Source organism: Chrysochloris asiatica, unplaced genomic scaffold (genome assembly GCF_000296735.1).
Source record: "Chrysochloris asiatica unplaced genomic scaffold, ChrAsi1.0 scaffold00055, whole genome shotgun sequence".
NCBI classification, from domain to species: domain Eukaryota; kingdom Metazoa; phylum Chordata; class Mammalia; order Afrosoricida; family Chrysochloridae; genus Chrysochloris; species Chrysochloris asiatica.
Window position 1 is genome coordinate 17,845,830 of NW_006408573.1, and position 57,625 is coordinate 17,903,454.

The window sequence follows — 57,625 nt, forward strand, 5'->3', positions numbered from 1 at the left end:
GGGCGCCGTCTCTTCGTCCCCGCCCAGGCCCCGCCCTCACCTGCGCCTCAACCAGGCCGGACCCCAGCTTGTACCCTGCAGGCCCCGGTGCGCTGGCAGGGTCCGAGTAGCAAGGGAAACCGGAGGAAGGGGGCTGGCAGCGGGACGGGGCGAGGTGGACTTAGGGAGCGTGGAGCTGTCGTCTCAGCATGCTGTCTCAGTTTCTCTCCGGAGAGAGTTGCGTCCTCTACGGGTAGGTCGAGGCACTGCCGTGCCGCCCCGGTCCCGGGAACTGTGCCTCCCCCTGGGTGAGCCTGTTTAACAGACGGGGAATCTGGGTCCCCACACCCGCACCTTTTAACAAATCAGTTCTGGGAGTTGTAGTGGATGGGGGACATTTAGTACAGAGTCTACAGGACAGAGACACGGTATTTAGGAATAATATCCTAAGTAACTTCTGGGTCCACCAGCCTGGCGGAAGAGGGGGGCTAACACACAGTAGACCCTCCGAGTTTACTTTCAGCTGTAAGCTTTTGCCATCTCTGTCTTTAAAATGTTAAAAAGCAAAGATGTTATTTTGAGGACTAAGATGCCCCTAACCCAAGCCCTGGTATTTTCAAGCACCTCATTTGCATGTCAAAGCAGGCAATAATAAATAAGGAGGACCAGAGAAGAATTAATGCATTTGAATATGGTGTTGGCAAAGAATATTGAGTGTACCCTAGACTACTAGAAGAATGAACAAACCTTGGGAAGTACATTCAGACTGCTCCTTAAAGAGAGAATGGCAAGACTTTGTCTCATGTGCTTTGGGCTTGTGATGAGGAGGGCCCAGTTTCCGGAGAAGGACATCATGCTTGGTAAAAAAGAGTAAGACTTCTAAGGAGATGTGTTGCCACAGCAGCTGCAGCATAGCAACAGTTGTGAGGATCATGCGGACCGAGCAATGTTTTTATTCTGTTGTACATAGAGCCCGTACAAGTCGGAACCAACTGGATGGTACCTCTCAACAACATCCAAGCACCAGGTCAGATTAAACACAGATTTTGTGCTGAAGGGCATTCATTAGAAACCAATTTGCAATTCAAGTGTAAAGGCTAATTGTAAGCTCAGATGAAACACTAACTTTCCAAGAATTGTCACTTTGAAGTTGAACCCTTCCTTACCACAGATACTGAGAGCTTCCCATGCTCTAGATACTGAGCAAGACTCCTGAAGAAGGTATTATCGCTCCTGTTTTACAGAAGAGGCACCACAACAAAAGGGGCTTGACCAAGGTCACATGACCAGTTGGTGGGCAGAGCCCAGGTTTCAACTGTTTTCACTACACACACACACACACACACACACACACACATAGAAAACCCGCACAGCCTTTGAGTTGATTCCAATTCATAGCAACACTATAGGATAGTGTAGAACTATCTCCTTTGGGTTCCGGAGACTATAAATTGTTATGGGTCCAGACTGCCTCATTGTTCTTACATGGAGTGACCTGTGGGTTTGAACCTCCAACCTTTAGTTATTTAATCCACAGTGCAACCAATGTTGCTTAGGGCTTGTGAACTCATGCTGAAAAACTCAGGCATACCATACAAATGGAGATTTCAGTGTAAAGGGCTTCTCACCTTTTGGTTACCAAAGATAAAAATGGCATTATCTGTAATACTTCATCCAGCCAACAAATTTATTGGGCACATAATAAGTACTAAGCAACATATGCTAAGAACTGGGTATGGACTGCCACTTATAGGTAAAGGACAGAGGCTCTGGTGTCTCTTCTTGCCCAAGTCCCTGTAAAATGAGGCACAAACCCACATGGATAAAGAATGGGAAAAGATACAATGGCAGCAAAATATTAGAAGCTGGAAAGCAAATTAGTGTTTCAGTGGTAGATTTCTCACCTTCCTTGTAGGACTTGTTATAGTTATTAAGTGCCATCTAGTCGGTTCCAACACATAACGGATCCTGTGTAAGGTTTCTAAAGAGCGGCTGGTGAGTTTGAACTACCAACATTGCAATCCAGCTTATCCTACAGCACCATACCAGGACTCCTGCATGTAGGAGCAGTGGTGGTGGTTATGTGCCATGGAGTCGTTTCTGACTCATAGCAATACTGCATACAGTTTCCAAGGCGGTAAATCTTTATGGGAGCAGAAGCCTCATCATTCTCCCATGGAACAGCCGGTAGTTTCGAATTGCTGACTTTGAGGTTAGCAACCTGATTCGTAACCACTACACTACCAGACTCCTCTATGTAGGAGCCCAGGGTTCATTTCCCAGCACAGACACCTCCTGTCTGACGTGAGAGGCTTGTGTATGCCGTAATGCTGAAAAGGTTTCCGTGGAGCTTATGGACTAGGAAGGGCTGTTCCTGAAAATCAGTCAATAAAAACCTTATAGGTCACCATGGTATGATCACAACTAATCATGGGATGGCACAGGTCCGGGCTGACTTTTTTCTGTTGTGCATGGATGGAGTTATCATCAGTTGGAAGTCAACTTGGTGGCAGCTAACACAACCAAGTGGCAGATCCAAGAAAGCTAAATAAACCCTAGCTGTCAGGGTTTAATACAACCCCAAGTTATAGCACAGAACAAAAAACTCAGGAATGGGCAGTGCTGAGGATGTCTAGGAGTGGGGGTGAAGGCAAGAATTAAAAAAATAATAATAATACAAGAGGATTGATTGAAAGTCTGTTTAAGAAGTTCTCATGTGCAAAGGGCCAGATATGAAAAAAAAACAAGGGCTTCAAAGACGCTGGAATGCAGCATTTAGGAGGGGGACTGGCAAGCCCCAAGCTGAAGAGGGATCCTTGGACCAGTACTGGCAAGGCCTGGTGGGTCAGGTTAGAAGCGGGCTGTAAATGTAAGAGTGTGAAGCAGAGAGTGACCAGTGACGCTGTCTTATGATGCTCTCTGACTCCAGTGCATTGAGTGCCATCAAGATTGAAGAGCTTAGAAACTGTTCCCAGTTTTTGGACATTAGCCCAAGTTTATTTTTAGTTCCAGGAACGGACTCAAAAGTTTTTCCTTCAGGTTTTCAAGAGGTCCACAGCCTCTGAAAGTGTATTGTTGGGAATCCCAGGTGGGTTCTTTAATAGTAGACCAAACCTGGCATTAGGATATTACATTGTAATACATCATGAGTCTATGGCTAAACTGAGTCTCCGGGAGAATCAGAGTGCTGATGACAATAGATGACAGAAATGGGCAGCTCTCACAGGTCCCTGGAGTCCAGGGTCTGGGCCACATGTCAGTGGATGACTTAGGCAACTCAGAAGAGACTGATGACTAAACCAGATGCTACTTTGCTGCCAGAGGGTAGACTGCCAACAACCAGAATGCGCATTCTTATCTCAGTCCTTGAATGCAAGAGAAAAGAACTCGGAAAGCCTGGTGATGCAGAGGGATATTTTATGCATGCTGCCTTGCTTGGGCCTCTGGAGCCCAGGATCTTTCATACCAGGACACTTACGATCATTGTCCCTCTTCTCTGTCCTCGCAGCTGGTCAGTGCCTCTGACCTGCAGACTCTGCTCCTATTGCAGATTCCTTAAAAATCAATTGTCTTCTAGTCAGTTTCAACTCATGGTGACTCTCTGTGTGTCAGAGCAGAGCTGTATTCCATAGGGTTTTCAATGAATGACTTTTCAAAAGTCATTCACCAGGCCTTTCCTCCAAGGCACCTCTGGGTGGATTTGAACCACTAACCTTTCAGTTAGTACCAGAATGAATGTTTAACTGTTTGTTCCACCCAGGGACTACTTCCCACTGTTGGTGAGTCAACTCCAACTCATACTAACCCTATAGCAAAAAGTAGCACACTGTCCAATAGGGTTTCCAAGCTGTACGGTTTAACAGAAGCAGACTGCCCCATTGTTCTCCCATGGAGCAACTAATGGATTCGAACCTTTGGTCTTTAGATTAGCAGTCCAGTGCTTAACTCAGTGTGCCACCAGGGCACCTCCCAAAAACCTACTGCCATCAAGTCAATTCCGGCTCATAGTTACCTGTAGGACATAGTAGAACTGCTCCTTGTTGCTGTTAAGTGTCATCGAGTCAGCTCTGACTCAGCAACCCTGTGTAGGGTTTCCAAGGAGCAACTGGTGGATTTGAACCGTCAACCACCTGGTTAGCAGTCCAGTGCTTATCCTACAGCACCACATCAGGATGCCTTAGGATTTCTGAAACGTAAATCTTTAGTGGAGCAGACAGCCTAGCTTTTTCTCCCACAGAGTGACTGGTGGATTTGAACTGCTGACCATTGCTTCCAGCAGTTCAGATTCCCCAGGTTGGAGTCATTGGATGTTGCTTGACTGCTAACGGAAACTTTGGAGATTAGAGTAACCAATGACTCAGAACTAACTGGGTGGCAACAGGTTGGTTTAGTCTCCCGGGTCTCCAGTTCATCTGGATCAAACTCAGCCTCCTCTGAAGTATAATTATTCATCAATTTAGTAACTGACAGGTGCCCTAGAGACTTCTACCTCAAGCAGAAATACAGACAGTGCTAAGGAAGGTTTAATTATAAATTAGATAGTAGGAAGACTGATCAAGTTCATTATTGAACCACTACCCATAGTAAACATAAACCAAACACCCAGGAACGTTTGTTGTTGTTGTTGTTGTTAAGTGCCGTCGAGTCAGTTTCGACCCATAGCGACCCTGAATAGGGTTTCCGAGGCTATAAATCTTTACGGGAGCAGATCGCCTCATCTTTCTCCCGCGGAGCAGCTGGTAGTTTCTATGCTACTAGAGTTTAGTTTTTTAAATTTCAAGACTAACAATGGGCTCTGGTAGCGTAATGGTTACGAATCGGGCTGCGAACCTTCAGGTCAGCGGTTCGAAACTATCAGCCGCTCCGCGGGAGAAAGATGAGGCTTTCTACTCCCGTAAAGATTTACACCCTCGGAAACCCTGTACAGGGTCGCTATGGGTCGGAACCGACTCGACGGCACTTAACAACAACAACAACAACAACCTTGGTTAATGACGATTCTCTAAGTTCTTCTTCTAAAAGTCTCTTAAAGAAGGTGGCTACTGTGAAGTTGATTTTCGACTTCTAGCTACACCATGAAGGGAACCAGTGTACATTCTTGTGCCTGAAAGATCAGATTAAAAGGTTTAGGAAACAAACCCACACACACCCATTTTTGTGTTTGGAAGGAATTGCTTGCTGCTAGTTCACTCTGCCTGTTGTTCTGTGACTGCAGGGAAGGGCTAACCCTGGGCGAATTCCAAGCGGGAGCGGTTCAGGGGTTAGAATTAACTACTGCTTCAAAAGAACTTGCCCCCTCAGCTGGAAAAATGCTCTCTAAGTCGTCCGCTAAAAATAGTATTCGCTGGGATTTTCCAGTGTAACATTCCTTTGGTTCCTCTGACCAAGGACAACTCAAACCTACCCTCTCCGCACCCCTTACTGAAGCCTACAGTGCTATCCTGTCTTCCATGGGACCCCAGTTTATGGTTCTCTTGTCTCCAAACTCAGCTGGCACTGGATGATACAGAGAGGATTCCAATCTTTGCCCAACCAGCTGCCCAGCTTCTCCCCAACTGCCTTCACCTTCCTGCCCTTCCCATGGCAGACACAGGGGCATAGTTTTCTGGGAAAGGCAGCCTTAAATGTGGCCACCCCGAGACATGGAAACTGACTTCACTTACCTCCAGTTTTGGGTGTCCATGTTGGGCCACTCACTAAACTAGCTGTGTGAACCTCAGGGAGCTGCTGAGGTAGCCCAGAGGCAACATACACCATACTATCAGACAGGCTCCAGCCATGTGCAGAGGCCCCGGAGGCTCTCACAGGGAGTACCTGGAACCATAGAAGACATGTTGGTTTTGTTTGCCCAGCATCCATTCCCCTTCTGCTATGGGCAGTACCTCCACCTTGTTCTGGAGGCTGCTCCATTTGTACACCAATACCCACTTCCCTAAACAGTGATTGGTGAAAGAATAGGCACGTGACCCAAGAAACCATGATTTCATGATTCCTTTCCACCCTAATAACTGACTCAGGGTGGGCATGGGACCCTGAACCAATGTTAACCATATCCTGGATTGTTCTCTGCTGAATGTGTGCATATGAATCATTCAAGGGGTGACTCCTCCAGAGAGTCCTAGGCCAATGGTGGGAAATGGCATGGAGTTTGCTGCTAAAGAAACACAAGGGCAGGGGAGAGGAGGGACAGTTTCACAGAGCTAAACTGGGCCTTGCATTTCAGCAGCACATGATCCTACCTAGTACTTCCTCCAACTTGAAACTGCCTCTGCCGTGCTTGGACATGCATGGACACACAGTTTCCTGATTTCCTTCCTGCCTCTCTGGTTGCTCTTTCAGTTCCCTCAGTGGGCTCAGACACTAGAGAGCAGCGTTACCTAGAAAACTAGCCTGTACCCTTCCCCATGCCTCCAGATTCTTCTCCTGGATCCCATAGATCCAACTGCCCACTAGACATTGAGACCCTGAATTCCATGGGGCCAAAACATGCCCCTGCATCAGCTCACCCACTGTCCCCCACTCCCTGCCAACAGATACACACTTGTTGCTTTCTGAGGTCAACAGTAGTAGCATAATGCACTGGTGTGGCCCTGTTGGTTAATGCGCCGGACACAAAGTCAGTTTGAAAGGCAAGGTCGGCAGTTCAAGCTCACCATCTGCTCCTTGAAAACCCTATACAGGGTCACAATGGGTCAGAACTGACTCGACAGCACTTAACATGTGCTGCTGCTCTATATGCTGTTCATTTACCAGTTAATCCTCAAAACCTTTCACTGAGGAGGGCTAACTCTTAAGACATTTTGTAGGATTCAGACAAGATGTCATCTCATCCGGGAACACCTCTCTGCATCCCCAAGCTGGGTGAGGTCCTGTGCTGGCTTCCATGGCCCCTTGCATGAAAGCATTTATCCCAGGTTATTAGGACCGTTTCCCCATCCGTCTGCAGCCATCCCAGACCAGGTGACCCAATAGGGCAAAGGCTTCATCTCTGTGTGACCTCAGGGACTGGTTCAGGCCTGATGTGTGGTAAACATGCAAAGAACCATTTGTTGAACACAGGAATGTACCCTACGCAACAAGTTAACTTCTATGGGCCTCAATTTCCTCATCTGTAAGGACTTAGGGTTGTATCTGAGACTGAGTAAACATTCAGCAAATGTGAACTCACAGGGATGACTAGCAAAAGGTTAGGGATCTAGAAAGACGCGCAAGGATCTGATGGAAAGGCCCGAGGGTACAGAAGGATGATCTCTGGGTGCTTGTATAGATATTGGCAGGGGTTAGGTGGTATGTGGAGGGCAGGGCAGGTATGTGGTAGCCTGGGGATCAATTTTTTTTTTTTTTCTTAAATGTTTTATTGTGAATTATGTGATAGTTTACATGGGAGAACATTAGTTTTACATTCAGTCGTATATCTGGGGATCAATTTTCTGAAGGTCCCCATGGTTAGGGGTGCCACCAGAGCTGCTATTTAAACATGGACTGATGTGACCAGATTTGGAACCATCTTATCTCCTCAGTCTCACTTGGGTAGTGGAGACAGTTACCTTGACTAATGTTCAGAACACTTTTAGAGGAAAAAGGGCCTTTGGGCCCCAACAGCACATCTGTGAGTGTCTAGGGGACCCCAAGTCCATTCAGGGAAGCAGCCAGAAATCTGTCTCATGAGTTCAAGGAGCCTGGCTCTTAGAATGGGTCTAGAGCTTTCAGAGCAGTGAGCACCTGCTGTCAATGCAGAGTCAGGGAGGACAGGAGGGGAGACGGAAGTTTTAGGCTAAGTTATGAAAAGACCTGTCACACTTTTGCTCTTTAACCTGTGTACACAGGCACACATTTTTAATTAAATGTATTTATTAGGAAACCATTTCAAATTACAAAAATAAAGTTATTAGTACAGAGAACCTTGTTTCTCTGTAACAAAGGAAGCTGATTATCAGGCCTGTCTGCTGAGGCGCCTCTGAGAGGACTTGAACCACCAACCTTTTGGCTAGTAGTTAGTTGTTAATCATTTGCACCACTTAATCCTCAGACCCTATTGAGGTTTTGCCAAATGCACTTATGTCTTTGTAGCAAAATGATCCAGTTATGAATCGTGTTGCCTTCAGTCTACTTCCAGGTGGAACAATTCCTCTCAGACTTTGACTTCCATGATTCCATCGTATTTGCAAATTACAGCCGGTTATTCTGCAGAATATCCTTCAACTTGAGTTCATGCGATGCTTCCTCATTTTTAGATGCAGGTGACGCACTTTTGGTATGGATACCCCAGAAGGGGAAGCACAGTAGAGAGCAAGATGCCATACCACATGAAGATCAGTGAACTGAGAAGCAGGAAGGGCCTTCCCTCAGAGCCTGCAGAAAGGCGGCCAATGCCAGGAATTCAGACGTCTACCTTCCTAAACACGAATGTGGAGGCTCTGAAAGGTAAGTACTGGACTGTGAACCACAAGTTCAAGCCCACCAGCTGCTCCACAGGACAGAGATGAGGCTTTCCACTCCTGCAGATTTACAGCCTCGAAAACCCTATACAGGGTTACTGTGAGTTGACAGCACTTAAGAAGAAACCCCAGACTGTGGTCTCCTCACTACTTTCTCTCAGGAGACACACAATCTGTTTGTCCCATTACTGGCATTTTACTTGGATCAACTGGACTAGGCTTGTGTCTACCAGGCTTCTGCTCTGGAAGTTATATTTTTTCCCCTGGTAAGGAATAAACCAGGAACAATTAAGAGTCTCAAAATAAATATTGATGTAATGGATTAGAATCCATTCACTAAGTGATACAAGTATAAATTGAAATGTTGATGAGGAATGGGATCCTGATACGTATTAACCTCTTATTATTTTATTTCTATCAATACAGATTCATGACTTCCTATTTTATTCAGCAAGTTTTAATACTATCAGTATTTATTTTGATGCTCAAATTGCCCCTAAATTGGCCAGTGGGCTCCTGTGTTCTTTTGGTACATCTCCATCGCTCTTGGAGCATTTTCTGACTTTCTGGCATAGAAAGCATGCCAGGCTCACCCTGGCCTTGTCCTGCCTCAGCCTTGAAGTCAACCAGAAGTTAACACCGATACCGACATTCAAATCCAATACCATATGGTTGATTCTAGTGTTCTTGAGCCTTTTATTTTTCACGTCCTTCTCTGATAGCGAGAAACCCGACTCCATTATCCTTCATCTGTTACCTTCTCTAGCAGAGCCTGTTTGTAACGGGTCCTATATGGCTATCATTACCGGCATCCGTGTACCACCACACGACCCCACCCTGGCCACCACACACTCAGGCTCTGACACTCCCTATCTAGCCACCCCAACTTGGGCTCTAACATCCCCCCACCCCCAGAATTCTCTCTTCACCCCACTCCATGTCAGTTTCTCCACCCCTTGGATACCCTCCTAATCCTGCACAGGCTCCAAAATTCCACTCTCGGTCACCGAAGCCACCACACCCCAACACAACCACCATCCCTGCTCCCCTAAAGGCCACTCTTGGGGTGAACGCAAAGATTTCTAGTTCTGAGCTGAGAGAAACTGACTGTGGTATCAGACCTCAGTGGCTCATCTGTTGTCCTTAGGAAGACTAGCCTTGTGGGGCAGGAAGGACCCACCTCTCCCTCCCTGGTCCCCCATCTGATTTATCAAAAGCACCCTCTTGTCATCGTCCCATGTCCTCAGCTCGTTAAAAGCTGACTCTGGTTACTGAGGAGAGGCGAGGAGGCCCCAGGGGGGCCCATCCCTCAGCCACACATGTAGGTGCCCACGCATGCAGATGGTAGAGAGCTGTCTGCCCAAGAACTCAGACAGTTGCCCAGGTGATAGGATTTCTGGAGTGATGAAAGCTCATCTACCCTAAAATAGATCTCTTGCTCCCAATATAAACTAGTCATTTCTTTCAGACTTCAGATCTGGTGTTTTAGGTACTGCCTGGGCTGGGGAAGAGCATGGAGACAGGGCAGAGGAAGACAAAGAGGCAGGAGCAGTGAGACCTGGATTCACATTTCCATCTGATCCCAAGGTGCTAAGTGACCTTGGCAGGGAATCACCTTCTGGCCCTACTTTGTCTCTAATATGGCCACAGCACGTAACAACAACAAGAGGCCTTTTCAATTAGGGTCTGGCTTTCATCATAGTTGCTCTGGGGCTGCCGCCCACCCGCCGGGCACTGTGTTTCTCATGAGATTCTCTCCCCACTACACGAGGGTGCCAAGATTTGGAGGCAAGTGAGTTGTCCACAATTACACAACTGTTCAGTTTCGGAGCCAGGACTAACTCATTTCTACCGGACTCGGGGATCCCAGGTAAGGCAGCCCAAGTGCCAGGACTAGAGTTGTGGCCTATGGTTTTCCTGTCACAGCACTTCCTGTGCAACTCAAGTGATGGCAATACGCATGCTCCCAAGCAGAGCAAGAACCATCTGACAGTGGCTGGTTTGAGGCTGTTTGATGATCTCTGTCCTAGCACTGGGTGCCAGCAACAGGGTGAGGCTCAGGGAATTCCCGTGTGCCTAAGGCAGTGGTACCCGTGAGGTCACAGGAGAGGCCTGCTTCCAGGGGGGTCCTAGTTGGAGCAAACCCCAGTCACCAGGGCTGATTTCCCTGGGGCAGGAGAGGAAATTGAGCGGCCACAGTGAAAGAGCACTGGATTCCAAATGCCAACCACCACAGACCAAGCCTCTCAAACTTTGCAAGCGGGCATTCTATTTTGTGGAACCCTGAGACCATTCCCGGTCTGTTGGGAAACCCAATACTTTGAGCCCTTCTGAAGTGACACCTACCTAGTTAACCTGAAAATGAACCAGAACAACAAATCTATTAAACCCTGAGGCTCCCAAACTCCCTTGACCACCTATTATACAAAACCCTTCTGAACACACTGTGGAGGACCTAGATTTAGGCTTTTACAAGTGGGAAGATGCCCAGGGTGTCAAGTGCAAGACAGCCAGTCAAGGGGAGAACCTACTCCAGCCTCAAACCTGTGCCTGTGCCAGGGCAGCCACCTCCTGGGAGAGCACACCCTGGTGGGTGAGTCACCAGGGAGCCAAACCACCTCTGAAACACCTTCTCAACTCACCACATTTATCCAGGCAGAGTTTAAACAATGCAGGCTAGCATTTGTTAGGTGGTTCTGAATAAGACAAAAATGGATTCACAAGAAAACAGTGCCAAATATTTTAAATACCAAAGGCAGATGTGACATGCCACAGGCTGCTGACAGATGTACCAAGGCACCCGAATCTTTTAAAATAAATCACAGCTTTAAAAAGGGAACAGTTTTAAATGGTTGCATTCTTCTTAAATTAAAAAGCTTATATTAGTAATCTGAACTTTGCCTTGTTTGCCACTTCTAGTACAACTTTAAAGTGTTTTGTAAAGAGGCTGACTGGGTGATGTGGGTCTGGGGGGCAGGCAAAAAAGATGGGTAAGGGGGTGGGTAGTACATGGAATGTGGATTCCAGAAACATGTTCAATCCGTTTTAGGAAAAAACCCTCTTAGTGGTCTTACTCATCTTGATTTGTTTGCTGAAAGCAATCAATATGGAACGCAGTTAACTGTTAACCATACAGGAAAACTCTTTATCAACACAGGAATTTTTCAACAAGGTTAAAGAAAACACTTGATAAGTTAGGCTTCTTGTCTGAAATCCTGCCCAAGGTTGGGGAAAGGACATCATGACCTCCCCAACACAGGGTCCTAGCCCTCCACCCCCACCAGTCCCTGCTGTCTCGGCAGTGTTTCCTCCCTTCGGACTGGAAGACCACACTCAGAGGGCCCTTCTGGGCTGTGTCCCAACCATGGCCTCTGTGCCCATGGGATGGTCCATCCGTCCATAGAGGCAGTTTTGGCTTCTTCCTTCCTCATGTTCCCAACACTGCTACTGGCCTGTCATCTGCTTCCTCCTAGCCAGAACACGTCTGTGCTTCATCAAGCCAGTCACAGAGGGCTCTCAGACAGCACTATACATCCTTCCGCTTGTCTGCAGGCTACGCTACTCCTGGCCTCTAGACTGCAGGGATCAGTGTGGCATCCATGAGAACTGCACCACGGATGATCCTGGTAAGCGGTCCCAGGAGAGCCACCAGTTGAATCTCCACTTTCTTTACGACTATTAAACTACAAATAGAAATGTCATGAGTGGAAAGGGTAGATTCTAAAGAGGTACTAATGGGGTTGCTGGGGCAGTGCTAATTAGGAACAGCTTCAGGCATTGGGCTGCTAACCACAAAGTCCCAGATTCAAACCCACCAACCACCCTACAGAAGAAAGATGAGGCTGTTTCCTGTGAAGACTTACAGTTTCGGAAACCCCATACAGAGTCGCGAAGTAGGAATCGATTCACTAGCAGTGGGTTGGGTTGGGTTTTTGATCAGAGTCAACAATCACACCAAAGACTGACCAAATGCCAGGTCTATATACGCACCTCCTCTAATCTTCATGATGACTGTCTTGAGATAAATCTGTGCCCATTTATAAACAGTGCAAGCAGCCCAAGAACCACCACAGGGAGGAAGAGGGATAACTGTCACTGCAAGGAGGGATTGCAATCATTGTGACGAAACAAAGTATATGATTTGCTGATGGTAAAACTGATGATCTTGTCTGTAAACCTTAATTCACAGTAAAAAGTTTTTAGAAAATTATAAAACCTGCATGTAACAACAACAAAAAAAGAAAATAGGATCCTTCAATCCTGCTGTCTATAAGAGACACATCAAAAAGATGGAGACAGCCAAATCAACAGAAGAATGGTTAAACAAAGTTTGGTACATACACACAATGGAATAACACTGAAGAGTAACGATGAATCTGTGAAACACCTCACAACATGGTTGAACTTGGAGGACATTACACTGGGTGAAATTAGTCAATCACATGAGGACAAATATTGTTTGAGATCAATGTTATAAGGTAAGAAACGGTTTTCTTGGTAACAGAAACAATCTATGATGGTTACAGAATGGAAGAGGGAAAATTATTCACAGGCTAGAATGTAAGTCACATGTTAACCTGGGTGACAGGGCAGGCAATATATAAGGGAGGTTAGCAGAGGAAAGTGAAGGTAGCAGGAAACATGGGGGAATGCAATCGTTTAAGTGAACAAAGGTAAACACTATTAATTGTTGGTACATGAAGGGGATTGCAATCATTGTAATGAAGCAAAGTATTATGATTTGCTAAATGTAAAACTGATGATCTACTCTGTAAACCTTCACTCAATTCACAATAAAAAGTTTGAAAAAGAAAAAAGGCAAGCCTAAGAGGAATGATGTTCCCTACTTTGGGCTTTCTTGTTTTATTTCTGAACCGTGCTTTCTCGTCTACACTGCATAAGCTCAACTAGAAAGTAAGGTCACAGAAAGCATCTGAACTGAAACCCAGAGGGGTCCACAACCTCCCCAACATTCCAGCTGCTTCAGAGTAAGGAAAACAAGAGGTCCATAACCCCTGATTAGATCATGGATCCTTGTTCTTAAATGGATACTCTGCTACACAGACAGGGGAAGGGCAAAATGCCCTGGGTGTTTTGGTGATTCAGGGGGTGGGAGAATGTATTTGTGTAGAAAGAGACACACTGATAGGCGTGGAGGGAACAGCAGCGGTGAATCTACGTAAAGGAATATGGGTCTTTAATATGCTCCTCTCTCAACTTTTTTGTAGGTTTCAAATTTTTCAAAATTAAAAGTTGGGGACAAAGTTTGTATGTTAAATCAGCTTTCAAGAGCAAAAAATTCCAAATTCTTAAAGACTAATAATCAATCAGAAGGCAATGATGCACCCTAATATAAAGAATCCAATTTTCTTGGACAGATTTTACTGTGCCCCACTGAAACAGGTATCCTGGTAGTGGTTATGAATCGGGCTGCGAACCTTGCAGTCAGCAGTTTGAAACTACCTGCCGCTCTGTGGGAGAAAGATGAGGCTTTCTGCTCCTATAAAGATTTACAACCTCGGAAACCCTGTACAGGGTCGCTACGGTTCAGAACCGACTCGACAGCACTTAACAACAACACTGAAACAGGTGGGAAGCACCTGTGTAGCAGCTCTAAAATTTCCTCTACAAACCTTCAGTGTTTCTAAATCTGTGAAAAACAGCCCAGTTCAGACAACAAATGTATCCAAGAGACACTACTCACAAAACCCACTACATACCCTACCTACAGCCAGGAGCTCCACACACACCTCTCAAAATATGGCAGTGAAGTGTTTTGTTAAATCATAATTCCTGATCATTTCAAGCAAGAGGCATACATTTGTAGAGGCACACATATGGTCAGATACCCAGTATGATTATGAATTCAATTGATCTCCAGTTGGATGATTTATCACAAAGAAAGTCACCAAAAATCTAAGCGGTCTGGATTCATGTTTATTGAAGCCAGTAATTAGAGACATCTTGTTTGTTTCCAGCACGAGAAAGCAAAATTCCACATGGCTGCATATGCACCCAGATCGAGCCACACCCCTGGACTCAGGCCGGTGGGGGACAAGCTGCAGTCCTAATTTTAAGTTAAAAATACCAATAAACTTGAGTGTGTAGACAACAGTGAACGTTCACTTAACAGCATCAACATTGTGAAGGTCAAGATGTACAGAGCAGTCACTCTCAACTTTTGTTAAATGAATAAAACAAGACAATGCCTTCAGTTTAAATACTGATTTAAAAATGCCAAACCCAAAAAAAGTGCAAATAAAAATAATCTAGCAGCATACCCGTTGAATTTTTTAGGAAAGACCAATTTGTGGCTTTTATTCAGCCACATTTTCAAAGTTGCATTTATTTCTTTGATTATTTCCATTTTAAAGATGAACAGCAGATGTAACCACCATAATATATATAAATAGTCAGAAAAATGTCTTTTAACAGTCTACCATACAAGTGTATTCTGCAAATAAAATTAATTTTATTTTAAAAAGTAAAGGCTGTTCGTTGTTTGGCCTTTGGTTCCAATGCTTGAAGACCCCAAAATAACAACAACAAAAGTACTTCCCCTCCACCCGCCCCCTCCCTAAAACAACCCTGTAGTTTTCCAAAGTTGGTAGACTTTGGCAACCACTGAGCACATGACACTCAGCATCCACTTCTCATGAGAAACTAAAAGCCCTCTCCAAGAAACCTTCCTCCACAAGACAGGTGTCTTAGTATTTCCTCGGTTTTAGTACATTTTATGTTGACATAAAAAGTGCTATCAGTTCAAATCATAAAAACAAACATGAAATTTTGCATTAATATTTAAAAATCACACTGTATCCATCTTAGGTGCATGCCTTTCCAAGAGTTTCTTCTAGCTTCAGAGGACACTCATTTTGTCCCCCAGCTGTGATGCAGGAAGGAAGTGAGCCCACCTTTAGTGTGGCCAGGCTGTTTGGATCAACTGGTCATACTTCACCACACAGCCCTCACTCCAGTCAGTTTACTGTCTGGACAACCTGGTCATTGGAAGCCACACATTTTTTAAAAAATAGAACTGAATTAAAAAAGAAAAACTACACATATTTTTAAAAATAAAACTGGCACAAGAAACATGATTTTGTTTGTTTGTCCAAAAGGCAAGTAAATACTAAGCTCTGTCTTTAACAGTGTTCAGACCTTTACAAAAAAGCAATTCAAGACGATCTTAGAGTCTTGTTATACAATACAGGCTATTAGTTCTGCCCAGTACTATATTAGTGGTCAATCAAATCTGGTATGTAAAAGTAACGACATTAGGGAAGTTATGCACAGACATAGTACAAAAACATTCATATAAAAAAGTAAACGCCACATAAGTGAATGGTGGTTTTTCCCTTGGTTTGACAACAAATGTTTTACACAGTAAATTCATGGTAGTGTTTGCATTTAAATGCTGTGGCATGTACAAAATAAAAAGTGCCATTTCAAATCCACGAAAGTCATTTTCAGAATGGTGATGTGACATGACACTATATGTGAAATTGTAGTAAATGGGGAGACACTGGAAACTCTTCTTTCCACAAGATAACAATGATATGTTTTATGAAAAACACAAAACCAGAAAAACCTATCTTTTCCATTTTCCATATAAAACATTCACACGATGTGTCCCTCTGGTAGCACTAATCAGACCAGGGAGCTAAAGCAAGACCTTTTTGCATCAGTGGGAATCCATGATGGTTTTCATGGACTGTAAGGCAGGGATTGGTGCAAGCCAATTAACCAGAGTGCAATTACTGACAACCTCCCAAAGACTTTCTGCACATGGTAAAATGAGAGGTCACTCACCCACTCTATTAGTAGACCAGCCTGTGGAAGTAAAAATTTAAATGAAAGCAAGAGCTATTTAGAAAAGACAATTCAAAGTAAACTCACTTGTAACTGATTTCATCATATCCCACAGTGACTGTCTGCCCCACAACAGTGCACATGCTTGGAGCCCAGCACCTCCTACCAGGCCATGGCTTGGATCAAGCACATGGGTCCCAGGCAACCTGCCATCTTCCCTGTCCCTGTGTCAGCTCCACCTGACATGGGCATCCCCATACCTTACACATCTCTCATAACCTAAAGATGCATTCTGAACAAATCTAATTCCCATTTTGTTTAGTGTTTAGTTTGGAAATGCTTCTAAATTTAAATCTTAAACAATGACTTTTTGACTTCTACTGAACACACAGTATTTACTAACTGCTTCCTTCCTCCATCTCTCTCGACATTCACCATCACTTGTCTCATCCCTCCTTCAGTCTTTTTCTTTCTTGGACGTTTTGCCACTTCTTCTTCCCAAGAACAAGTGAATTTGCTAATAAGCAGACTCAGGTCAGACTTACTGCCATCTGATCAATGACTTCCTGGTCTCATTTGCTTCACCCTGACAGAAACTGGGGCCTCTTTCTCTTGATCTACCTTTCCCTCCACAAGAAGTCCAGCTGCACTCGCCTCCACGAGAGCCACATGCCCAAGAGTCCAAGGGTTATCCTCAACAAAGGGTCTGACACATATCCTTCCTAAATGGGCATTTCACTCGGACAAACCAATGAAGATTTTTTTTTTTTTACGTTATCTCCCCTGCCCCAAAAAACTGATAGCATGTGCCATATCAGAAAAATCCTGGTCTTAGCAGATCAACAGACATAGTTATTTGGTCATTTGACATATGCACTTTTTAAGGAGGATCAGGCTTCATTTTCCGTTGAAGAGTTTGTTACCATGGAGTCAGGTTTGCGAGTCATTCTATCCAGCTCTTCCTGAACATTTGTCAACACAGTTTTTTGTCCTTGAAAAAAAAAAAAGAAAAGAAAAAAAGCAGTGATGGGTAGCAAGAAAGAATTTAAACAAATAAAAGGCCATTTGGAATGATGCCGATTTCATAATCAAGTTGTCACTTTAGCCTCAGGAGGAGGAGAAGGAAAGCTCTTTCTTGCTGAGTCTTTCGTAACTCCAAAGGTCACAAGTCTGTGATCCCTCAACAACGGGACTGCCCCTGGCAGGGGATGCCTTTCTGGCAATGAAAGGGCCCCACTGCACCCTTACTACCTAGAGATGGAATCTGAGTTTGGAGCAGGCAGTAATCAACCTTAGTTCCCCTGACAGAACAGGTACTTTGTTTCTAACTACAACCCGACAAGCCAGACTGTGATAGGAAGCTGGAAACCCTGTTTGCATAGGAATGGAAGACAGGTCATTTCTGCACAAAGCTGGTGTTCCTTTTTTGCTGTCAAACACTAACTGGGCCTGAAAATGATCCCTGTCAGGGAATACAAACAAGCCCACATGCACAGACTGGGCCACCAGACCCAGGAACCGCTGGAGGCCCCAACTGACCTATAAATGGAACAGTCAGGTTTGGCTCTGGAAACACCAATTGGGGAAACTGGCTGTATTAACATACTTTATGTTGTTGTTAAGTGCTGTCAAGTCGTTCCTGACTCATAGCAACGCTGCATAGGGTTTCCAAGGCAGTAAATCTTTGCAGGAGCAGGACACTACATCTTTCTCCTATGGAGCAGCTGGTGGGCTCAAACCACCAACTTTTGTGATTCGCATACCAGAGCTTATCCAGAGTTTCTCAATACTTTACAGTTAGTAGAAAACTGATAGCAAAGTCCCTTTGGAATGTCCTTGAGCTCCCTGGGCAAATGTAATCACTTCCCAAGGAGCTTGGTTCTTTTGCTTTAGAGACTTCCTTGCTCCACCAGCCAACACAGATCTGTGGAAGACGGCCCTCCAGTGTGGCAATAAGGATGCACGGGCTCCAGCGTGTGGCAAGGCAGACAGTGAAGTCACCAGAGACACTTGTAAACCACCACAGAAAATGAAATAGAGTAAACTGTCAATGCGCTCCAGTGGAAAGGCCTTCTAGAGCAGGGTTTGTGTGGAGTTCAGGTATAACCTGACCTACTCAACAGTCCTGAAAACCCAACTACACTAATTCCACTTTAAATGCACTGAGGCAACGACTCTCATGTCAAGGTAACCCTGCTGCAGAGCTCAGAGCATGCTCAGTGAAGAGAAGAGTGCCACTTTCGGCCTGGCTGTTCAGAACACCAAGGGGTTGCGGTTCAGATGAAGGAAGACCACCCCATCCCGCCAGCACAGGTCTCCATGGGCCCACCTGTACCTGACTTCTTGCCTGTGCTCTGTACCCCACTGGCACCAGGACTTCCAGGAGAGCCTGTTTTCTTACTCAAAAGACTGTTGAAGAAACTGGCCAACACCCCTTCGCTTGCCGCATTATCTAAGGAAACATTGAGGAAAAAAGCGTCACACAAATCAGATGCCTTGATGAATCAAAGAAACCGATCTTCATCTTGGAACCATCCATTTATGGCCATCACCATCCTAGGAGGCTGAGCATATTCACTGGCTATAATTCCTTACACACTGGCACTGTGGAGGCTAAGCATGATTATTAAGTGGAAATGTGTTTCCATTCTCTACCTGTTAGAAACGTAATAGATGACCTTCACATCATCTCCTATTCAGGCAGTGGTTTTCAAAGTTGTATAACCCTTACCATGTCAAAGTTGCTATGAAAAGCTGTCATCCTGAATAGATGGTGCCCATCTGACATGTAAGAATTAAGTAAAATTTAGACTTGATGGTTTTGTAGCAACCAGTATCTTCAGGTACCACGAAGCTACTAGGATATAGACTGAAAGCTATTGGGGAATAAAACCTTCAATTCATAAATAGTAATGAAATAAACACAAAACACAAACTAAGGATCCAAATTACACACTTTAGAGTGACTTTCCATTCTGTGGTCCTTTCTGAAAGACCTGAACAGCCTCACTGAGCTCTTTCACAAAACCAGGTGTGAAGCCCCCTACCTTTCCCAACCCCCAAGTCCAACAAAGGAACAGCCAACCACGAACCTCCCCATCTCCCGGGAGACAGGATGTGGAAAGCAGACATTTGTGGGGAAGAAAATGGCCCAGCAGCCTGGGTATCCCGCTCATACCCCATCACCAACACCCCGCAAGCACAGGCCAACAAGGAAATGACCAAGGCAAGATACGATACATACTTTTGATGTTTGGGTCTGGCTTCTTAACTGACGTGCCTGGGGAGGCGCTGGGCACACTGGCTGGCCCTCCTCGGCCTTGAGTTCTTGGAGAGCCAGAAGGTCCTCTTGCAGGTGATTCCTAAGACCAAAACCAGCCCAGGTCACTCACACAAGTGCATAATAACAGAAAAAATACCAGGCACACAGTAGAAGGTCCCAGATAGAATGAGAGAAAAATGTAGACAGAATACACTCAAATTTCTAAAGAAGGCCAGATTTACTAGACAGAGAGATACTAGAAGAGCCCCTGAGACTATCACCTAAGATGAACTTGGAACTGAAGCTATTTTTGCCTTTTATTTGGTCACATTTTAGCCAAATAATAGACTTAGCTTATATAAATAATGGTATCACTAATCTGTGAGTAATGTGTTCCCTTAAACAATAAGACCAAATGATCCACATTTACCATAAGCTAAGATGAAAAGGCAAGGAGAGAAACAGGAGCTAGATCAATGGAAACAAAATCAGCGGAATGGAAATAATGGTACTGCTAACACAATGGGAAAACTGTAACCAATGGCGGCTGGCATAGAGCAATTTATATGAGAACTGTTAAAGGGAACCAAATTTGCTTTGTGAACTCTCACTTAAATACAGTAATTTCATAAAATAAGGGGAAGCACAGATCCAAAACCAAACACCTACTTATGCACATTCTTTGTCACAGTCCAGGGAGAAGAGTGCAGGACAGGGAGTTAGCACCCAGCTTCAGCCCCTTTCTAGACCTCAATTTTCCCTGAGAGAAACACTATCAAGATAACAAGGCCTGCTTATTCTCACTCCCAGAGCTGCATGATTTCCTCAGACACTTAAGGTCCTACTGTGTGCCTACTCCTGAGTTTTTAGGGAGACCAGATGGGTATAAGTGCTCATAAATCATGGTATAAGGTTTGAAAATAACCAACATACTGTTTTGTGTACAATACTCACGGAGGCTCTCGTGGGTGTGGCTGGCTGCTTGGCAAGGAGTGACTGCAAAGAGAGGGACACAATGGCCATTAACCAAGGCCTGCAGAGTGCACTTGAAGGCCTGGACAAAAACTCACATCTACGCATTCCACTAGAGGGCACCATTAACAAGAACCCAACTACATGTTTTACAATCTAAATGCAAACATAATTGAGCAGTTCAGTATATGCTGAAAAGTTACACATAACCATTTGAAAAGCCAAGAAAGCAAGCAGGGCATAGAAAGGAGGCACAGTTGACAAAAATTCCATCAGCACCCGCTGCTACCCTGCCTACACCAGCAAGCCGACCCAAGCAGTGTCTAGTGATGCTCTGGCAAATGAGAAAGGTGAGACTGAGACTGTGTTCTATCAGCCTGGAAAAGTCGCTCTCCTCACCTGCAGAATAGGCCTAGCAGCTCACCTGCCTGCATGCATAGTGCTGTGTGCGGCTATGTGAATAATGAAGTGAGCTTCATTCACTTGGTCAATTGTCAACAACCTAAAACTCCTAGAAATCTGACACTTCCAGATGGAGATGATACAGAAAAAAGCAAGTAAGCTGCTGCTAGAGCACCTGCAAGGCTGGGGAAGAAGCTCCTAAGGCAGATGGTTCAACCCCAACCAATCCTGGAAATGCAGAGAAAGCAGACAGCTGTCTCCGGCCCCTTCAATACTACAAGGTCTTCCACCCCCAACCCAGGGAACGGGCTCTCCTGTACCAGGTGGCCTCTGGTCTGGCCTCAAAGCTCATCTTACCTGTTGCTTCATTAGGAACACCTGTTCATCCTCCGCTGCCAACTCTTTGTCGTGGACCAGCTGTGAAGCAACACAACTCATTTGTGATCACAATCCAAGAAAATTCTCCACTACAGTCAAAATTCATGCTGAAAGAAGACTCTTGGACTTGGGTGTGTAAGCCTTGGTATGGGGTCAAACTGACGAATTTCAATTTAGTGCCAGATAAGCACTAAATACCATCTCCCAAGTCTGGGTGGACAGGAGACTGTTGGAGCCAGGCACTACAGCCTTAGCCATGCAAACGCAACAGGCCTGGAGGGGAGACCTCACCCCAACTCCACAGGGGCAGGTCTTCACTGGAGCTCTTTACAGGGACACCAAATCTCAAATTTCAAAAAGGCCTTGAGCTGCTATATACATATTCTTAAGAGACACAATGTTTGTTTACAGATTGATTTTCCCATGAAAGCAAAAGCCTTGGTGGTACAGTGGTTAGACACTGGGCTGCTAACCCAAACATCATTGGATTGTACCCCCCAAGTCACTCTGTGGGAGAAAGATGAGGCAACCTATGGGGCAACTCCTACTCTGTCCTAGACGGTTCCCTGGGAGTCGGTTTGTTCTCCCAGAAAAACCAACCACACACTTTAAAATGACTGATGTGGGTACCTTTCTCACAGGAGGTTTCACAATGAAGTCTTCAAATGCATCTTCTGGCTTCACCGTTGAGAAATTTTCATGTAAAATAGCTATTTTCTTTTCATTGTCCCAGCCTGCAGGTCTAAAGATGAAAAGAAAGGGACTGACTTGCTTTTCCTGGGTGTGCTTTATGACTTACACAGAGCACCAGGTTAGAGGACCCCTGGGTGAGACCTCTTCCCAATGCAGATATAACCCATCGCTTAATGTCATGGATCTTGCCCCATCCTGAGCTCTGAGTATGAGATCTTATCCACAGGCCATGGGAGTGTTCAGAGTTCTCCCACAACACCATGCAGAGTGCCAGGACACAATGGAGCCCTGTTCCAACACAGAGGAGAATGCAGACAGCAGCACAGAGGACAGAGCTCTGGCAGGGAGGTATCCCCGTGGCCTGCTTCTCTCCCTGAGAACTCTTCTTTCTGGCCACTTCCCTCATGCAGTGCGCCATCTATTTTGCTGGCGTGGCAAGATGTGCCCTAGAGTCAAGGAGACACCAGGGCCGGCATCTACCATCCCCTCAAATCAGAGGGTTACGCCAAGTATAAGGAGTCCTCAAACTCCAATGTGTTTGCCACCCAGACTGACAGGTAGGGCAGGATGACACCTAGGTTATGGTAAGTCGCAGTCTGTGGTGCTTACCAGATTCTCCTAAAGGCAGCACTGATAACAATCCTATATGACACACTTTTGAGCTCAGGATACTCTAAGATAGCAACTGACGATTCCCACAGGCCTCTCACTCCCCACCCAGTTCCTGCTCCCCAGCTCTTCAACCAGGAGATGGTTTAGTCAGGGTGCCTCACCCACCCAATGGTCTTGCTGACTCTAGCAGCAGACCGAAAGGTAACTAGCAGCAAGGTCAAAGGTGCACAGAGAAAGGCTGTGCTAATGCGTTGCCACAGCCTTCAGAAACGGCAAGGTTCTTTTCACTTTAGATCAGCCCCAAGCCCACCAGGCCTCCCTGCTCTCCTGTTCCTCAGGACCACATGATTCTGGGACATTCCGTACTGAGCTTGTCTTTGATGCCTGCTGACTCTGCACAGGGGTTCTCTAAAACCAGTCACAGCCTCGAGGTTTGGCTGCCTGCAAGCACCTGCATGAGGCTCACTCTGAATGTTCAAAAAGCAGCTCGTTCATCTCTGAGAGATGTAGGCCTTCATACCTCCTTCAGCTTCTCATACTGTCATCCCACCGCTCCTTCTGGTCTGCTGGCAAACCCCACTCATCCTTCCAGCATCACCCCCTCTGCCTTCTGCACCCCCTCGCACCACCTCCACTAACCCATGACTGTCCTTCCCCTCCACAGCTGTCCTCCACTTATATGTGTATGTCCTCCACAATGCCGTTAGCAGGGACCACACTGACTGCATTTCTGTATCCCTGGCAGTCTGGGCACACCCATGAGGTGTTCAGTGTTTGTGGAATGAACAAATGTAACTTTTATAAGTTTAGAAAATAGCTAAGTACCAAAGACACCGAAATACTTATCTAATAACTCAGGCCTCTCAGAGCCTCCAGTTTTATCATATATGGGTGCATCTAGCAATGCTTTACCATCCAGTGAGCGTAGCACAGAGAAGCACAAAAACACATGTAGACCTACGACCATCAAGGAAGAAGAGCACAAGTAGAATGCAGGACCCTGTCCAGAGAAGCAGCAATACCAGAGATGGGGACAAGGAGAGAGGGAGCAGCTGAGAACTTGGACTCACTGAGAGAAGGACTGAGTGCTGGTGACCAGGAGGCAGGCTTGCAGAATGTGCCCTTTGGTTGTTTAAATTATTATATAATCCTGAGCGTTTCTGTGTACACCGCCCCCCCCCCCAAAAAAAAAAAAAAAACAAGAGGGAATGGAAGCAAATACTGTTGAATGATGATGCACGCAGAGATTGTAATCATTGCAATGAAACCATGGTGTAAAATGTTCCCCCATGTAAACTATCACTCAGTTCACAATACACACTTAAAAAAACATAGAACAAGCAAGTTGTTCACTGGGGATCCATCAAGGCAAGCAATCAAGCCCCTCAGGACAAACCTCCTCTGAGACCAAAACTCAACGGGAACACATGAGCAAGCATGGAAGCTTACTGGCGACCACGTTGGTCTACTGAGTGAAAGAGGAGAAAGGCAGCAATGAAGAAATGGGCTGAGTTCAACTATGTTACATGGACTCCCGTTGAGCTGGAGATAAAGAGAGAAGAGGAAGGGCTGGTTGGTCTGAAGGGTGGTAAGACCTGGGGACTCCTAAGCCCACGGACATCCAGCTGATATGAAATGAGGGGAAACACAAAAGTAAGCCCAAACTTACAGATGGTATCCATTTGACCTAGCCTCAATGGCCTAATAATCAGAACTCGACTAGGGGAAGATTAAAAAACAATTTTTGATAAAGGAAACAAGTGTAAATTGCCACAATTTGATGAACTTGACCTATACTTTTGCCCCCTCATTTTGATAAAAGAAACAAATATAAATTGCTACAATTTGATGAACTTGACCTATACTTACGGATTTAATAACTCAAAATAACAACTGAGAGGAAAGGAGTCTTCACATCCAACACATCCAAAATCAATCCTATCCCCTCTGTATACAGGGTAGATAGGGACAAGCAACTTAGACATTGGCTACCTAAAATGAGCAGGCGATAAAGGCATGAAGTGACTGGCTTACATGTTTTCCATAGGGAGTTTAGTTTAACTGGGGAAAGTAGAGGCCCCACTGAATAGTTTTCATCTTGTCTAGATGGGTCTGGTGAAAAGAGATGGGGATAAGATTCTTACCATTCAACAGTGAATAACTGTTATCATGACTAATTGTCACGGTCACAACTGTAAAGGTAGAAGTTTTGTAATAGAAACGGGAAGTAGTTAATCTTACAGTCCAGAAACAGAGGATCCTAAGACCATCAAGGGAGAAGAACATGAGCAGAATGCAGGACCCTATCCAGAAAAGCAGCGACACCAGAGATGGAGCAGAGATGAGGACATGGGGAGAAAGAGTAGCTGAGCACTCTAGACTCATGGAAAGAGAAAGACTGAGTGCGAGAGGCCAGGAGGCAGGCTTGCAGAATGTGCCCTTTGGTGGTTTAAATTATTATGTATTCCTGAGTATTTATGTGTACAAGCCCTGCCCGCCCGCCCCCCCGACAACAAAATACAGTGAATAGAAGCAAGTACTGTTGAATGATGATGCATGGAGGAGATTGTAATCATTACAAGGAAACGAAGGTATAAAACCGATGTTCTCCCATGTAAACTATCACTCAATTCACAATAAAAACTTAAAAAAAACAACTCATGCAGACAAAAAAGTACCCAAGTCTCTGCCCAGGACAATGAGGCCCATCCCAGTGGCTCCCAGAGTGTGAACTGCAGGCAACAGAGGAAGCATTTAGCATAGCTGAAGCCAGCAAGGGTGCCTATAGTCATCCTTGCCAATGGGCAGAGAAGCCAGATGTTTCAATAAAGATCCAGGCAGCCCCTGGGACACAAACAAGACCATTTAGAATTTGTAGGTCATAAGAAATAGGTGCATATGTTTCTCATTTAGCACTACTGGACTACTAATCACAAGGTCAGCAGTTCAAACCTATCAGGCACTCTGTGGGAGAAAAATGAACCTCAGAAACCCTAAAGAGCTAAGAGTCGGAATCAACTCGAAGGCAATGGGTTTGGGTTTGGTTTAGAGCAAGAAAAGGTTTGAAAATCTTTTCAATGCAGTAAAAGCTGCATGTGTGGCAGTGAGAGGCATTGTGAGGAAGAATGTGTTGCAAACAAGGCTGAGTTCAATCATTTCACAGTGAGGGCAAATCTGCATGACAGTTAAAGGGCAGGGAGGAGCTGTTAGTAATAAGCCCACCATTCAGGATCACTGAAGTACAATTCCCTGACTTCAACGCCCTCTCCAGCCAGTGTTCCACTAGAGTTGACAATAAGTGACAAAAATAGCTGGCTTGAGCTTTGACAACTTGCTCTTAATCAATGAAAGCAGGCAGTACGTGCAACCAAATGTACTCCCCTCAGTCCTGAGGCAGAATACAATATCATTTGGGAAAGGTGGACTATCAAGTCTAGTCTAAGCACTTTGCCCCAGAGCAGCAGCAGACTGGCTGGCTTCCAAAGGCACAGACAGTACCTCACCTGAAAGGGTAAATTATAAAAAGCAGACAGACTATAAATGGAAAAGGCTGAAAGCATCACCTCCAAAGAACTCACATAAAAACTGCATCCTTTTCCACGACTAAGGCAGGCGTGGTAAAGTGGAAACCGTATGTTTTATGAACAATGTACTTATACAACAGGTCAAGGTTCTTCTCTTCCTTCACTGAGGTGTAAATCAAGGCAGCTCCATCTAATTCATCTGTTTAAGGAGCATGAATTCATGTAGGAGGAGACAAAATCAAACATACAAGCACAAGCCTCAAAGCACTACTCACAGGTGGACCACTTTTGGAATCAATACAAGATTAGCACAAAGTGCTGATATTTTAAACATTTTAAAGGTGAGCCAAGTCAAAAACATGAAGCAGGTTGATGCTAGAGGCCCTGCAGGTCATTTGGTGTGGCACTGTGGGTTAATGCCCTGGACTGCAAGGTGGTTTGAACCACAAGGTTCAAGCTTACCAGCTTTTCTTCCGGAAGCCCTACTCAGGGTCACTATGAGTCATAACCAACTCGACACTACTTCACAACAAGCTATTATGGCTCTGCAGCCAAGCCCAGGAACCATCCTCAACATATTAATACACAGATTCCTCCCCAGTTCATAGTAAATACAACTTTTATGTGGGATGGCTGCCTATTTATCAGCACCCTCAGCTGGTATTCAGCTGGGCTGCACAAGCTAAAGGGCCATAAGGTAGAAACAGGAACTTGACCCCCAACCCAATCCCAGGGTATTGGGACTATGATACAAGCGCTCCTGTGTTTTTACAGAAATAAGACGCAAGGCCTACTGATACCTCATTTCACAGTAAGCACCAAACCTAAATACGTGGGAAACACCTGTGGCACCTTTAACGGCTCTCCAGCTGGATAATTAAGCACTGATAATTAGCGTAGCTCTGGTAGCGTAGTGGTTATGAATCAGGCTGCGAACCTTAGGGTTAGCAGTTCGAAACTACCAGCTGCTCCATGGGAGAAAGATGAGGCTTTCTGCTCCCGTAAAGATTTACAGCCTCGGAAACTCTGTACAGGGTCGCTATGGGTCAGAACTGACTCGACGGCACTTAACAACAACAACAACAATTAGTGTAGTGGTTACGATTCAGGCTGCTAACCTTAAGGTCGGCAGTTCGAAACTATGAGTCGGAACTGATGCAACAGCACTTAACAACAACAATTAACCACTGGTGTGTTACTGCAGGATAAGCACATGACTGCAAGGCCGGCAGTTCAAACTCACCTGCCACTCCTCAGAAACCTGACACAGGGTTGCTATGAGTCAGAACTGACTCAATGGCACTGAACAAGATAGGCAAAAGCGTACAAGTTTCAAATTACAATCTAATACTAATACAAATACAAAACAGTCGGAAGGTTTTGCCCCGGGAGAGCCCATCCTGGACCGTGCCACAGCGCCTCAAGGATACACTGGAGACAGAATCTCCGCAGGTGGGACTGGATGAAGTCAAAGTGCTCGTCCCGGTAATCGTGCTCCTTCTCCAGGACACTCACCGCATCACACTGCAGGGAAGACAGGGAAGACAAACGAGTCAGCTTCCTGCCTCTTGGTCTGCTGAGGGTGGGGAACACAGGGTCTGCGCTTCAGAATAGTGGGATAAAGCACTGGACAGCAAGGTTGATTTGAGCCATAGGGCTGGCAGCTCAAACTCACCAGTCGCTCCTTGGAAACCCCATACAGGGTCACTGTGAGTCAGAACTGACTCAAAGGCACTTAACACCAACAACAGCAACAGAGAAAGCCTGAGCCATGGTCCAAACAGTACTTAAAAGTAAACAAAATGAGAGCAACTGGAGATTTCTCATTTTCGTCCTGGGCCATAGCTTCCCTATCTGTAAGCTGGAGCTAGTGCAGGTCAAACAAGGTACAATCCTGAAGCAGTGCACTGCACCCCTGCACAAGGCTCCAAACTCAGACAAAGACCGACACAGCACACCCCAGAGCCAGGCAACAGGTTGGCCCTGCCTGGGAATAAAGTGCTTTGGACCTTCAAAGTGTTTTAAAAGCTCCTTTCTTTCTGCATGCAAGATATGCAACTTTGTTTCTCTTTAACAGAACTAATTTCTGTTCCCACCTCAGCGATCTACAGGGTAGAAGAAACTCAAATTTAAGAGTTCTCTTCCTTCTTTTCCTAAGGTTATTATTAATGTTCTTTCTAAAACTCCTATTAGGTCCAACAGAATATCTGCCGTTTATTTGTACCTTTAGGACACAAAGCCCCAAAAGTATTCTGCTCTCCCACATCCTGATTTTCACCATGAGTTTGGTTAACACAGCCTTATGAAAAGAGCATCATATTTCTGAGTTTGTCACTTGATAACGTCAACAGTGCTTCACAGAGAGAGAGTGGCCAGGTCAGAAACAAACTGAGTAAGTCATGGCTTCAGCAGAGACACTAAATGGAAGTATTTTCTATCCTGTTCTTTTCCAAGTAACTTGAAAAGAATTCCAAAGCAACTTAACTCTCCCTTAAGAAAGATAATCAAAGCTTCTAACATGTTCTCTCACAATGTGCCTGTTGACGGGTCAAACACTGCCATGCTTACGACCCCCAGGCCCGCACCTTTGTACACACCACCAACACTGGGATCCCCAGATTATGGGTTAGCATATTGTCACCGAGAGGCAAGGCAACATTTTCTTCATCCAGGCCTGAGGTCAGAGGCCCTCTTCTCTGTGGAGAACCTTGACAACCTTCTTCAGGCTCAACGTAGTCTTGGAAATCTTTCACAACTATAGAGGGAAAAAGAAACAGATAAAGCACGTGTGCATGTGCCTATAATAAAGAGACATACCATTAAAAATGGAGATGATAGCTTGAGAAAGTGAAGTAGCAGTAACACGCACAAAACATAAGTGTTATGACAATCTTTCCAATCCCTTCCTACTGCACCATTGGGGATTTGAAACTGGTATTGCCAAGAGCCAACTGTACCTAATTTAGTCTGGCTTATAAAGTTTCAGAACAGCAGAGACAATTCCCTGGACATCTTCACTCGCATCCAACTCTTAAAACACCTTTAAGAAATTCTAAGGCTTCATTCATAGCTCCAAATGAAAAATGTCACTTTTTATATGTAAGATTTTCAAAATATCAGAATAACTGAACTGTGTCACACCAACATAACTGGACATTAGAAATAGTTATAATTTCTGAAACTCCTCTGAGTCCTCATTAGAAACATGCTGTAAAACAATCTCTTTCTAAACTGTAAGGAATAAGGGTGTAGACATCCAACTCCAGCACCATATGCATTCCTCATCATCCTCATCTCATGGACCCTGAGTCATGTGTACAGTACACCTGGGCCTGAGCCTGTTTAAGCCAAGAAAAGGCAGTGGTATGCCACCCATTTCATTTCCTGGCCCACAGGAGGGCCTTGGTGGCCATGGAGTCTATTCTGACTCACAGCGACCCTGGAGAGCAAAGTAGAACTGCCCAATAGGTTTCTACCAAGGCTGTAAATCTTCAAGGAAGCAGATTGCCACATCTTTCTCCCAAGGATCACCTGGTGGGTTTGAACTGCTGACTTTTTGGTTAGCATCTAAATAATTGAACTGTTAAGCCACGGGACCATAAAACCTACAGACCTGCACTTTTACTTGGGTACTTCATGGCCAAAGAACAGGGACATGATTAAAGTGACTCTGAGCCAGAGGAGCAAAGAGCAACTCTGCCGTCTAGCTCCATCAGGACTGAAGGACCAAAGAGATTTCACCAGCAAGATGATCACAAATTAAGAAAATAAGTGAATTCAAGGGGACCTAGAGAAAGACACACATACACCTCTTCACCTACAATACTGGTTTCAAACATTTTAAATAAATGAATTTTCATTTAAAAGATTTTAGATTATCATTATATGAGCTTCTAGAATTATCTGGGAGCTCAGTGTCTTTACTGGACAAACTGAAAATCCAGTGACTAAATTACAGACAATAATTCATTTCTACAACACCTCTCTAATCAAGCTCATGTAATTTGCATTGCCAAAAGAAACCCTCCACTGCCATGATCTTTCCTCCATTTGAACAAAGAGAAAAGTTTTCTGAGGAACTTAGCTCGGCTGGTGAAGAATCCTGAGGAATGAAAGAGCCTCCCATTTTTCCTTTAAAGCATTTTTAACAAATCTTCAATCTATGAGAAATACAATGGCTTAACTGTCTGGATAAGCTCTCTCACTGCCCAAGATCACGTGAAGCATTCCAACAGAGCTTCTCAGAGAGTGAGTGAGCAGAGCCTAGGCCTGGTGACAGGTGGGCCAAGTGACCACCTGTGGTTTGTTCCCAGAGCCCCCATCATCTAGTGTGCTGCACAGATGCTCTTTACTTTGTGCCGTGATGTGAAAATAGCTGGAAGCCTGGCCCCCTAACTCTTCACACTCCAAAGGAATGGTCAACGACAGTAGGAAAGGCACACATTTTTTAAAATAACTCTGTATTTTAGGAAACAAGTTAGAAGAAAGAGAAACTGTTTGAAGCATAAAAATGAATGACAAGGGAGGGTCCAAAACCGATGAGGACCATGACTAGGACAGTAAATGTGCTTTTGCCTTAGGACACATTCATACCATCTTAACACTTCTCCCTGCTGGTGGTGTGCTGTGCTGTCAAGTCAGTGCCCGCTCACAGCGACCCTGGACAGGGTTCCCAAGGTTGGGAATCTTGTCAGGAGTCTCATCTTTCTCCTACAGAACCCCTGGCCTTGCCCTTAGCAGCCCAGCTCATATTCCATTACACTATCAGGGCTCCTTAACAATTTCTCCCAAGGGGGGAATAACAGGTATTCCACAGCAGGGCCCATCAGCAGGAAGAGCAAGTCGGAAGGAGATACAGATGCTCAACCTACTGACTGCTGCCTTTCCCTCCTCTCCCACCACACTGATTGCTCTGGAGACTACAGAGAGACGGTACCTCATCTCCTACCTCTACGGAAGGAAGGGAAGCTCCAGACAGACCAGACTACTAACCTACGCTTAAGCGTGGCTTTAGGGGTGTGTGTGTGGGGGGGGGGGGGCACCGCTCAGTTGATGCCCTGACTGCAATGGATCCTGCTGTCAAACGCTGCCCCAGACTCAGGTCTACTGAGGAATCTGATCCTGAAAGAGCATAGCTGCCCATGGAGCAGCTCTCCAAAATCAGGAGACTGGAAGCCACTCTGATCAGGGCTCTCTGAAGGCTGACAGCCCTTCACTCACTTATTACAATACCCAGAGTTAATTCATCTACAAGCAGGAGTCCTGAGCAAGAACATGGCCAACTACTTTATTAAACTGTAACTTAAAACCAATGCTAACAAGGTACAGCATAAAGGCATGATTACTATTCCAAATAGCTCAAAAGAGGAGAAGTGGAAACAGAGACCATTGGAAGACTATCCAGAATCACAACACTGGTCCCAACAAATGCTACTTGCCCTCTAGTGTCCTCTTCCTTTCCTCCGTATAACTGAGCCCTGATGTCTAGCAGAACACATGACCACACAGAGCAAAGACTACTTTTCCCAGGCTCCTTAAAAGACATCAGGCACACAACCATTCAGCCCTTCTTTCCGTTTCCTCCATCCTGCTGCCTGGAACCTGGATGTGAACCTGAGAGCTCTAGTGGTCAGGAAGAGTCACACCTAAACGTGACAAAGCATCAGCAAAAAGGAACCCAGGTCCTTGAACTGTCTTCCTTGAGTTGCTTTGAAGACCTCAACGACCTACCTCTGTTGTTGTTATGTGTCATAGAGTCGGTTCCGACTCATAGCGACCCTATATAGGGTTTCCAAGGCTGTACATCTTTATGGGAGCAGAAACCTCATCTTTCTCTCGCGGAACAGCCGACAGTTTCAAACTGCTGACCTTGAGGTTGGCAGCCTGACTCGTAACCCTACGCTACAGACCTACCTCTAGGGCTCACCTATATGAGACAGAAACTTCAGTCTTGTTTAAGCCACTGCGATTATGGGGTTTCCTGTCACATCCAGCTGAATCGAATCTTTGGGGCACAGATATCAATGACTAAAACTATAAAATAAACTCTCCAGGGGCAGGCATTCCCCACTATATCCCCAATACCTACAATTTGTGCCTGCTACATTGTAGGCACGTACCCTATCTGCAGAGTTCAAAAGAATGTCCTCAGTGTTGATGGCTGTACAACATATGACTGTAATCCATGCCAATGACCTATACACTTAACAATGGCCTAAATAGCAGATTTTATGTAATATGTTACCACAATTTGAAAAATACACTTAGCGAGACAATATATGATAGAAGGAATGTAAAACTAATGTTCTCCCATGTAAACTATCACATAATTCACAATAAATCATTTAAAACAAAAAAACACTTAGCTCCACCTTTTTTTTACACTCTAAGAAAATAGGTTCCGAGAACTGTAGTCTTCAGTGCACTAACCCAGCTGGCTAGATGACATGCAATGTGTGTGGTGAATGAAAGAAAACTAGCTCTGAGGAGTTGTCTTTAGGGTCTGTATTTCAGGGGAGAAAGAGGCATTTTCTAAAACAGGCAGTGGTCAGAGACAGAAGAGCTGAGCTACATCACACTGACTGCAACACACATGGGTGAGCCAGGAAACACATGCACACAACAAACCAAAGAATAAGATGAACTGTCCTGTCCCTGTTTTTGCTCATATAGGGCAGAGGCAACATGAAGTGTGGGGTAGGAAGACACACAGCAGGAACTATGATTTGAAAAGTACATAGGAATTTCTGAACCCTTTTGCCGCTAAGTATGAAGATCCTGTTTGCCATGCCCAGAAGCCTTATTAATTCGCTAAAGGGGATGATGTCATCCTGTGGAAATTTGCCAGGCTGAGCCAAGCCTCTCCTAGCCAAGAGTGCTGTCACTACTGACTGACACGGCTGCCCCAGCTCCAGCCCCCGCCCCTCCCACTTCCCTGGCAAGTGGACAGGAATTGATGTAACTGCACAGAAGCAAGGGAAGGGGAAAACAAGCTTCCGGACCACATGCAGAAAAAAAACCCAAACTTCCTTTAATTTTAAAGTTCTTTGTTCTCAAAAGGACCTGGCATCCTCAGTCTTAATTGTAGCCTTTCATCTGAATGACAAGAAAATGACCACTCCTATTCCTAACTAAAGTCATATTTGCTAGATTCCAAAATGAACTACGGAAGGAACCGTAAGACTTTTCTTTTCAGGCCTTCCTCTAAACCTGCCAAGAGGATCCACAGTACCTTAATCAAGAGAGAATGCCAGGGCAGTGGCCTCAAGGTGTAGAGACCACAGCAAACTGATGCTAACAGAGCAAACAGCAACCGAAATGGGTAAAGATGCAGAGAGCTGATCATTTTGAGGGCTGAGTGTCAATGGAGACAATAAGGAATACTGATTCATTTACAGGTATCTCCTATGTTTTAAAAGTTCCCATTGCTTTTATGAAAGAACTACATTAGTACTATCTTCACTAACTGAAAGAAATCTAAAGAGGATTTTCGTTTTTACAGAAAAAAGCAAAACTAGCATTGTTTTGCAGTGAGCCACTGAAGAGGCAGTGTGCACCCTGTCACCAAGCTCCATTCCCGGGAACCACACGCAGCATCTCAGCCTCAAGTCACCATAGTTTTGAACTGTGTCTGTAAACACTATATGTTAGTGTTGTTTTAGTTTTGTTGTATTATTTGGGTCTGAGGATGCTCAAAAAAGTTTCCCATATATATTAACAGTTGTTGCTTCTTTTCTTTATGCAATTACAGCTTACAAAAGCTAAGGCAGGCTCTACTTTCAGATAGTGCGGGAAACCTGCATTTCCTTCAGTGGTGACATCTGAGATAAAAACTATTTGAGCACTTTTTGATGACTGAACTTACAAGAGCAACTCAGAGATAACAGTAAAATTAAACTCTGAAATAATACAGACAACATATATACACTTGGTTAAAGACAGCTTTGCAGTCTTCCTCTGTAAAGAGGAAGATGGTCAGAACCTTCCAAAGAGACTATTGCATTTTCCAATTAAAAAATTGTTTTACTTACACTTCCGTTCCAGTTCCCTTATTTCTTCTGGTGGAATTTTCATTTTATCAATGTGCTCACGTAAAACACTAGCCCATTTCTGTAGTGATTCCATCACACTCCAAGGCCTAGACATGTCTGCAACAAAAACAACCAGGGTCTCCAGCAAGGACTCAGCAGATACGGCAAACTTGAGCAGGCCTTTGTGGTACAGGTCTCCGTCCAGAATCCACACATTACAACGCGTGTGATCTAGGGAAAGAGGTGAAGGTACATTACCAACACGACAATGACCACCAGCACTGTTATGAGAAGAGCCACCAGAAGGCACCTCAAGGTGACAGGCACAGAATCGCATACAGAGTGCAGGCAGAAATCCTATACCAGAAAAGGGCCTAAGTGCTCAGTAGACAAGCTCTCAGTCTTGGTGCCTATAACCTGTCCAGACTTTCACATGAAAAAACTACCATAAGGTGTGACATGTTCACATCTACAGGATTTAAGGAATGAAGTCATTTTCATTTTCAACAAGAACCAAAAGCTATGAAGGAAAGTGGCAAATGTTCCCTGTCCTAACTGTGACATCATTTAAATAATGAATTCTCCCAATATATCAGCAAGCCGTGAGCAGTGAACTGTGCCCAAGAGAGTGTGGTTAAACTCTTCTCGTGTCAGGCCCTCTGAGTAGTACATTCACATACTACCAAGGGTCCTAAAGAGACAAGAGCTTTCCATGTATACAACAAGATAAAACATTACTTATATAAATAACATTATGGAATTACAGATATTTTTGGTGTGATAATAATAGTATGGTTATTTTTTTTTTTAAAGACAAATTTTAGGCATTATACCATTTCATTTACAGATGAAATGATATAATGCCTGATTTTACTTCAAAATAATCCCATGTAGAGTACAGGGAAAAGAGTGAGGGTATAGTTGAAACAGAACTGATCAAGAACTGGTTACTGCTGAAGCCAGGTGATGGCCACCAATGGGCTGATGACAATAGTCTCTCCACTTTGTACACACTTTATAATTTCCATAATAAATATACATATATATATATATACTGGTGTGCAAACAGTAGCATTATAAAGAAGCATGTGGTTCTAAAATTATATCTGAATGATCAAACTACAGAAGACAATTCTCCAAAATGATAACAATCTTTAAAAAGTTTCGATGCTTTTCATGAGAATCATTTTTTGTCTTGAAGAAAAACTATAAAAAATGTCACTCAATAAACTTTTTGGCCAATAAATTACAACATATGCTTTAAAACCTATCTTCCATTAGTTACCTTTGTAAATGATATCAATTCATTAATATGCTACAAAAGTTTATATTCATGTCTTTATTCCAACACTATAATAAAGTATTTATATCTAGTGACCCTTTCAGACTACCTCAGACAGTAATTCTGGTCTAAATACTGTCTTCAAGAATCCCTTCAAAAATATTGCTCCTTTTCTATATAAAAAATGATTTTATCTTTGGACATATATTAGAGAATCAGGTCAGCCAGCTAAATTATCCTACTGTATCTTTAAAATTAATCTTGCAAAAAGCGACGGTGTTTTTACCTTACAAGGTGGAAAGGCCGTTACATATGTTAAGTCTGATTCATAAAAGGAAGATTTTGCAGAGAATTTGGATTTTATAAATCACAGAGGTCTAGTTAAAGGTCTTTTATCTTTTCTTGACCTTTCCTTCAGAACATTCATTTAATGTCTTAACAGGTGATCAATTAATGGTTTAAAGCTTAATTGTTGAACTTGCAGATAGCCCCCATTTGATCTAACTTGGATGGCTTGCTGACCAGAACTCAAACAGATGAAGATAAAGAAGTTTGATAGAGGGAGCAAGTGTAAATTGCTACAAATTGATGAACTGGTCCTTTGCTTGTAGATGTTAATTGCTCAAAATTCCAACCGAAAGGAAGGACTCTTCCTATCAAAGACGGAGTATACCTCCTCAGTACACTGGGTTGATAGGCAAGGGCAACTTAGACATTGGCAATCAAAAGTGGGGGTTATCAAGGCATGAAGTGGCTGGCTTACAAGCTTTCATGAGTCTGCTTACTTTCAGAATGGGGGGTGGTGGTGGTAAGGTAGAATTCCCACTGAATAGTTTTCCTCATTTCCAGATGGGTCTGGTGGATTATGGGGAAAGGATTTTACAATTCAATTGTTTGTAACTGTTATCAGGACTAATTGTGGTTGTCACAACTGTCAATGTAGAAGATGTATAACTAAAAAGGGGGAGTAGTTAATCTTCCATTTCAGGAACACAGGACCCTAGGGCCAGCAAGAGGGAAGAGAATGAGTGGAGCATGGGATCCTAACCAGAAAAGTGGCAACAGCAGAGATGGTGGCAGAGGTGATGGTATAGATAGAGCAGCTGTGGACTCCAGACCCAGGCACTGAGAAAAGCTGTGTGCCTGTGGGCAGGAGGCTGACTTGCAAAGTGTGCCCTTGGGCACTTAAACAAATAATGTATTTTCTGTTTTGTATGTATACATTTAAAAAAAAGGAGGGAATAGAGGCAAATACTGCTGACAGACTGTGGTACAGGGAGGGAATTGTAATTATTGCAATGAAATAAAATATGATTTATTAAATGTAAGCCTGAATAATCTGCCCTATAAACTTTCACTCAATTCACAATAAAAACTTAAAAATAAATAAATAAATCTTAATTGTTGGTAAATGATCGAGGCACAAATGTTGTTGTTAAGTGCTATCCAGTCATTTCCAATTCATAGCAACTCTGTACAGTTTCCAAGGAGTGGCTGGTGACTTTGAACCACCTACCTTGCTGTTCAACCCAATCTTGCAGTCCAGTGCTTATCCTACAGTACCACACTACCATGCTATTTCAAATAAGACATATTTCAAATAGAAGTAGTAACATATAGTATCTTACCTGAATAAGTCTTTGACAATAAAATAATATTTGTCATTTGTAAATTTTGTTTAAAGAATGCAACTGTTCTATAGATATACATTATGTTGTTGTTGTTAAGTACCGTGGAGTCGGTTCCCACTCACACTGAGTGACCCTGCACAGGGTTTCCGAGGCTGTGAATCTTTATGGGAGCAGAAAGCCTCATCTTTTCCCGTGGAACAGCCGGTAGTTTCGAACTGAGGTTAGCAGCACGATTCGTACCCACTACGCTAAAAGAGCTCCTTATACATTATGTAAATAAGTTATTTTATACCACCACCCCACAATACTGCTTTGTACCTCAAGCCTGTGAGTGTGACTACCCAGTACCAGCCTTGCTTCCTTTTGACCAATCTCTCTCCTCGTTACATATCACGCGTAACTCACCCATGCGCTTGGAATATATACATTCCACATGTGGTGTTAAACAGAGGCCCCCCAATCCTGTAGGCTGAGGCCCCTTGACATGGAGAGTCTCACCACAAAGTAGGGATAAACCAGAGACTAGTCTCTCTATCTGGGTGAATGTCTGCAGGAGTGTGTATTTATAACACAGTCATACCACACAGTAAAAACAGATGAGGGCTGCAGCATGTATAATTAACCACAGGGAAGGACAACCCTTCCATCAAAGAGGAACCCATGAGTGGGAGGTCTAAAAAGGAAGAAGCAAAAAACAAAATACAACCATAAATGCAGACACCAAGAAGCTTATGGAGTAAAGTTATAGGAATCTGAAATAGATGTTAACATACTTCAACTCAAAGCAAATGAGCACGGTTAGCATGAGACATTGGCATGAAATATATTCATGTCATCTTAAAATAGAAGACTCAGAATATCCCCACCCCATTTTGTATTTTCAAAAGGAACAAGACAAAATGGTACTAGAGGCACAACATCTCAAGCACTCTGCTATACCTGGCACACGTCACTTCTCATCTACTGACCTGAAAAACAGGTACTGGTACCTCCAGTCCACTAATAAGAAGACGGAGATGCAGAATGGGTAAGTTATCCAAGGCCGCACAACTGTAAGTACAGGAATGGGATTCTGAACTGGTTCTGCCTGGTCCCAAAATCAAGTGCCACAAAATCATACAGTTCAACAAAGACAGGAAGTAAAAGACTCAGGTGCATGCAAGGCCCTCCGGGAAGACTAATGAGCCCTTGTCCAGAGAACCTGCCCAGACTCCTTCAGTACTAGGTTTACCCCCGTCTTCCTCTCACATCCTTGAAGGGAATGTTCAGCATGGCAAAGAAAGTGTAGGGGAGAGGAGGCAGGAATAAAATCCCTGGGGCTCTACAAAGACCAACTTAACATTAAATTGAGATCTGTCCTATTTCTAAATTTCAACAAGCAATCCTTTGCCATGCCCTCTACTGACTCTTAAAGACCACAGAATTGGAAAGGACCCTGGTCAGTCTCTTCACTGTAGCAATAATTTGACAACAATATTTCGTTTTCAGGCCACATAGATAACTCCTCTATAAATAAAAAAGACCTGAGCCCCAATAATTATTTACTTTACAGTCATATAAAAGATCTAACACAAAGACTACAAGATTATAAAGCTGGCATCACTGAATCCTGGAAACCAGAAAACATAATTCCATTTTAACTCACAATTAACAAGAAAACCATTACAAATAACATCCAATCCTTAGAAAGGTGCTTTTAGTCATCTTATCTACTCCATAGTGAGAAAGTATTATTACCTACATTTTAGAGGTAAGAAACTAAAAAGAACAGTATTGCTCCCAAGTCCTTATCCCCTCCACTCAACACAGGAAGTCAGCATTTCTAAACTGTCACAAAGACACGCAGAAAATGTTCTTGTGAGCTGGTAAGTTGTTATACACTCTGAGCCACATCAATTTCAGACTCTACTAGAAGCCGACTGAGTAACAATGGTGTTCAAATTGGCTGCCAAGTATCTCTCTCAGAGAGGCAGGGTTTTACTACCTTTATATGTACCTGAAACTTTATCCTCAGTAAAGTGGGGGTTAATTAGAGCAGCAGCTAACTGAGCCACACCCCATTTTTGCTAACATTCTATATGGGATGGTGAGTAAGGTCCTGCAAGAAACACACTTCATCTATATTGTCTTGTTACTAATCCTCACAGAACCAAACCGAAAACTGTGGGTGTCTAGACATGCTGCAGAAGTTGGGTGTTCCACCTAGGTCCTTACAGGAAGCCACACTTCACTCACCGTCTCGGTCCTCGTCGTGAACGCTGAGGTAGAGATACTCTAGGCCTCTTCCTTTTTTGCCATGCTCAGCTCCTTGTAACTTAGTCATAAGGGTTGTTTTACCAGAACCATCTTCACCTACAAATGATTTTTGCAGGAAGACAAAGGTATGTTGTTTATTCTGGGCAAAGATGAGCGGTCTTGGCATTCAAAAGACGAGAATCAGCTAAAGATGTCATGCCAAGCTCCTGTCCCGGTCTCCCCTGCATTCATACACAAAGCAGCTTTGCTAAGAGTTGTTTGTGGGATGGGACTGATCAAGACCCCAAATTCCAACATGACTTTCTACTGCAGCAATCCTCACCTCACAAACAAGGAAGAAGTTAGAACCACATACCCTTCCTACAATTTATAAGACACACCATTTGGAAAAGCGAAAGGAAAAAAGGGGCTGATTTCTCACAAAGTAAATGTTTGTGAAGCATAAGGACACAATCTTCAAAATATAATTTCAAAGGTTCAGGAACTGTGAACCGAAAAATATTTGATCCTGCCTCACACTATGAAGGATAGGGGTTATTAGTCATCTCTGATTTAGTCCATCTCCTTCACTGGCATTCTAAGGCTGGGAAACTGATGAAAATAATTACAGACCTAAGCAACACTCTTAAGTACAATCTCTATAATTATCAAGCATCTTATCTCCCTTGGCCCAACAAACAAGACACACACACACACACACACACACACACACACACACACACTCTACAAACCAAGAAGAAACACCTAGGTACTCCTGGGTTTAATAAAATGGCATTACAGAAATGAAAACAGAAAGGCATCCCCAATGCCACTTCTTCCTTCAAGGTCCTCCACATCCCCTTAGACCATGGCTAGCGCCTGTCAGCCTGACTAGAATCTGTCCATTTCGGCTATGGAAGTTACCTTTCTAAAAGTCAGCTCTAGTGATCTTGACAACCTGTAACAGTTCTCTACTACCTGCTGCAGTGGGTATGGCTCAAAGCCCACCACTCAGAAACCACTGTGTAGCCAAGTAAAGGAGGAATTCTTCTGCAAATTAGAGTCACAGCCTTCCAGGGATTGGCACATACTCCTGAGCCTTTCACAGCAGGCGCCCAATTCACACCACCTTCCATAGGAAGCTTCGGCTACTGTTGTTAGGTGCCTTCCTGTCTATGTATGGACAAGAGAATGAAGGAATTGCTGTTATGTTTGGGTCCACTGTTGCTGTCACTGTGTCAAACCATCCCATTGTGTGGATGGGGGTTCTTCTTCGCCGACCCTCCACTTCACCAAGCAAGATGTCCTTCTCCAGGGACTGATCCCTCCTGACAACATGTCCAAAGGACGAGAGACAAAGTCTCCCCAACCTTGTTTCTAAAGAACATTTGACCTGTACCTCTTCCAAGACAGACACTTCTAGCAGTCTGCAAAGTTTGCAAATCCAATACCCTCCTGCCACCTGTGTTCCTGAAAACACTGTCGCTCTCTGCCCATGCCCATTGGCACTTATCCTTCACAACACCAGACACAAAAATCGCCTTCATTCAAGCCTACCAAGTAGTGTGCGGCTCCCACACCAACCCATTCCCAGTGACCTGTCTCCCACTAGGCAGGTGCCTACAGCCCCAGTGTCCTGACCACAGGACCCATTTGACAAATAGCTTTGTTGTGTGGATGAGTCCAGTCAAGCTTCCTCAAACAGCATGAGAAAACTGAAGCCAGAAAGGTTAAGCGACCTGGACTCACTCAGCATCGAGGGTGGAGTAACGCAGCAAGGCCCGGGGGACTGACTGTCCAGCCCCTAAATATGTCCGAGAAAGTCCTGAGACCCCGAGGCACTTCCTTCTCCCTAGCGAACCCTCTCCTCTCCTCCCACCGCTCTCCTTAGGGTCCGAGAGTTCAGGGCCAGGTGACCGAAAGGATGTGTTGCCAACTCCACCCCGCACCGTCCGGCTGCCCTCGCGGCCGCGGCAGGTAAAGCCGGACTTGCGGAGGGCTGGGTAGCTGAGGCGTGAAAGGGACGCCCGGCTCGCCCACCCAGTACCCGGGCAACGCCCGCCGCCGGCGCTCACCGAAAACCAGGATGTTCTTGCCAGACGGCAACTTGGACCTGGCGCGAGTGGACACTTCACTCAAGATCGCGGACCTACGGCGACAATGACAACAGCGGTCAGCCTTGGAACCAGCCCCTTAGATGTCTGGAGACCCTGGACCTGACCGGCCCGCCAGACTGTCCGATGATCCTACCCAAGCCTGGTCGGAGGGCTCCCCACCCGGCCGTGTCCTCCCCGGCCTGGCCTGGTCGCCCCGCGGCCTCACCACAAACTCTGGCCCTCCTCCTCCTCGCTGGTCGGGTCACCGGCGGCCGCGACTGCCGGCCCGTTGGAGCCCAGCAGCAGCTTCTTCTCCACCCCCACCGGCGCCATCTTGCCAACTGCAGCCACAAAGAGGGCCCTCCCCCGGGCCCGCCAAGGACCCGCGAGGACCCTGGCCGGGCCGTCCGCCGCCCGCCGCCCCCGCGCAGCGCCTCACGCCCCCCGTGCCGTAGAGTCTGCGCCGCCCGCCACGTCCTGCCCGACTCGCGACGCCCGTGGACTCCCGGAGGGTTGAGAGGCCGCCGCGATGACGAGTGGCGGTCAGGCGGCCGCCGGGGCAGCCCTGCGCAGGGAGGTGCCTGAGGCAAAGGGAGGGGAGGTGCCCGGGCGGAGGGAGCACTGGCGGCCTCTGCTGGTCGAGAGGCGCAGTTACACCCTGCCCCGCCGTGGGTCGAATGTGGTTCCGGCTGTGTTGGGAGAACAGAGGCAGCCAAATGGACAGACCGTGAAAGTCCAGGTTTCAAAATTAGACTAATGCAGATAATGATATTTATCCAGTGCTTATCGTGTGCCGAACGGTGCATTTTGTCATATAATAGTTCACTGAATGTATGTCACCCACTTACAGATGTGGAAACTGAAGCTCAGTCACTTTAAGAAACCTGCCCGAAAACCCAATGTCAGAAAGCAGCATCCAGTACTCCTCATTTTCAAACTATCACTAACCAGCTGCTCCTTGGAAACCCTATACAGGGTCGCTGTGGGTCGGAATCGACTCGACGGCACTTAACAACATCGTAAACTTTGTCTAATCCTACTCAAACCCTGGTAGCGTAGTGGTTACGAATCGGGCTGCGAGCCACAAGGTCAGCAGTTCGAAACTACCAGCTGTTCCGCAGGAGAAAGATGAGGCTTTCTGCTCCCGTAAAGATTTACAGCCTTGGAAACACTGTACAGGGTCTCTATGAGTCGGAACCGACTTAACGGCACATAGCACTCAAACTCTGAACGGAAACCACCCTTAAAGGAAACCCTCAAATCTACATCAATAGCCCACTGTTGCCCTCCTTCCTGTAACGTCCCGACTCCTATCAACCCTCCCTGTACAGGAAGAATTTCGGAAGATGGCTGGTGGGTTTGAAAGGCATGGTCCAGAGCCTCTAGACCTTGAAAAACTGTTGGCGATAATAATGTCTTTACCACAGTCAACAGTACACTTTGCTTTGCTTTATCAACTGGTTATTTTGAGGGATTTAGACATTTGACAGAAGTTGTTGTTAAGTGCGATCAAATCGTTTTTTGACTAATAGTGATCCTGTATAGCGTAGTGGTTAGGAATCGGACTGCTAACCACAAGGTCGGCAGTTCGAAACTACCAGCTCTTCTGAGGAAAGATGAGGCTTTCTGCTCCAGTAAAGATTTACAGATTTATAGCCTCCAAAACCATCTCTATGAGACTCCATGGTACTTAACAACAACAAATAGGGAAAAATAGGGTTTCTGAGAAACAGTTGGTGGGGTTTCAACTGCCCACCTTGAGGTTAGCAGTCCAGTGTTTACCCTACAGCGCCACACCAGGACTTCTTCCTTGATAGAAGTTGTTGTTAATCAGTTGCGACTCATAGTGACCCTGTATCGGCTTTCCCTGGAGCCGCTGGTGAGTTTGAACCTCCAACCTTGTGGTTTAAACCGGCCTTGCTGTTGAGTGCTTATCCCATGCGCCACACCAAGACTCCCTGATAGAAGTTGTTATTATGTGCCATGGAGCCGGTTCCAACTCATAGCAACCCTGTACCGGGAGCAGAAAGCCTCATCTTTCTCGGCCGGAAGAGCTGGTAGTTTTGAACTGCTGACCTTGAGGTTCGCAGCCCGACTGGTAACCAGTATACTACCAGGAGTCTTTAATTTACTCCAGGAAAAAAAAAAAGGTAAAAGAGTGAAGGGGATGTGAAAGAGTGAAGGGGATGTAGGGAAAGAGAGCTGGTCATGTAGGATGCCAATAAATATCTTGGGTAGAGTCCATAGAAACCATTCATGGGTTAACTTGGTCAGTCAGCATAACAGTTCATAAAGACAATGTTTACAGCCTAGTTTATGAGTAAAGTCTGGGATCTTAAAAGCTTGTGAGCAGTCATCTATTGGTCTTTACTCATCTGGAACAAAGGAGAATAAAGGAAACCAAAAGTTCAAAGAAAAAAACGAGTCCAATAGGATGATAAGTCCACATGAACCACAGCCTCATCTAGCCTAAGGCAGAACTAGATAGAGCTCAGATACAACTTGGGACTGTTCTGACCAATAAAAGGCTCTGACTAGAAAGGAAGAAAAATGTAGACCAAAACTCAAATTCCTAAAAACAGCAAGACTTACTAGATCAATTCAGGAACCTAGGAGACTTGGAACTAAAGTTGCTCCCTCCCGGTAATCACCTTTCATCCAACTAACAGATGAAGTCAAAACAAAAACAAACTGAATCCACTGTCATCAAGTTCACAGTGAACCTGTATAGTTTTTCCCAAACTGTAACTCTTTATGGGAGCAGAATGGTGGGTTTGGATCAGCTGGTGGATTTGAACTGTCTACCTTGCAGTTAGCAGCCCAGTACTTATACTATAGCACCATCAGCCTTATTAATAATAACTTAGATTATATAATAATAGTATCTGTGAATACTATACTCACGTAAGCAACTAAATGAGGGGGCTTTAAAATGTTCATGGAAAAATGGAATTAAACAATAATGGATTTTTTTCCCACAAATGTTTCAAAGACCTCTCAACATTTATCCTGAAACAAAGATGAGATGTTTAGGAGGGGCAGGGAAGCTAGAGCAACTGAAACAGAACAAAACCAAATGGAAATAATGGGAATGTTGACACGCTGAAAAATGTAAGGAGTGTCTTGAAACAAGATGTATAGGAATTGTTCAATGGAAATCTAAGTTGCTATGTAAACCTTCTCCTAAAACAACGTATTAAACAACAAAATCAAAAAAATATTGGTTCTCTAGCTAAGTAGTGGACCCTCTATTTCCCCCACATTTTACAGAGGTGTCTAGTGGTCATTGACAAGGTTCCTATGATTCTGCTGAACCATGGAGTAACTGGGGTTCATGGGACTGAAGGAATTTGAAGGAGGAAATAAAAGAACCTATCTTTTTCTCAAGGTCTGGTTTGTGGAGAAGGGGTTCAACTTTTGTAGCTCTGCAGAATGTGCCCCAAGGCAAATCTCATTTAGTACCAGCGTACATCAAAAAGTCTTAGAAAACTTTATTAAACAAAAACATCCAAATGTGAAGCATTGTTTCTTGATGGAACCTCCATCTAGGTCCATACATCTCTGAAGGTGGTGTCTTCCTATCTCACTAACCCTTCCCCAAAGAATTCTGTGCTTTTCAATTTACTTCAAATCTGCAACTTTCAACTTTTGCTTCCTTGAGGGACTCAAATCATTCCTTTGAAATGTTATTTGCGTTTGAGGAATAAAAAGAACTCTGAAGGGTAAATGGAGGTAAGGTTTCTCAACCAAATTCTTGCAGCCCTTGATACCCACAAAGAATGAGCAGGTGCATTGTTGTGTTGGGGAGAAAAAGCCTCAGTGCAACTCTCACCAATGCACTTGTCAACTTTCTTAAACTTCTTCTTAATAAACCCCTATTATTATCCTGTGTCCCTCAAGAAAATCTGCAGAGTTACCCCCTTTGGAATAATAATAATAAAAAAAAAAGTCACAAGCCAGTTTTTATTGGACCTAATTTTGGGAGGGAGGGAGGCACCCTAACAAGCTTAAGACACGTGTATTACTGAGAAAATGTGTCTGTAGCCATCCACTGATCATAAACATGTTTATACATGTTTTGTTTGAAATAAACCTATGCATGTATGAACTGGAACCCTAGTAGCAAATACTTCTTAACTTACTCTCATATACAGAAGAATAGATTCATCACCCTGCTGTGCAGTAATGAATTCTAGCTTTCTGAGAATGTAAGAGGGAGGGACTTCAAAAAATTTATGGAAAATTGCATTATCTTTTAATTCCATTTTTTTCACAAACTTTTTGAATCCTTCATATAGAGTTCCCAGTGTCTACACTGTTGTTCTGGCAGGGAACTAGAACTGCAGTTAGTCTAACTCTAGTGAGTGGTCTATGATTATTAAAATCATTTTCTCTATTGAATTGGCTAGTTCTGAATTCCTAAAGCCCAACATTCCTCTAAGAAGTCATTCTTTTGCTTTTCTTTTGTCTTCATTGATTACCAAATCTCTCCATTTGAGGAAATAAAAGCAGCTCCTCTTCACCTAAATATAGTCAGCAATTACAAAAACATTTCAAGATCTCAGAAGGCAATTGTGTTGTTGCTGTACCATGGAGTCAGTTTTGACTCATAGTGACTCTGTCTAGGGTTTCCAAGGCTACAAATCTTTGTGGGAGGAGAAAGCCTCATTTTTCTCCCATGGAGCAGCTGATGGGCTCAGAGCACTGACCTTGCGGTTCACAGTTCAGTGCTTATCCTATGGAGCTGATGTACTCCCCAGAAAGCAGTACAGGTTCTTTTAAATAGGTGTCATTGACTGACCCAAAACATAGTGTCTAAGCGACAGTACTGGTGTACTCTTAGAGGGAGCGTGCTTCTGTTAAGGATTGTTTAATTTTTCTGTTTTGTACGCAAACTCTAACCAATAAACAACGGTTACAACTCGATGGCACTGAACAACAGCAACACTAAAGACCTACTTTGGAGTCTTGGTGTGGTGCTGCAGGGTAATTCACTGGACCACAAGATGGGTTTGAACCACAAAATTCACTAACCACTCCTCAGAAACCCTTTACAAGGTTGCTATTGAGTTGGAACTGACGATGGCACTTAACAATACCAACTAAGACCTACTTTAAATGGAAAAAATGTTTAGACTGTATCTGAACAATGCTAAGAGACAACTTCTGAATATTTTAATCAGGAGTCAACAGACAAAATGTTTCCCTACAACTTAACCCAACTTTTATAAATCGTAGTAAATACAAATCAAAATAAACTAGATTACTTAAATCATGCCTAGAGTGCTCATTAGATACCAGTAATGTACTGGTGTAAGGAATTTGCCTAATTATGTTACTCCCTTGCCTAAAAAAAATTTTAAATTTAAATAAAAATTTCTGTTTATTGATCCCATGAAAATTTCACTGTGTATAACAAAATAGAAAATGTAACAAAAATTCTGCTTTAGCCATATAGAAATAGTTATGATCTGAAAAGTAAAATAAACTACACGTTTGTATGGAAACAAAGCCTCCTGGGTGTGGCATGTCTTCTAGAATGGCTAAGCAGTAACCCAATACCTGCAGTAGAACAGCTAAGCGTTCAGGTAGGCATACTTGGTCATTTACCAGAGCTACAGCATGGATAAGCATAATGGAGGTTGTAACAGCATCCCTGGGGAACAGGATGGAACATAAAATGAGCACACACAAAAAACTCCAGAAAACTGATATCTAATAGTTTGACTTTTTATTCAAAGAAAATTAAAAGCCAATAACAAAAATTTGTTAAAACTTTGGAAAGTATACAACCTAACCATAGAATACAGGAGTGTTCAGAATACAATTAGCACACAGAAGAGAAACATTTATATGAATAAAGTGTCAAATACTGACTTTGTTGGTAGGAATCTCACTTGAACTACCTGGGAAACTAAATTTCCAAATTTTGGAGATAAACTTTGGCATTGGTTTTTAAAAATCCAAAAATTCAAATGTCTCAGGTAGTGTTAATTACAAGATAATGAACAAATTTTAACCTGATGAGACTATTTTGTTTTACTACTCCGCACACTTGAAAATGCGTGTTTAAAAAATTATTTTAATAATTTGATGATTTCCAGAGTAACAGAAACTCAAAAATTCAATGGCACCTCATTCCCACATTATCTGAGAATTTGGGGGTGTGGTTTTAGAAGAACATTTAAAATTTGTGATCTTCAAGGCACTGTATTTTGAGAGTCCAAATGGAAAACGGATCAAGTCTTTATCTCATCAAGGAGTTGCACACTTCTGGCGCTTGGTCAGCCTGTGGTATTTGTGAGCAAGGTCCACAGCTGTCCTTCCTGGCTGGAAGGGGAAAGACCACAATATTGAATTCCAGTGATTTCCCATTTTCTTAACTCCACTGAAAAGGTAACTTATTTCTTCTTCAGTAAAGTTTTTACGAATTCTTCTTTTCTCTGTAAGTAATGAGAATTGTAAGATATATTAGTTTTGGTGGAAGAACAAGGGTCTTCTTGAATCCAAATAATTGCTTACCCTATTCTAAGGATATGAACTGTACATTGAGAAAACGTCATGCCTGTAAAATTTACCATATGGAAGTCTACTTCAATTTTTTTTTTTTTTTTAAAGTAGCCACTATTGAGCTACATGCTGTGACTTCCTCAATAATTGTAACTTAATCCTATTACAATGATACTTTTAATATCTTTCAATTAAGAAACAAATATAAACATTTATAAACATTCAATTGTTACTTCTCTCCACATTCCTGTGAGGACAGTTAACAAACAGCTTACCTATCTTATAGATACAGTCTTCCCAAAAGGCTCCATAACTTCATAGAATAGAAAAGAATAGCAACACTTGTTACTTTAAATAACAGGCTGGATAAGTATTTTCAAAGAATAAGCGTCTTTCGAAATTCACTTGTACTACCTCTACTAGGGGAGTCCTGGTATGGCACTGTGGGATAAAGCACTGAACTGTAAAGTCGGTTTGAACCACAAGATCAGTGGTTCAAAGTCACCAACCACTCCTTGGAAACCCTATATACAGGGTCGCTAGCTATGAGTTGGAACCAATTCCATGGCACTTAACAACAACAACAAACTCTATTAGGATAAGCACTGGACCGCAAGGTTGGCAGTTCAAACTCAACCAGCCACTCCTTGGAACCCTGTACAAGGTCACTGACCTGACTCGACAACACTTAACAACAAGACCAACCCCTCTATAAGGTGGAGTTCTGGTATGGGGCTGTGGGATCAGCACTGAACCACAAGATCCGTTTGAACTGCACGGTCAGTGATTCAAACTCACCCGTCACTCCTTGGAACTCCTATAAAGGGACACTATGAGTTGGAACCGACTTGAGAGCACTTAACAACACCTCTATAAAGAACTCAGCATGGTCAAAAGTTAAAAATTTTTGGAGAAAAAAAGGCTGCATAATGGACAAGAAAGTTTGTAAACTTCCTGGTTTTGGGGGATAGGTTCTACCACAGAAAATATGCCCAGTGGTATCTGTAAACCTGACTAATTTCTGTTGATGATTCCTAAGAAATTGTTTTCATTCACTGGTAATTTCATGTTGTCACTGTTGGTGCCTGCTGGTGAGAAGGAGTTCTTTACACTTCCACTTGAGGCTAGTTCTTACTTCCATGGAATTGGAAATACCGTATTTTCACACAAGTAACATGAGCGTTATAGTTTCTAAAAACCATGCAACCCCCTTGTATGTTAGTTTCTATGTGTGCTATGCATGTTACATGTGTGTGCACATTGTTTACATGGGTATGTTATATATGAAAATATAGAAGTGCTGGCAGGATGAAAATATCTGGCCCTTGGCCATTTGCCCACCTCAACTAATAAAGATCTCCATAGCTCAGACCTTTTAAATCAGAAGAGAAAATCTTACAGCAGAACAAAGAGAAATCAATGTATTTAATGTCCAATTATTACTTAATGGTATGACATAGAAGGCTCTAGAAAGACAGCGATTTTTGTCTGCTTTGTACACCATTGTATCCCCAGTGTCTAGAATAATTTGACACACAGGTAATACATAAATATTTGTTGAATGAAAAAAGTTATTCCTAAATATATTTCAAAACGAGAAACTGCTTATCCAAGAAACACAAGAGTTCAACTTCATTTGCTACATGATATATGAGATCATAATCAGAATTGGTTGGGTTATTAAAGCTTTCATTATCTTGGAGTATTTGAGTTGTTCATGTAAAGCCACCCCCCACTTTTCTACTGTCTCTGCCACCTCCCTGACTCCTGTACTTAACATCTGTGCCCAATTTTCCAAAAATTTCTGAGCAGAACACTGGGCAGCCTTGGAGGCGCCCTGTTGGCTTCTTCAGCGCTCCTCTTAATGTTGATCAGTGTCAGGAAATAAAAGGGAAAAATGAGCAAAGGTGCTCAGGTCAAGAAACTCCTATTTTTAAACTCTCTCAAAACACCAATCCACCCTGAAAGAGAACCTTGTGAAAATTTTCAAATGGTTAGATGGTGCAATGATCCCTTCTCAAAAGAATGGCATCAAATTTGGGTGTAACCTATAATCAAAGGAATGGGAGCGAATGTCTCTAATGGAAAGGGGAAATACACCAAGAGGGAAGAAATGGCAGTAGATTGAAGATTCCCTGTCCAGGTTGTAAGAAAGAGATATTAAACCAATTGAATCACCGTTCACTCAAGATGTGCTTCTAAATTCTAAAAAAGCAGGCCAAAGTTATTAACTGTTTGGTTTTAGCTAAAATATGTTTGACCTACAAAAGTTGTATGATATTTATTGGCATTGAGGATGCCTCTTTATAATTAATGTATCGTCATAATTATGCCCATCTCATGAGCACTGCAGGCGACTTCACTATGTAAAAATGACGACAGCGTATTTTTAGTTGTTACATATCTGCTTTTGATATATGCTGAAAAAAGCAAACCCTTGTTAATTTGATGTCAAGTCCTTGTCAAGAATAAGATTTCCAAGTGTAACATGCTTATATGGGGGGAAAAATTTTTTTTCTAGCAGTTTCTAGAGAAAGTATTGTTTAAATAGTTGCTGTTGTTAAGTGCTGTCAAGTCGATTCCAACCCATAGCAACCCTGTATAGGGTTTCCCTGTAAATCTTACGGGAACAGAAAGCCTCATCTTTCTCCTATGGAACAGCTGGTAGTTTCGAACTGATGACCTTAAGATTCACAGCCCAATTCGTAACCACTACACTACCAGAGCTCCTTAAATAGTCGGCTCCCCTATAATAATATAATACTTACTTTTCATTTGTAGGCATTAGTTTTAACCTAGAAAAAGACCCAGGTATAAAAAGTACATTTGAAATGTCTCTCTTGATTTGGGGGATGAGAATGAGCAGCAAAATACTTCCTAGACGTACTAAGCCCAAACGTGTCCTCAATAAACAACATGGCTCTGTAGATGCTACTTGTGGATGGCAAGTAATGTACTAAAACTGTTTACTCTTATTCTGCAGGTATTAACTCCATAGAAATAGGTAAAAACGATGATGTTCTTTAAGTCTACGATAAATTTGGAATGTGGTAAATCTGAAACATTAACCCTGTAGATAAAGGAAAATTCCCACAAATTTATTAATCATTTAAAATTTTTTTTTAGTTTTAAGTAGGGCTTTACAAATTACATTGTGTCTTCAATTTTGATTGTTTGAAGCCCTATACTTGTGAACAAAAACCTTTCTGAAGTACTTGAGCATAAATACAAGCGCAATTTTATTCTTAAAATAGATATGTACTTTAGTGGATAGAAGGGGCTTTTAGAAAAAGACGTGTATGCCTCTGAATCTAAGATCTGCCATTGAACTCTTCCTCTTACAGTGGGACTAAAATAACACCTGCTTTATAATGTTGTTAAATTATAAGAACTACAGAAAATGATATCAATAGCATTCGCAACAAAGGCTTAATAAATGTCAGTTTCCTCCTACCCTTCCTCAGTTGTCAGGCATTGGTTGAGCAAGCAGCATCAGGAAGGAAAAAATGAAGTCACTTTTCTTAAGAGATCTGACCCATATCAGAGCCAAGGATTGACACTAAGGAGCCATTAATGATCATAAATAACAACTAATTAGCTTTTCCCCTTTTTCTCATGAATATATGAAATTTAAGTTTATTTAACAATTAAATATATTCACTTATTCTTCCAGGGATAGTAGAGTCACTTCTGAGTTGTTGTCTTCTATATGGAGTCAGCAGAATTTCTGAAAAACATCGAAAACATTTATTATTATATTTAGAATATCAGTGTGGCACTGTGAGTTAATGTGCAGGACTGCAAAGCTGGTTTGAACAGCAAGGTTGGCAGTTCAAGTTCACCAGTTGCTCCTCTGAAACGCTCTACAGGGCCACTGTGGGTCAGAATGGACTTGATAGCACTAACAACAACAGCACATTAGTTACTAAAACAGGATCTCTCCTTGTATGACCCCTTCTAATGGGAATCCTTAGGTGAATTAGGAAGAATTTTTAACCCACCACCGATGAAATCTACTCCCTGGGTACATCTTGAATTTCTGACTTTTGAGAGATAGCTTTTCAATTATTTTTTCACCCTCTAGTTTTTGACATACTTAGTATTTTAGATACGTGCTCAGAAGGTACAGTCATAATTAGAGTTGGAGCTGTAAAGCTGCTGAATTAATTACTTTTGTTACAGATAAGTGATTTCCTGAGTTCACTTTTGTATCTGTCTTCAGCTTCCACAATGACTTTGTGACGATCACACTGGTATGGGCAAGAGTGCAAGAGCTTGCTAAAATTTCGGCTATTCAGGGATTTTCCTACTGCTACGCAACCTACAAGAAAACAGATTCAGTGATATACAAATGTTACAAAATATCTCATAATAGATCTATTATGCAGAGAGCTCTATGTTGTACCTGCAGTCAAGTCAGAAATTAAATTACAAATAACTCATGAAGTTCAAAGTAATGTGAGGGAGTAAAGATAACAATGAAATAAGTATTGGGTTAGAGATGTGAAGACATGGGATACAGCTACGTGACATATAGGAGAAGAATCTAGTTTGGTTGAGTTCTTAGCAGGAACCACTGTCATGGAAGACATCTTAAAAAAAGTGACCCCATGCTGTGTAAACTTGCATCAAAAACACAATGAAATATTACCCAAATAAATAAACAATATAAAAAGTAATCCTTAAGGTCAGATTTTTTTCTAACCTTTTTACTTTGAAAATTTCAAACACATAAGATGAGAAAAATATAACAAACCCCAACGTATCCAAAACCCAGAATCAATCATGTGCAATGTACACCCTTACTAGTTTACTCTGCCCTCTCATACACACTGGATTAGAAAACCTAGTATTTGCATTAAAGTATCATTTAATGTGCAAATACTTCATATGCATCCATATGGACTCTTATTTTTTAAATAAACACATAAGACCATTATCATATCTAAGAAAGATACCTAATATCATCTACCATCCGGTCAGGGTTCACATTTCCCTGTCAGTCAATATTTTCTTTTACATTTGGTTTGCTTCAATCATGATCCAAGCAGGCCCTGACCATTACACTTCGTTGATATGCCACTTGAGTTTTTTTTAAATCTATTTCCACCCCTTTCCTTCTTTGTCATTTATTAGTTAAAGGTATTGGGTCATTTGTACTATTTGTTGTTGTTAAATGCCATCAAGTCAGTTCCCACTCATAGTAACCCTGTATAGGGTTTCTGAGGCTGTATAGCTTCACCGGCTCAGAAACCCTCTGGTAGATTCAACTGTTGACCATGTGATTAGCAGCCCAGTTCATAATCCACTAAGCTATCTGCGCACCATTGTAGCTTTCCTACTGCAACATATTAAGAGGAACACTTACAAGTCTGGCTGCTAACCTCAAAGTCAGCAGTTTGAAATTACCAGCCATTCTGGGGGAGAAAGATGAGGTTTTCTGCTCCTGTAAAGATTGACAGCCTCAAAAACCCCATGCAGGGTTGCTATGAGTCTGAACTGACTCCAAGGCATGCTGCAGCCACCACCATCTAACTGACTCTCTCTTTTTAAATGCTAATATTGATGCGCTGTCTTTAGTGCTTTGAGTTCATTCTGACTAGAGAGACAATGTCACCTCTATCCCCCAGTATAAAGTTCTCCCTCTATCTGTCACCTAATGGTATTAGGGGTTCATTCTTAGAGAACTAGAAATTAGTCAGGCTGGGGTGAAGGCATTTCAGAGAAGCTAACGGAGGCAGGAAAACCCACAGTGAGTTGAGAGAGTCGCAGGTCAAGTTCTCTGGCGAGGCAGGAATGGAGGGTAGGAAAGGAGTGTAGGAAATGGGAAGGAGAAAAGCTGAGGCTGGTGAGAGCTGCAGGAAGCACGAAGGGTCCTGGAAGCCATTCTGAGGAACTATTTTCCAGCTCATGGAGAGGAACTGTAGGATATTTAGTAAGCAGATAAGTGACATGACTTCATTTTTCTTACGGAGTCAAGAGGATCAGCTGTTACACTAATGGTCCAGAAAATAAATGAAGGTATTTGTAAGGAAAATAGAGAGATTTCTGAGGTAGAAGTAGCAGAATTTTATGAATAAGTTATTGGGGTAAGGAAGAAGTTTAGGATAATTCTGAAGTTGGTATTTGATTAAGTGTTGACGTTTACAAGGAGCATGGCACATGTCTAGCATACGGAAAGAACAAATATGCAGTAAAATTTAACAAGTGGAAGCAAGACAAAATTCCACACCATTCTGAAAGTCATGCAGAGGCTTTGATTCAGTGCGGAAGAAAAGCTAATAGCAATATAAAGATTATAGTTGGTAGATGGTCGGGGGGAGACCCTTGAAACTAAGACTGCTAGGACTCTGAGAACAAAGAAATAGTTATCAGTTTTGCTAGATCCAAAACAATTTCATAAGTATTTATGTTCTAACAACTCGGTAGTTATTTAAAAAAAAAATAAAGTGTGCAAATTTAAAGAAAAAATAGCATTTGTATTTCATTCTTATTAAGTACAATTCTTCCCAATGGGATGTGCATGCTTAATAGGTACAGCACAGCTTCTGAAACTTTGGTGTCATCTTAGACATGACACCCTCATTTCCTACTCCACATTGACTATCATGTGGTACCTGAATATTATCCCAACTACCACTGGACATCCAGATTCACAAAGAAAGCACACCAACAAAAGGAATGTGCTGTGATTGTATTATGAACGACCTTGAGGTAGCAGTCATTCTGTGTCCAACAGATGATGACTGTTTCCTTATCAAATTTAAAGCACGGCTTAGTGAATTCATCCCAGAGCCACATGGCACCAGGATGGAGAGTTTGGGAACTGTGAGTTTAAACTACTGAGAGGAGAGGATTTCAAAGAGTGCTAGTAAAGAGTACAAGAGCTTCGAAAGAGGATTAGGATTTTTTTGTTTGTTTCAAGTCATTGGTGTTTGAGGGCAAAAGAGGCTTCAGGTAACCTTTAATGTGAAAGTTTAGTAGAATGGCAGTAAGAGAAAAGTCAGATTGCAGGAGTTCTGAAGGGAATAAATGAAGGAGAAGGGAGCAAGAGCAGAGATCTGGCGATGAAAAGAAGAAACAGTGGATGAACACTTAAAGGTATAGCAATTCACACAAAGTATATGGGTTCTTTTAAGATGAGGAGAACTGAGCAGAGTTTAAGGTTTTAAAAAAGGAGTTAATGAATAGATACTGAAAGAAAAGACTTAGCCACTGTTATAATGAGAAAGAAATACAGAGATGAAATTCAGAATATGGTTATATATCAGCTTTAGAGTAATAGAGATAAACTCATCACCTCCTAAGACTAGTGATATTCTGAGCTGCTTGTGAATTTTCTCATAGAGCAGGGTAAAAGCAAACAAGGAAATGTTACAGTATGAAGCAGGAGGTGAAGAGATAGAGTAAGCACTGTGGAACTTATACAAGTATTTATTCATTTTATCTATTGCATTCCTCCCTGTTTTTCCCTCTACCCTCATCGTTCCCTTCTGCTAACTTCCCTCTTGTATAGTGCCTGTCTTGTCAGCCATGATAACACCCATGATAACAAGCGTGAACCCTCTAGCTGTGAATAATTTTCTCTCCCCCCACCTAACCATCATAAATTGTTTCTTTTATGAAGAGAACCTTTTTCTTTTAAAATTTTTACAACATTGGTCTAATTTCACTCAGCATGAACTCCTTCCGGTTCAACCATGTTGTGAGGTGTTTCACAGATTCATCGCTATTCCTCAGCGTTTTGTAGTACACTCCATTGTGTGACTGTACTAAAGTTTGTTTAGCTATTCTGTTGATGGGTATTTAGACTGTCTCCATCTTTTTGATACGTCTCTTGTCGACAGCATATTGAAGAATCTTATTTTCTTATCCATTCTGCTCTTTGCTTCTTTCTTGTTTTTTCCCTTCATTCTGCAACTAAGCACATTCGTGAAAGCTTCTAAGCCAGCCATTTCATGCTTTTGTAGGCCCCCAACCCCCATTTTGATTGAGAATGTCTAAATTTCTCATCCCTATGTAGTACTGTGGTTTAATGAGCGAGACTGCAAAGTTGATTTGAACTGCAAGATAGGCAGTACAAGCTCACCAGCCTTTCCTTGGAAACCCTATACAGGGTCGTTATTGTCGGAACTGATTCAATGGCACTTAACAACAACAATCACCCATTATACGGGGGAAACAAGGTTGGTCCCTGATACAAAGAATACTTTCAATTGGTTGGAATTTTGAGTCACTGTATTCATAGGCAAGTCTAGTTAGTCAAATTGTAGCAATCTGCACTTGTTCTTAGTATCAAATATCTTTATTTTCCTTGGTTCAAGATCTGGTCCACTAGCCATCCAAGCTAGGTCAACTGGGCACTAGATGCAAGTTTGGGAGTTCATGCACACCTCCCTATACTTCAGACCAGCTGGCTGCTTGATTCCCAGCTCTAACCTCCAGGGGCTAGGTCAGTGCTCATGGGCTCAGGAGTTCACACATCTTCCTAAACTTCAAATCAGCCATCCCTTTCTCTTTTCTCTCTCATCTCAAGGTCAATGGGTACCAATGGAACATTGCCAAACTCAGCCCATGTCTTTATTGCTGCATTTCCCCCACTTCCACTTAAAAGTAGACCAGATGGTCACCAGTGAGCATACTATACTGTTTATGGATTCTCTTTGAGCTTTAGTTCTAGAAGGGGTTTTTCCCGGATGGACTGACTTTTCTTTTCTTGATGCCCCCAAAGCAAACAGTGTGCCTCACATTCTCATTTGGTTTCTTGACTGCTGCTTCCACGAATGCTGAAGGTTGATCCAAGCAAAATGAAGTCTTTGACAACGTCAATCTTTTCTCTGTTTATCTTGATATTATTTATTGGTCCAGTGATGAGGATTATTGTTTTCTTTACACTGAGATGCAACCCATACCGAAGGCTATGGTCTTTGATCTTCATCTGTAAGTATTTTAAGTCCTATTCACTTTTAGCAAGTAAGGTTGTATCATCTACATATTGCAAGTTGTTAATGAGTCTTCCTCCAATCCTGATGCCACATTCTTAAACATTTATATAATTATTGTAAATGTAAAAAGATATTGTTGAATATATATTACCTATAATGTTCAGAGTACAATACAAAATACCTATTGTTATGGCTTGAATTGTATTATCCAAAACTATAAGTCACCTTGGATAGGTCATGATTCTCAATGGTTTGGCAGTTATGTAATGATATTATCACCACCCATGATGTGATCTGATGTGATCAGCTCTGATCTGATGTAATTATTCTGTGTGTTGTAGATCCTCACTTCTATGATGCTACTAATGAGACTAGATGCAATCTACAGGATTAGGCTGTATCTTGAGACAATCTCTTTTGAGATATAAAAGAGATTAAAAAAGCAAGCAGAGCTCAAAGAAAGAAGATCTAAGCATACAGTGTATCCTTTGGACATAGGGTGAAGTTCCTAGATCCAGAGGAAGATTTATGTCAAGACACATAGAAGTCTCCAAGGAATACAGGGCCTATAGATGCTGAAATCATTGGTTTTGCAGAATTTTATCATGTGTTCTCCAGCATCATTTCTATTACCAAGGCCATATTTTCCAACTACTGATCCAAGATGTATTGATCATTATTGGTGATTGGAATGCAAAGGTTGGGAGCAAAGAGGAAGGATCAGTATTTGGAAAATATGGCCTTGGTGATAGAAATGATGCTGGAGAATGCATGATAGAATTCTGCAAATCCAATGATTTGTTCATTTCAAATACCTTCTTTAGACA

The 57,625-nt window shown here is 43.1% G+C and overlaps 1 protein-coding gene across 2 annotated transcripts; it reads right to left on the reverse strand.

The window, feature by feature from the left end:
* Positions 1 to 16,887: 16,887 nt before the first annotated feature.
* On the reverse strand, positions 16,888 to 41,680 carry DYNC1LI2 (dynein, cytoplasmic 1, light intermediate chain 2). 2 transcript variants are annotated; one of them, XM_006863587.1, is made up of 13 exons: positions 41,570 to 41,680; positions 41,323 to 41,396; positions 39,248 to 39,364; positions 34,100 to 34,330; positions 28,655 to 28,824; positions 27,500 to 27,593; positions 26,124 to 26,259; positions 21,871 to 21,982; positions 21,220 to 21,279; positions 20,443 to 20,484; positions 19,471 to 19,588; positions 18,562 to 18,678; positions 17,003 to 17,217 (listed from the first exon to the last, which is right to left on the reverse strand). In XM_006863587.1, exons 1-13 carry the CDS (start codon positions 41,674 to 41,676, stop codon positions 17,117 to 17,119), a joined length of 1,479 nt encoding a protein of 492 aa, XP_006863649.1. In that variant the 5' UTR covers positions 41,677 to 41,680; the 3' UTR covers positions 17,003 to 17,116. The 2 variants fall into 2 exon arrangements, with proteins under 2 accessions (XP_006863650.1, XP_006863649.1); XM_006863588.1 differs by lacking the exon at positions 34,100 to 34,330 and having other exon boundaries at positions 16,888 to 17,217.
* Positions 41,681 to 57,625: the final 15,945 nt, after the last annotated feature.

Bases quoted from the DNA above. Each gene is read 5' to 3' on its own strand.
- DYNC1LI2 (XM_006863587.1), bottom strand. From the start codon at position 41,676: ATGGCGCCGGTGGGGGTGGAGAAGAAGCTGCTGCTGGGCTCCAACGGG. The intron at 27,594-28,654 runs GTGCGGGCCTGG...TCTTCCCTGCAG, and splicing joins TGTTGGTGGTGTGTACAAAG to TGTGATGCGGTGAGTGTCCT. The intron at 18,679-19,470 runs GTATGTATCGTA...ATGTTTCCTTAG, and splicing joins GCCAGACCCAAACATCAAAA to ATAATGCGGCAAGCGAAGGG.